Here is a 71,130-nt window from a genome sequence, read left to right as displayed (position 1 = left end):
GCTGTCTTTTCACAAAGGAACTTCTCTCAAAAGCTTAGGATTGAAACAAAACACTGCTTCCTGCATGGTGCTGTGGAGACTAACAGCTTGGATCTTCTGTAAGGGAAAATTTCCATGTTGCTAGAATAACTTGTGACACATAAAACTGACACTCAAAACTGAAGCAGTGCTGCCCAGTACATTCCCATAAAAGCAGTGGTCCTCCTCAGTGATGAGTTGGAGGTTGGGTCAGGTGCCAGAGTCATGAAAGCTGTATAGTCCTGGTACCACCCAAGCAGGGATTACATCTGCTGCCCAGTGTGGAAACACAAGTTTCTACCTCCTTGGACGTCACAGTAGCAATCACAGTCAGTTGCTACTGAAGTGCTTCATAGAGCTGGTGTTGTGATACGTGTAGTGGCATCCCATAGTAATGGATTAACCACAAGAGGGTGGTAGTTGTTACCCTGATGGTGGGCTTCATATCTCTCTTGAGTCAGAGTCCTTTCTGAACACATTATTGCAGTAGTCTCCAGGCTCTGCCCATATACCTTCACCTTCTTTGGAGGGTGGTGGGCGGTGTCAGGTGAACCTACAGTAGATCCTCATAACTCCTGCTTGACTGAAAGATGTGTCTGGATTTTTTTTTTTTTTTGAAGTGGCCTGCTCAGCTCACTGCTTGTTCTCTGAACTTGTGGGTGTACCAGCTGGGAACCATGCCGAGACACTACAACCCATGCAGTGTTGCACTGTTGGCTTGGATGTTAGCTAGCAGAGTGCTAGGGAGATGAGCAGTGCTCAGTGTGTTGGGGGAGCTTTCCAGCAGAGCGGGAAGCTTTTCCTAGAAAGATGTATGTTTCTACCACTGCAGGCGTCCTTCTGTGGGCACTCCAGCATAGTCCAACACTAACCTAAGTTAAATTTCAGGATGAAAGACTGCATTTGAATTTATGTCTCTAAAGTTTGATCCTCTTTCAAAGTCCATCTTCCAGCAGTGCCAGCAGATTCTTTTTTGATCCGGTTTTGTCTTTCATCTTCCAGTGTCAAGAATTTCCTGGAAAGCTGTCTGCACACTTTGTGTATGAGGCGGGTCCAAACTGATTTGTGCTTGGTCTCGTAGCTGCCTGTAGAGACTGCCGTTAGTCAGAATGCATTGATCCTTGGCTTAATTTTAAGACAGACTTCCTCATGATCATTGCATTAAAGAGACTAACCTGTTCCGAGTTCTCATGGCAAAACCTCCTTACATCCTTAGTGAAAGAGCGTCAGTGAGCCCCAAAACCTAAATTCAGCCCTAAGATGCCCTGTTAGTTGTTTTCTTGAGGCTGTTTGTGATGTCAAGACCAAAAGTTGGCACCACAAACATGATGTTTTTGAATAATGTTTCTCTACTAGAAATCTTTCTTGGATGTCTGCCCATCCCTTTGACCATATTCATCCTGCTGGAGTTCAGCAGTCTCACTGCAGACATGGCCCCTGTGTACATTTCTACATACTGAGATCCGTATGGCTGCAGTACAGGAAAAGCAAGTCTGTGCTTTTATCCGGCTCATTTGCCATGACAACTGTAGTAGGGTGCTGATAAATCCACTCGGTATTCTGCTCAGGATGAAGCCAACCCACTGCCAAGGTGTGATGTGCTGTTTGGCTTTGTATGCACAGCCTCTCAAAAGGACTAGAGGGTCTCGGTCACTGGTGGGTTTGGGTTGCAGCAGAGGCCCCTTTCTTGAGTCTTTGCATAATAAGACGTAAATTCACAGTGTACCTTTACCCATCGGTTTCCCTGAACTTTGAAAGAGATGAGTGAAATAAGGCAGCTGCCCACATTTTATGAGAAGGTTGTTTGAGATGAGTGTGGTCTTTTCCTGCTGTGCTCAGAGTGAGACATAGAATCATAGAATCGTTTAGGTTGGAAAAGACCTTTAAGATCATCCAGTCCAACCAGGTAGGTCACCAGGTCATAGAAGGAGATCAGGTTGGTCAAGCAGGACCTGCCTTTCATGAACCCATGCTGGCTGGGCCTAATCCCCTGGTTGGCCTGCATATGCCTGTTGAGCACACTCAAGATGAACCGCTCCATAGTCTTCCCCGGCACTGAGGTCAGGCTGACAGGCCTGTAGTTCCCCCAGTCCTCTCTCCGGCCCTTCTTGTAGATGCGCATCACGTTGGCAAACCTCCAGTCATCAGGGATCTCCCCTGTTAACCAGGACTGGTGATAGATGATGGAAAGTGGCTTGGCAAGCTCCTCTGCCAGCTCCCTCAGTACTCTTGGGTGGATCCCATTCGGCCCCATAGACTTGTGAGTGTCCAGGTGGCATTGTTTGGGATCACCAGCAACAGTGGGTCAAACTGCTGTTCTGTTTTTATTCCCCTCTTCCTAGGTGTCATGCAAGTGCTGTTTCCTTTGAATACTCTCCAGTGTTCCTCCTTGAGTTGCAAGTAGGCAGCTGCATTTGACTCTTGTAAGGCTGGTGCTGATGTGGCTGCAGAGACCTGACTGGTAGAAGAGCTGAAGGCAGTGAGGTTGCTTTGGGTTAACAGGAGCAGGTCCTACATATGGCAAGCCTTGCCTGTTCAGGCTTGCCTGTGCCTACTGCAGCCTTGTCATCAGCACAGGCTTGCCTTGCCTCGCCTCATATGAGGATTGTCGATCCATTGTATTTGTGGAAAAACTGTATGACAAAGCCATGGTTAGACATGGTTACTTTCCATTCTCATAAACTGTATCTGTTTCAGATTTTTGTTCTTTCATCTTTCTGTACTTCCAGCATCGCTGAATATTTTCAAGATAACTTTCCTTTCCTTTCTAGAAATAAAAGCTAATAAAAATGCTTATTCACCTCACACTCCAGTTTTTACAAACATGGCTGTATGTATGCAACTCTTTACTTCTAATAATTTTAAAATTGATTCATTAATTGGATTGTTTGACTTTGAGAAAGTGATTGTGGGTTTTTTGTTGTGCTTTGTTTGGTTTTTTTAGGGCAGAAGATACCTCTACGCTGGTTCAAATTCTGGTGTGGTTCAGTCTCCGGTGGCATTCTGTGACAAGTACACCACTTGTGTTGACTGTGTTTTAGCAAGGGACCCTTACTGTGCTTGGAAACCCCTTGAAGCTTCCTGCACTGATATTTTTAAAGAAAGTGAAATTGAAAGGTAATGGTAGCCTTTGATTACCTTACAGTTACAATCAGTCTTGCATCAGTCTTGCCCCTTACTGATAGCTGGCATTTTTTTAACTGAATGTTTCCAAATACAGACTTTTTCCTATCTATCTATGTCTGCTTGTGCTATTTTGATAAGATTAATCTTACTGGGTACCAGAGGATGGGCAGGCTGTAGGAAACAAGATTTGAAGTTCTAATACTTGGACTTCCTTTTACAGGAACTGGATTCAGAACATAGGTGGAGATGCATCTTCTTGTTCTGGTAAGTTAGACTTTGAAGAGCTGTTTCACATGTCTAGGTGGAGTAGTGAAAGAGTTGTGTTTAGTTTGGCTTGGTTTTTGTGATTACCTGAACATCCATTTACATTTTAATAGGTACAAGATTCTGCTTTTGAATATTTGAGCATCTGTACAGCCTGCATGTTGTCTTAAAATGTCTGTATTTGTATACATTTCAGTGTGCAGTGCACAAACATCTGAAATGAACGGGGGCACCTCAACAGTGACTTGTGAATGAAAGCAGGATTTACCATAAGTACTTCTAGTGCAGAGGCCTCTGTCTCTGTGATACAGCCTTTAACATTCTACTGTGAGCCTTGATAAGTTCTTGGTTATTGCTGCTGGATCAGATTAAATGATCCTGAAAAAAGCTGGTTTTTATGATGAGGGGGGAGGGGGGCTCAGAACATGATACAGAGCAGCTGAAATAGCCTCCATAGTGCTTTAAGGCAAGTAACCACAGGTCCTTTCTTTATAGTGTGTGCTGCTGCCACCAGATCAAGGGGATCGTAAAGAAGAGTAGTGTGACAGGAGATTTGTACTGCAGTAAACAATGCTCTTAAGAGTTTGATTTACTCCGTTTATATTTCTAATCCAAGCAAAGCACGGACCTCCATGAGAGTTTTGCTTGTTATTTTTTTTGTTAATTTATGGTGTTGCATTGTGGGTGTGCCGAAAGTGCTGATATTTTTTTAGAAGAGAGTTTAAGTTGAGTAACAGCACTTTGTCCAATTTCTTCTTGGATATTTTGTAGTTGCTGATTTACTTAAAATGCACTAATTGCATATAAAGTGATACCAAGTTCAGCATCCTGTCTCAAACAATGACTCATCTCAGATGCACGCTCAGTTGCGGATCAACAAGGTCTCATCTTTATCTAAAAGTGGAGGCTGTCTTAGAGTTTGAGGTGTCCTGTCTCTTAGTCTGTCTTGATGTCTCGCGCGCAGTTGTAGCTTGGTATTTCGCTGAGATTCTTGCATGCTGTCATCTTGGTCTTGTGAGGTAATCTGAATGCCGTAATCTTTAAGTTTCCGTTAAGACTATAGCACTGTCTCGTGAAACTGTACGGATTAGAGCAAATAGGAATCGTTGCTGATACTATACACATTTATTTTGATGTTCCAGATAAAGTAAGAGAGAATTCCCTACAGCATACATTCAAGCATGGGAGCACAGCAGAACTCAAGTGTTCTCAAAAGTCCAATCTGGCACAGGTAGTTTGGAAGTTCAAAGATGATGTGCTGAGAGTGGAGAGCCCCAAGTACCGTCTGCTGGAAAAAGCACTGCTCATCTTCAATTTATCAGAAGGAGACAGCGGTGTTTACCAGTGTTTGTCAGAAGAAAAAGTGAAGAATAAGAAATTTTCTCAAGTGCTGGCTAAGCATGTTTTGGAACTGAAAAAGATCCAGCATACCACGGTGGGCCCCACCGTGGCAGCTGCACCAACAGAAGGTAATAGCGATGTGCCAAAAGTGTCAGCTGTATCAACCGAGGGGTCTGCCACTCACACCTCGACCACTCAGATGGTACCGGTAACGACAGCAAGGGTAGTGACAAAGCCCATTGGCCCTGTCCTAACGAGTGCAGCCTCCAACACAGAGATCTTCAACTCGGTTCCTGACGCGGTCCCAGAAAAGACGATGTTCCTCAAGTCAAACGATAACTTTCTGTTGATGTTCCTCTTCCTCTTCTTTTTTATTCTCTTCTTGTGCCTGCTCTCCTACAACTGTTACAAAGGGTACTTGCCAGGGCAGTGCTTGAAATTTCGCTCTGTCATGCTGCTTGGTAAGAAGAAAACCAAGTCAGATTTTTCTGATTGCGAGCAGAGTGTGAAGGAGACGCTGGTGGAGCAAGGCAGCGTCAGCCACCAGAGCGGGGAGCAGCCGAAGCCGGCACACGACACCGGCTACGAGACTGAGCCCGATTGCGGGAATGGCCAGCTGCAGCCTGGGGATTTGCAGGCGTCCCGAGAGGCCAAGGACAAGCCCTTCGATGTCAAGTGTGAGCTCAAGTACGCCGACTCGGATGCGGAGGGGGACTGAAGGACCCTGTCGTCCATTTCAGTGGTGGAAATCAGCTGTGGTCCTGCGGCTAGCTATTTGAGCACAGAGAGTATGGGTGTGACAGCTGAGCCATAGCCGGGGTTTACATGCTTAAGCTGTACAGCAAGCCAATTTGCGTTCAGATCTTGCCAGATTAGAGAAGTGGTGTGTTCTTGTCTGCAGACCATAGCATCTTTTGTTGTACTGTCTTTTTTTGTTGTTGTTGTTTTTGGTTTTTAAATGGCCAGTTTCAGATCATTTGTTTGTTCCCAGTTTTTCCCCCACTGAGTGCTTCGCTCTGGTGAGCAGTTACTTGCTTGTTCTTCAGCCCTGTTCTTCTGTGGGATAAAAGTAACTTTCTAATTCAGTTGGCTTTAAAAGGTACTTCAGTCTACACATATTTTTAGCTGCCATTAAAAAAAGACCTAGTTTCATTTTAATTCCAAATTGGAAATCATTTAGTTTATCAGATTGGTAAATTATAGAGTTTTGTCCAGATTGGGACATTTTTTTTTCTTTGCTTCTAGTGATTATTTTTAGTTTTATGCTTTGTGTTTTGGCACATTAGGTCTCTTGGTTGGTTAAAGTTAATTTTTTTAACTGCTTTTTAAGTATCTTAGATATTAAGGTATAATGGGGATAGCATTGGCCTGATTTGTGCAAGACACTCAGGGATAATCTTGTTTAAAGGCTTTTTTCTTTGCTGCTTTCTAGAAATATAGGTACAACAATTTCAGTACAAAACATGGAGTAAGTGGGGAATGAGGGAGGGAGGAAATAATAGATTTAGGAATGCTTTTCCATTTTTTCTCCCCCCACCCCTTAACCAGTAAGCTGGACATAGTCACATTCTATTTTCTATACAGAACTGGATTTGGGGTGTTTGTTTTTTGGTTGTTTTTTTTTTTTTAAATGAAACAGTACAGGCAAGCAGCTGTCAGCAGTGACATGAGGGAGGTTTTTTGCACTGTGGAAGAAGAACAGGAACCAAGAAGAATTAACTACAATAATTCAGCTAGTGACTCGCTGGAATGGACTGTTAGGATACAGCCTGATGAGAAAACATTGCCGATTTTTTTTTCTTTTTTTCAGATTCAGAAATAACTCAGCTTCTTTTTGTGACAAATCTTTGCAGCGTCACCCTTTCTGGATGACACCTTCCAATCCCAAATCTTTGCAGCGTCACCCTTTCTGGATGACACCTTCCAATCCCAAATCTTTGCAGCATCACCCTTTCTGGATGACACCTTCCAATCTCCTATGCAACTGGAGACTGAAACTGGAGCTGCTCAAACAATCAGTCATTTGAACTGTTTATGTGAATCATGCCTGCAAACGTGGAAGTGTGCATTTGTTCTCAGCCTGGTTCACAGCAGCACTGTTTGTCTGTAAAAGCATTTTGTGTGGTACAGTCCTGAGGAATTGCTCCTCTCACTGCATCTTTCTGTAAATATTGCTAGAAGTAGAGTAGATTTTAACAGTAAATAGCAGTATGCCTGGGCTGCTTTTCTATGTTGAACTTTCATGCGAACATAATTTAGACCATCTTAGTGTAAACAGTTTATATTTTATAAGATTCAGTTTGGTTTTATTTTTCTATTTTTAATTATGTACATATAACAGAATAAATATTAAAATAAATTGTATTAAATCTTGACTTTTATGAAACTTGACACAATGACACTGCTTTCCACATTGCAAGTACTAGTGTTACGTGTGGTTTCCTTTAAAGGGGAAAAGTGAAAACTTCTGTAATTAATTTGAAGTAGATTCTCTTCTCAGCCTTATTTGAATGGGTTATAACCCAGGGCGGAGGTGGGGATTGGAAGGATGGAGAAAGAAACATGGGTGAAGGAGGAAAGCACTCTTCTCTAGGGGCCTAGGGACACTTCCTCTTATTACCTCTCTAAAATTCATTTGTCTTTTTGCATTATTTCTTCAGTGTGTGATGTATTTCTTACAACTTTTTTCCTTAGTACCCTCTTTGTTTTTTCTTTTCTGTCCTCTTCTGTCACACAGCCTCATCTCCTATACCTTTCCCTCCTACTGGTACCTCCTTTTTGTCCTGTGTGGGAAGTGATTCACCTCCTTCACCCACCAGTACCCAGCCTGATGTTTGGTCTAGCACAGACCCTGTAAAGGTCATGTTGTTGCCACCTTTCCTAAGTGACCAGGCACAGCATGTTAGTGTCCGGGGACCCTTTCGCCTCTTCTGCCAAGCCACAGGTAAGTTGGAGGACCCCTGTATAAACCAGCATTTTCTGCATTAAAGGTTTAGGTATGTCACCATGTACGGTACATGTTTTACTTTTTTGGTGTTTAAAAAAAAAAGAAAAAGAAAGACCAAAGAAAGGATGTATTGTGAACATGCTGTTACCAAGAATCTGGCACTGCAAATACTGTACTGTAAAATGCAGGCTCTGATTTAGCAGCCTACTTTAATATATTAATAGTCAATTGACTTTAGTAGGCTCACTTACATGCTGAAGCAGTTCACTGAATCATTACTGCATATGGATGCTTAGCAGGTAAATATTGTCACTGTCAGTATGTATGCCATTTTAAAAATACACTTCTGTTTGATTTGAATTTAGTGTATTTTTCTGGACCAGGTCACTTACTCCTTTTTAGTCTTAACTTATTTCAAATGATAAAGCACAGTAATGGCAACTTCCATTTTATGAAGAACATATTATCTGAGGTGTACAGGAGAAGGACAAAGCTATTTTTTCTGTAGAAATTCAACATTTTTCTTTCAGCTTTTGTTTGGATAGTAGTTGCCTGTTTAAGCTAAGTGAGATTTAATGGCTCTAAACAGGTCTTAAAATGTAACCTTACTCCTTGAAAGAAGAGAATATAGACTAACTTAAAGTAGCATTGTTTCATATTGGTCTGTCTGTGAGTCAGTGTGTGTTAGTGTTACATGGAATTGGATCAAAATACATAAATCTTTATTAGAGTAGGTCTTAACAAAGGCATGATTTGTATATCCGTGGCTAAAAAGAAAAAACAGTGGGATCTGGGTTCTTTCAGCAATAATTTGTTCACCGCTACTATAGACAATTCAGAAACTTTTTGTTGTCCACCATGGAAAAAAAAAGGTAAAAATAGCATAAATAGCACAAAGGATTTAAACAGTTTCATAATTGTGCTACAGATCTGGAATTTATTTTAAAATTGCTTTTTTCATCCAGCAGTGTCTGTTTTAGTATGATACTTACGTACTGCTTCTTAAAAATTGTCAGTAATTGTAATTGCCATGACAGTGAACCTAAGAAAGGAGCAGTGTCCTAAAGTCAGCCTGTGGAATTCGCTCCTGAGGAGGTAGGGACAAATAGTGGAAGAAACTATAACAAGAATCAGATGTCCAAGAGTTGCAGTGAGGGCACAGGCAGGGGCAAGATGAGCCAGCTGTGGAAGCATTCCCGGCTTCTCTCTGAAAGGAGTGAAGAATGGGACTTGGTGTTACGGATGGGGGTTTTACTTACTCCCTTTGGGAAACAAGACATTTGGCTGATACATCACACTCTTCTCTTGCCCAGAATTACAACTTTATTCCATTGATTTTTTTGTTTAAAAAAAAAAGTCAAATGCAAAGCAGCATACCGAACTGATGTAGATCTTTTGCATCTTTCTGGGACCTGCATGTGAGGATGTATAAATTTATCCTGGCTGGGGCGTGGCTAAGCAAATGCTTTTACTAGAAGCTCTCTACTTGGATTTATTCACATTCCTTCAGTGCCTGTTGATATTTCTTTATATAAACATAGCTGTAATGGAACTTTATTTCCCTCAGCTATGAATATAAGGTAAAATGTGTTCACAAGGAGCAGAAGGGTAAAAATGAGACTGGCAGAGAGTTAAATGTCATACCTGGCCTTCTGCGTAAAGGATACGGTGTCAGCAAATGTATGATGCAAATACACAGATTGCCACATCATCTGGTCAAAAACCTGAAGCTTTCTTTTAATTAAGTTTCCAATGTTATTTTTATGAGAATTACTGAATCTCTTCCTCTTCTTAATTGTAAATGTCTGCTTCAAGCTGTCTGGAAACTCAGCAGGAGTTGGTGAGTTCTCTTACTCATCTCTTACTCATCCCACATGTTTTAACCTGAAAGCTCGCCTAAGGATAATACTTTATAACCTTGTAACTGGCTCATTTCAACAACGTTAAGTTAAAGTGGATACAGCACAAACAGCCACTTGTCATGTATTGTTATTTTTTTCTGGAAAATTAGTTTTTCAAGAATGGAGTAGTACTGCTTTTCCTGAAAAGGAAGAAATACATCTCCCTTCACAAATCGCCTCCCAGTTTCTCTCTCTACTGCCGTAAAGAGTCTCACATCTTCACATTTCTCCAAAGACCAGTCTGCTAGATACATACTGGCAAATGTTAGGTTTCCTATACTTTTTCTAATAGAACTTTTGTCTCCCATTACAGGATTTTTAAACCACTTTAAAGACATTGGAGTCAGGCTTCAAATAAATTGAACAAAATACTACACCATTGGGTGCAGGGGAGAGGCAAAGAGTTGCTGATATATGCACCTACTTTATAATTCCTCTGGTGTGCTCTGTTGAATTTAGGTGTAGTAGAAACAGGCTTTTTCTAGCAGTTTTGGTTCTGCTTAAAGATGTTTTACTGACACCTCCCCCAGTTATCAAGTAGTATATCCTTGACCTTAACTTCGCAGACAAATGACATACTAGAATATCGTGAGTGTGCTGAGCAACAATTGAAATGCATTTATAATCAGAAACAGTGCAAAACATTACGCTTTATATTTGTATTTCTGGTCTGCAGGTTCAGACTGTCTCAGTGCCCATGGTGTCAAGAAGTCTTAATCTCCTCCCTTAGTTTGTCTGAAGCTGGAGTGTTTCCATAATGGTTTCTTAACTTTTCAGTCTCATTAAAATAACCCCGTGAGTGTGTGAACATAAAAGTTTGCAAACTCAGCAATATACTTTAAAGGAGTTGTTATTTCATGGAGATACTGAGATGGGTACCTGATAGCACCCACATACAATGCCTGTTGCCTGCGGTTATGCTCTTCTAAAGGGAGCGCAAGAAAGCTTCCCACATCCATGCAGGAAAAGATCCGTAACTCGCAAGAATCAGAATTGCAAGCGATTCACCGTTTTTCTCTCTCTGGTGAAGCCTGAAGTTGCACTGAAAGGCATGCAGAAGGGTGGGGAAAATATGATGCACTGCACTTCAAGCGCTGCTGCAGGCTGAGTAAAAAAACTCCAGACAAAGCGTCTGCGGAGTGACTCTTGAAACAGGCCTTGCCCAAGGCCGTGTCCAGGTGTCTGAGGGCTGTCTGTACTGCTGTCACCACGCGCTTGTGCAACATGGGTCTCGGCAGTAGGGCCCAAAAGTCCCTATGCCCCAAGGTGTGCCCGATGTGCCCCTGGGAGGGGGAGCTCATCTGTCAGAGATTGACTTGCCCACGGAAATGAGTAAGCTTTCTGGAAGTGGCTTCCTAAGTCATTCTTGGGTGAGGTTTTTTAGAGTAATTGCATCACCTGTGATGCCCTCTGGGCGCCTGGTTGGTTGATATGGTGCAATGTGTTCAGAGCTCAGTCAGGAGAGGCATGGAGGTGTGCAGCACCCAGAGCAGAATGAGCCGGTGTAGGAAAGCGCTCTGTGCTAGGCAACAAAATGTTTGTCTAGGACTAAAAATGACAGCAGTTAAATTACAGTGTGTCAGTATCTTAAAATGGAATCATAGAATCATTTAGGTTGGAAGGTTGGAAAAGACCTTTAAGATCATCCAGTCCAACCATTAACCTGACATTACCAAGTCCACACTAAACCAGTCAAGGGTAGACTAGACTAAACCATGTCCCCGAGTGCCACATCTACCCGTTTTTTGAATGCTTCCAGGGATGGGGACTCCACCACCTCTCTGGGCAGCCTGTTCCAATGCTTGACTACCCTTTCACTGAAGAAATTTTTCCTAATATCCAATCTAAACCTCCCCTGGTGCAGCTTAAGCCCATTTCCTCTCATCCTATCGCTAACTACTTTGGAGAAGAGACCAACACCCACCTCACTACAACCTCCTTTCAGGGAGTTGTAGAGAGCGATAAGGTCTCCCCTCAGCCTCCTCTTCTCCAGACTAAACAACCCCAGTTCCCTCAGCCGCTCCTCATAAGGCCTGTGCTCCAGGCCCTTCAGCAGCCTTGTTGCCCTTCTCTGAACACGCTCCAGCACCTCAATGTCTTTCTTTTAATAAGGGGCCCAAAACTGGACACAAATGGAATTTACTTTGGTTGTTACTTTGTTCTACTCTTACAGGAACACAGATATCAAATAGCAATTTTCCATGGACATGTGTTTTATAACCAGTTGCAATTTTCCAGCTTTTCTTTTTGTGAACTGTTGTATAAAATAATCCCTAGAGTATCTCCTCTTCCTACCTTCATTAGTGTTTCTTAATAATTATTATGCCTGTAGACAGACACATCATTGGTTTTTGAAACCTGAAAATGGTTTAACTGGTAGCCTAGCAAGGAAGAACGCCGCATCTCCCAGGACAATTCAATCCACTGCACAAATATTTTAAATCTTTCTAAAATAATTTTTCAATTTTTATGCAGTATATTTTGAGATTTACATGGTGATGCTTTGTTGAAGCAATACCCTTGACTTTAATCTGTATGGTTGTTCAGTAATCCGTAGTTCATTTATCTTCATCCTCATATGGGAATGCTAAGTTTGTACCTTGTTAAACAGTTCCATATCCCGCTTTATGAATTAGCTTCTCCACAGACCTTTGGTGCTTTTTCGCACCTTTGATGCTTTGTCTGCCTACAGCTCAGTTTCAGCATCTTTGGCTACAGTAATCTGATAGTAGCTATTCATCTGTAATTTTGTAGTTTTCTACCACTTACTTCAGTGATTTCTGCACTGACTTAAAGGCGTCTTGGTAGAATAAAACCATTCCTTCATGCAGATCTGTGACATGTTACCTGTTTTTTTATTATGCGAAATGCATCTAGAAGACAGCTTGAAAAATTAAGGTTGTTCCTTTAATGTATTAACAGAAAAGAACTTAGAAGTCTTAAGGTTATAAAATCAATTAAATCTTGTGGACCCATTTTGCATTAAAAAAATCATAGACATTAAAAGTATCCTTGTTACTTCAGATTGCAATATCTTAGGGCTGCAGTTATCTTACTAGAACATTGGCACTTATTTTTGCAGACATCAGGGCCTGCTGTGGACGCCTTACATCTAACTCTGCATGCAAACCCAGCAGCATTAAACACCTTTGTAGGTGTGGGTGTTATCCAGGCTCTGATGGCTTCCTCCATAGTGACTTCTGTAAGACAATTACAAATTAATTTTTGTAAGGACTATGGCATGGATGCCGCATTCTTAAATTCTGGCATCAACAGCAGATTTTGAGAAATGTCTGTAGAAGTTTATTTTGCTGTGCACTATAATATAAAAAGGCTATGGTCAAGCGAAGGATTTTGTGAAAACACATGCAGGAAGAACACCTTTTTCCTTTTTTTTTAAAATATTTTCTTGTAAGGACTAGGATAAGCTCAATGTAAACATAATTTAAGCATAAGGCATGTCAAGTTAAGGGGAGAGTAAGGAGGGGAAGTAGAACCCAGACTGTCTTATTAATTCTTCAAAAGATTTCCTTCGTTTTTTTCTGCTGAATAGAATCTTACCTTGCACAGTGTGCAGCTGACTGTGTTCATACAGGTTTTTCCTGTGCAATGAATAATAAGGTGCAGTTTAGAAGCCTCTTCTTAAGTGACTTTCTATTTGTAAATGCTTGAAACACAACAAGAGACACTAAAATGCCTTTGTCCCCATGGGGCAATCAGTCCCGTTAGGACTAGTAGTTGTAGCCTGTAAGTAATTATAGCTGTTGTAATGTGATTAAAACATTCCAAGCTGCATGCTGTTGTAGTGTATCCCGTATATACCAGTAAGCGTGTGTTTTTGTATGCTCGTTGGTAAATGTTATCAGCTGCATCACGTGTCAGCAGGGGGCTTAATTAAATTAAGCCTATTGCATGGGTTTAAAAGTTTTTGTTTGGTATCTGCACAGTTTAAATAAGCCATCCTTTTGAGGAAATAAATTTGCCAAGTCTCTTGAGACTGAGGAAGACAGGCGGTACCCGTATGAAAGAGCACCTTTCTGAAGCAGCAGCTTTGCTGCTTAGTTGTTCAGTTCAGCTCTTCAGCTTGCTTCTGGAGTCAGGTGCTACATGGGCCACTTGCAGAGACAAACTGATTTTGTCACAAAACAGGCAGCATTGACCATTTGAATTTAATATACACGTGATTATGGGGGGACTACAAGAGTGCAGGAAAAAGATGTATTGCAGAATCCATGGCAGCTTTTATAGTATGACTCAGTGTACATAAAAGCAGAAGTTTGCTTTACATCAGGGTCTGAGATGATCCAAATGTAATTTCTAAATTACTTTTGGCATGTGTCTTCTCTCAGGAGAGAGATTCACTTTGCTGTGTATTTGCTTCTGTGTACCATTTGCTAACAAGGTTTTACTTGACCTCCCAGCTTAGCCTTTCTTCTTTTGCAATTCAACATAAATATTTACACTGTGTTTCTCCTTGCTAATATGCAACTCTGATTCAGTAATGCCTCAGCTTGGAGCGGTACACTGGTACTAACTCCTAAACCCTGGCTGTGATTGAAAAGCTGGATTTCCCAGTCCTGCCTAGCGAGATGTGATGGATTTGGACCTGTGTCAGTCTCTGGAGCGTAACCCCAACTTTATGCTCTTCTCCTCAGAATTTCTTGTTACCCCTACCAGCCCTGTTTGCAAACTGACTACCTGTATGCTTATTTTTTTTTTTGTCCTCCCCCTGAGAGCTACAAACTGTACACTTGTAATAATTAAGCCCTTAGTGTGGTGCCTGATTAACTGGATACTGATTTGGAACATGCCTATCACCATTTTTTAACTATTTCAGCAGAAATTGCTTACCAGAGCTGCTTCAATGTGTTGTGTGCATTGTCCCCTCAGTGGAGATGAAAATCTCATTTCCGTCTCTTCTAGTCATCTTCCTGCTAGTTCTGCCTGGCAAACGAAGGAGCAGAAGCAGTAGCTTGCGCTCTCTGGAGAGCATGTTACTCCCTAAAATATGTTCTCCAATTTTCTTAATTTTATTTTAAAACTTAATGTAGTAACCTTGTTAGCTGATGGGAGGACCAAAAATAAGTAAGTAAACTCAAACTGGAAACTCTTTTTTTTTCTGCCAGTCCCTAGTTCTAGCTTGCTAGTGCTTCATTTAATTATTCTTCAGAGGCAATTATCTGGGTTCCAATTACAAAAACTTTTTTTGGACCCACTCAGAGAATATCTAAATAAATGCTGTTCATGCTGGGAAGTGTGGACAGTTATGAATTGCATTTTCATTTCACAGGCGAGTCAGCCATTTTCACGATCTGCTTTTAAATTCAGTTCTGAGAAGGCAGATGCTGTGTCCTAGTTTCATCTGCATGCGCTGTGCCTGGCCACTGCTGGTGACTGGCTGCTGCTCCCAGCTTTTCTGTGGTTCACCTTTCACAGGAAGCACATCCTGCTTTTAATCTGCCTCAATAAGGCTCTGTCAACTTGTGGTGTCGATGTTACACAAATGGACTCGTAATTTAACAAAGGCACCAGGTTTTTGAAGGAGTGTCACATGTTCTTTCATATGAGTTATTTGGTGTGTGAAGTAATTCTTTGTTGGCATTTCAGAGAGGTCTGTTTTCCTTGGTTAACTGTTTTGGTTTTTTGGGTTTTTTGTTTGTTTGTTTGTTTGTTTTCCCATTGCTGCCAAGCTATTTCCAGTTTGTTTTCTAGACTGTATTGCCCCTACTTAAAAAAAACCAAAAAATGAAACAAAACACAAAAAACCCAGACCAAAAAGCCCCACCAGCAAAAAACAAAACTACAAAAAAACCCCAGTTATCTGAGATAGCAGTTACCTACCCTGTACACTATTTTCAGAAAACCACAAAGATGCGTCTCAACTTAAACACTTTCTTTCCCCACTTTTCCAATCTGTTACCTTCCTGATTGCTTCATTTCCTATTTATTCATTATTTTGCTACCTTGTCAGCAACAGTGACTCAGACTCCTACAACTTGAGAAATTCTGACCAGCCTTAAATCTAACTTGGGTTCATGTACTGGGTAGTGCTGGTGGTTGTTTTCCGTATTAATGATTGACTAAGCTTTTCCTGTGCCAACTTTGATCTCCAATTTAAAATAATCTTTCTGCACCCAGATTATAGTGTCTTTTAAAAACTTAATCCCTGCTCTGGATGAGAGCTTCCTATATGATCTTGGTTTTCTGAAACCTGGGATGTTTAGTTCAGTAGCATTCGGTATGAGCCAAAGCTGCAAGCTAGATTGCAAGCATTAAAACCAGATGCCACTCTTCCCCCCTCCCCCCCCCCCCCCCCCCCCCTTATGATTAATGTTGTTTTAAAACCTGCTGCATGTTTTGAGTTTTGGAAGGGGGTTTGATACGTATTGGGGAATACAGGGGAGTGTTTTCCCAGCCCTAAACTGCCTGTAACTGAGGATAGCCCCTGGGTAACAGTTCTGTGTCTAGATTGTAGGAATTTGTGAAAATTACTTTTTGCTACCCTGCTAGAATTTCTCTGTGGGGTACCTCTCAGTTATCTTCACTGGATTTCAATTTGCTGTCAATTTTCAGAGATTTGGAAAGCACTAAGAGGTTTAGGCTCATGCTGTGTTTTACCCAACTCACCTCCCTCTATCTTGGAAGTGTTTCTCTGAATGATTTAGAGGGAAGCCTTGTTTTAATGTTACCCTTCAAGAACCATGTTAAAAATTAGGAAAACCAGTATGCTAAACCAACAGCAATGGGGTAACACTTCCGAGTGTTTCACTGTACAGCTGCGTTGGGGAGCTTTTGAAATGGCTGTGTAGCCCTGCAAGTTGCAGCATTTGGCAGAAGTTGCTGGCTTGGCCAGTACTCCCTCTTGCTCCCCTACCCCAGCCTCATGTCACTGAACTCTACTTACTCCACAACCCTTTGCTTTTAAATTATCTCCAAGCTTTCTTGAAAGCTGTATGTCTGTTAGGGTTTGACGCATATCTGGCAAATGTTTCATTTGATACAATTTAGTGGGGCACATCAGCATGCTGCTCTGAATCTGTAGCTGTATACTTCAATTCTTTACATCTGGATTTATTTATTGATTTATTTCAGCCTAAGATCAAATTTACACCAGTAATTCAGTGAATACAGTTCTGGGTAGAACTGTAGACTGTGGGTAGAAGTTTACAAGCAGCTGCAGAGGTTTGTTTTTAATGCTATCTATGGCTGCTGAAAATTTTCCTTGTGGAAAATCTTGAGGCAAAGTCCTCTGGCTATTAAATGCACGGTTTGTGCAAACCTGCCTGACTTGATGTAGGTCAGAGAGCCCATTTTGCCAGCGGAAACTACCTGGACAGTACCTGGGCTGTTACTACCTGCGCAGTACCTTTTTCACTCAAAGTGCTGAAAGCAGAGGTATAGAAAATGAAATCTATACAGAAAAGTAGCAAATGCTTCCACAGACACTGGAAATTATGAAGGGCTTATGCAGAGCAAATGGGCGGTTCAGACAGCGCAGCAAGGCTTTTTTGTTTGGTAACTCTTAACCTTTCCCCTTCTAAAAGCATTAAGGTGGTAAAGTTGATTATTAATATATTTACTGAGACTGAAACAGTATTTTCAGAGTTAACTGTTTGAAATCTTTCATTGTTGCTTAAACATAGCTACTTAATGACTTGCTGTTTAATTCTCTGCTTGAATATTATGTTTTAAATTCTCTGTTTGAATGTTTTAATAAGATGACTTTTTTACATCTTTCAAGCATTCCTAAAACGGATAGCAAAGTAAGTAGATCAAATGTGTTAGAAATCCGTACTTTAAAGTTTACACTGGACTTGTAATTAATTTGTATTGTAGCAACAGTAACAAGTGCAGAGTATGTGTTCATATTAATTTCCTTTACCTTAAAAAAAAAAAAATTCTCTAACCATTACATCTGAGTCTGAATTTATCTCAGAGTTGTAGAAATTTGCATTTAACATATGTGATTTAAAGTTTTTGCATATGAAACTGTTTCACAGTCTATTTTTTTCTACTGCTTAATCCTGAAAAGGAAATCAAAGTAGAGAAAGTAATAGCACAGTGCCTGAAAATCAGGAATAATCTGCAGTGAAACACAAAAGATCAGTAAAACCCCTGACTACGCTTGAACCTAGATTTTGCTGTCAACTAACTTGTATGAGTGTTCCTCTGTGGGGATTTCCAGTGCTTCTGACTGCACAGAAAACAAACGTAGGGTAAAATTGCCCAGTTGCAACTTGTTAAGGGGCTGACCTGAAACAACACAGCCTGCTAGATTTCCCATATAAAGGAATGGTTGGATTTTCTTCTTTGGGTGAAATGTGTGTCTAAACTGAGCTTCTGGCAGACTTCCAGAAAAACTGTGACCTTTAGCACCATAAAACAGAGCAGGTTCTCTGGCATGAACAGTAACCTAAGTTTAGGGTAAGTGTCCTGCACTGAACATGCCACTTCTTCACATGGCCCTAAAATGGCATTTTTCAAGCTCATGGTTTTAGGTAGTGGCCCTATTCCCATGTGTTAGGGCTTGAACTACTGCAAATAAAACTTGTCAGCTTGTGGCTTTACTCAAGCACCTGGCTTTTAGCTTTACAATGCTGGAGTAATAACTCTTCTACACTTGGAAAAGTTCATCCTGAGGTTTGTGCTGCAGCATTCCTCCTTTGCACTGATCTTCACTGTGGTCAAGTTGGTCTTCTCCAAGTCAGCTTGAACTCTGTGAACACTGTTGCTTAATTTCATTTCTGTATTAATGATGTGTCAGACTCACTGTGGCATGTTAGAAATTATAATCCAGAGCGTTTTTGAAGGTAGGTTTCTACTCTTCAAAGCCTATTTTTTTACTTAAAAATTTCTATCTTTCTGCTGTGCTTGTATTTACTTACTGTTCCTCCCATTTGTACAAATTCCAACTTCAGCATTAGCTTACTGAAATAATTTGTCCCTGGTTCCACACTTCCCATGATTTTATGACATGTAACCTACCTACTGTTAATTGTAGAATGAGTACAATCATCTATAAAACACCTTTTTTTTTTTTTTTTTTTTAAAGTAAGTATGTGCTAGGCTAGTTGTTTTCAGTTCAGTGTATGCTTGTCCTCTCCACTTGGTCAGAGCTGTTGTCAGTCCTTCTGGAGAGATTGTGCTGCTTCCCTCCCTCCCTCTTTCCCTCAGAGATGATCTAGTTAAAGCCTGGTAGCCTCTATCATCCACCCTTATTACTCATTTATATCTCCATGGTTGTAGTATATTAGTTTTATTTCCAAACAATTTAAGAATTTACCACAACATGCTGAGGAAGTGCACAGATATGAAGACTGCCTTTTTTTTTTTTTTTTTTTTTGTCTGCCTGTATGATTATCTAAAACTTAATTAGTTTTCAGGACACTGACCTGGAATCAAATATTTTTCTAGAGAAAAATACCACATCGATTTGCTATCTGAAATGCTTATAGTAAAAGCTGACTTCTGTAGTAGGTTACCTGTTCTCTCAAGACATACTTGCAAAAATAGTTTATTTTCTTTTTACCCCAAATTTCTCTTTACATCTTCTCTTGCTAAGGCTAGTCTGGATCCTAGGCCCTGAGGGAGAAATAGGCATGTTTTAAACATCAGAATTACTGCAAAGTTCTTAGCTTGGCCCAGATGTCTTTCTTTTAAATGAAAAGGATCTGATACTGCCAAGTACACTTCAGCCAACCTTGCTAATTTTCTGGGAACAGCTGTTCTGTCCTCTGGGCTACTGTCAATCTCTGATTTATTCAAATTCTGTCCTCGCAGCTTAAGACAAATAATAGCAACAAGGCTAAAAGATTACATTGCTCTTTGTTGTTGATCCAAGCTTCTTCCAAGTTCTGTCTTGCCTAATTGCCTGCTGTGACTAATGGTTCTGTGCTTTTTCCAATTCTGCTTCTTTATTAGTTCCAGCATCTTTGACACACTGATTTCTTGAACTTTTTCCCCTCCTGGCCTTTATTTCAGATTTTGCAGAGCATGTCTCGGGTGGTTTCAGCTTCATACCAGAAGCTAGCTTGATCAGCAGTAGGTAATGTGGCCTAGCTCTGCAGGAAATTGAGTAGGCAGATAGTGCTGATGTTCATCTGCTCTATCATGTTTGTGGGGTAAGTTCCCCCTTGTGAGAATCCAGACAGTATATTCCTTTACACATATGAGCTCATTCACAACTTTAGCTTAAACCTAAATTACCAGTGGTAGCTTGCTTTTTATCCCAGGTTTTTGGTACCCAGAATTTTAGCTGAAGAAACCTAAGAAACATTACAATCAACCATTTATGCTTTTGAGCCTTATCTTGAGGTCTTAGGCTTTTGTTTTCTTTTCAAGGACTCATCTTGTATTTTCTTATAAAATAAGCTGACTGATGTTTTTACAGGTCCGGATGACTCCTATTTTGTCTGGAAGAAGAATGGACAGAAGATGAAGGCATGCATCACTGAGCAATCTCATATGCTGTTTGATGGCAGAGTGCATGTTCTGAGCTGGGTGAAAGATTCAGTATCAGAAAATACAGAATATAAATGTTCATTCATCTCAAAAGTTGGGAACACAACATCAGAAGTGCGCATCACAGTGCAAGATAAAGGTAGGCTGGTTTTGAATGTATGCCATGTTTGGCCTGACCTTGATATGAGGAAAGCTCTGTAATTTTCACCCATAAAACACGTGCATATCTGAAGATGGTAACTCTTGCTTACTGTATTAGTATCCACTTCAGTTGTTTATGAAAAGGTTTTAGAGCCATAAAAATTCCTTCTTTCACCCCCTCCCACAAAGGACTAACCTGCAAATTAGCAGTTATAGTCTAGAAATGAAACCAAAAACTGCTAAACTAATGGACACAAACTGAAAGTCAGATGAGTACTAGACTCTTAAAAATAGGTATCCTGCCAGAACTCCACAGGGTAATGTAGAAAAAAAAAAAAAACAAACTTACCCAGGCCTGGAGAAGGTCTGAATAGTCTTTAAAAAGACAGCAGGAACAATGAAAATGATATAGTATGGATTTTCTTGGCAGGATGAAGGAAAAAGTGAATTATTTTTAATTAGCTGGTAAATAACAAACATGAATTTGTCAAGAACAGCTCAACCCTTCTTTTTTCAGTGACAGAGAAAAGCAGTAGGAGTTACACAAGTTGTCTTGCCATCACTCCAGTTACTTTGAAGTCTGTCTCAGAAGCAGAATGAAGAGCATTTCAGTGAAACTACTGTGAATGTAAGACAGAGGGAGGCTTTCACTGTGCTCCAAAAGCATTATATGCTGTTGCTAGTGTCCCAAAGGATAAACAGAAAATACTACAGCTGTGTATGTCACCACCAGTGTTACATTCTGCAAGAAAAACTGGCAGACAGAATTACAACTAGAATTTTATCAAGATACAGTAAAATAGCCCTTCTTAAGTTCTCAATGGAATGAAGAGTAACTACATAGCATTACTGAAAAATGGGGAATTACAAACTGGACATAGCTGTATCATACCATTCTTCTCCCCCAGGTTTGGCATGATCTAACCAGAGTATTCCTGTGCTTCTTAGATGGGTTTGAACTTCTAACTTGTAGGTCATGTTTTCTAGACCGCAAATCACAGATAAAAGGCACTGAATCTGTTTACTCTGGAGGCTATAAAGTTTGCTGCAGAGGGGAAGAGACATGACCATTTGAATAGAACTTATTTCCAAATAACGTGAGAGGAGGGGGGAGCAAAATGAAGGACAAGACGGTGGCTTTTGTTCCTTCTAGCCCAACCCTCCACAGGCAGTACTGCAACTGAACAGAGATCAATTTAATTTACTTCATCATTATGTAGTTATGTAATTGTCCCCTGTACAATTCTCCAGATAGTGCTGGTCAGGATGGATGGACCAAAGAATTTGATACCTGGAGAAGTGCCATCAGTGAACATGACAAGATGATGCAAAACTGGAGGAAAACATGGGTAAGAAGTTTTGGAAAAGATATCCCCTACAGTGCTTTCTACATGACACACTACAGTCCCGGTTTTATAAATGGCCTGTGATGCTTCTGCAACTGAATGTATTTATACAACAAAAAGTGTACACATCATCATTCTTGACCCTCTCAGCAGTAAAATCTGCTTGATCTATGACATATATTCTGGTTATGTCAGCTTGCTCCTTCAGTCCACTAACTAAGTGCTAATCGGTCAGTAGTTGTCATCCTGCCCAAAACAGTAAACCTGTGTATACTGAATATAGTAGAATAATTTAATCACATCTATAGTTATTTGAATTGCAGAGACTACTGGACTGCATAAATGGTATTGTCCATTAAAGCTGGCCTGCCTTTAAAAAAAACAGACCATACTTGGCTTTTAATGTTTTACTCAAACAGTTAGAACAAAGATTACTTTTGATAACTTTTGGATATAACACATGCTTGTTGCATGTGGAACAGTTAGTATAGGCAACTTTAAAACCCCATTTTAATTTTTAAAGCGGTATTAACACATCATTCTGAACTTTTTTTTTTTCAGGAGAGCTGCAACAAGAAAACCAGCCTCTAACGGACAAAGGAACGAACAGGCTAGAAGCGAAATGTATGCAAGTTAGAGTACCCAGTTCTCTTAATATCACAGCATTCAAAGAGGCAGTTGTGAGTGCTAGCGCTGGCATTAAAACTGATATTCAGGAGAATCACCTGAAGCTTGAGGTGGAAGAGGATATCCTTACTGCACCAAAGAATAACTAAGTTACATGCTACAAGAGAGGCCACCCATCCCATGCTGGAACTAGCTCTGGTTTTCTGATGTCAGTTATTTCAGCTTAATGAATGAAAGTGGTCTCAGTAAGACTTGTGCTGCTCAAACAATGTAATATGAGATATGGCTTCAGTTTTGACTTCATTAAGCAAACCAGTTAATTTTGGGCTTGAGGATCTTGGCATATGATTTAGAGATTAATAATAAGATGTGGATCACATTTATTTAAAGGCACTTAAATTGGCCCATTTATTTTCTTTTAATGTGTTCACCCTTTTACTCTGTTCCCAGTGTTTTGAAGAGCATTCCTTTCTGGTGTCAGCAAGTTCATTTGTTCAAACACATTTCCTTTGGTAATAAAGTTTCTGTACCAAATAAAGAACTGACTAATGCTCAAAATACAGATAGATTACAAAACACCCAAGTTAAAGCAGACTCTTTAGTTTTTGCAAATTATTTATTCTTCTATATTTAACTGTGGTAGCTTTAAAAAATTCTGAGAATTCTGGGAATTCTGAGACTAGAATTGCATTGAGTTCACATATTCCTAGTGAATAACTGCAGACTGAAAATGTGAAGACCTACTTAATCCACAGTGAAATTGTTTTACTGCATTGCTGTTCAGAGTTTTGTCCTTTTGCATCTAATAAACAAAAGTCGGAGGCATAATTCAGGTATTCTGTCTTATCTTCTCAATGGTTTTCAACAATCTGGAAGCAAGTAAGATGCCATCTAAGAATCACTATGGCTTGAGTTCATGGGGACAGCTGTTCCTAGCCATAGCAGGAAGCCTCGTATTTATCCCTAAGTTATCCCCTAACTAGTAAGATTTAAATTAGATTGTTTCCCACATCAAAGAAAGCATTCTCCTCACTCCTAAGACTTTCCTGAATGACCTTTTTTTTTTAATATAAGACTGCCTTGTGGTCACACACGCAGGCTGAAAATTCTTACATACAAACCATTTTCCCCATTTTTCACATTGGCAATCATAAATTAATGCTGAGGCAGACTTCTGACACCACTGTTCAGATGGAACTTTCTCCCCATTGTGTTTCTCTTATGACATCTTTCATGGCCAAGGGACAACTATAAAAACACTTTTCTTGAATTGCCCCTCCTCTTATTAGTTCAATAGATTTGGAGCACATTTAAGTTTAGTTCTGTGGTGCTAAGTGGAAAGGTAAGGCTTTGTAAGATTGAGGTCAGAGTTTTACATGAGCATAGCTGAGTTTTGCTAGATTTTTTGGTTTAGCTCAACTTTGTGAAAAAACATCTGTGTAACAGGATTAGTGAACACAGCTGTGACCCCTAATAGTGATTTTTTTTTGCTATATTCTAAGAACAGGAAAACTCCCTAAGATTTTAACCAGCCTACAATGTTTCCAAAATAACTTTTTATGCTCTCCTACAGTAAGACAAAATAGAAAATATGGCCAAAAAAAAAAAAAAGCTGTTAATGTGATCTTCACCAACTGGTGCCCATTCCATGCAGTGACTAGGTTTAGCAGTTTCAGAGTTTTAGATATGTATCAAAGTGGCACAAGTACAAATAAATCACAACTTACCTCTGGCTCAAGGATATTTGCTGGCCAAAAACATCTTTCATCACTGGGATCATTCACCCTCAATTTCCATTTAAGATTAGAAAAAACTAATACAAAAAGATCATCATCTTAACTAGTGACCAACTAGTTCCCTTACCAATGTTCTTCCTCAAAAGTGACATTTCAAGTGTCATTAAGTGCCCACCAGAAGGTTTTATTTAAGTCACAACCATACTTTATAGTATCAATATATTGTAACAGATTTTATACAATTTACATTCTACAAAATTGTTTGAATTTCAAAATTATTTAAAGTGTTTATATCACTTCTAACTTCACAAGGCAGCTACTTTCAACAGTATTGCACTAGAAACATTCAGTGTGGTGAAGCACTTACAGGCACACTTCAGAGATTCTGGCAGCAGCACATGGCATCTATATCATCATTCAGAACAGCTGACAGAAGTTACATGTGCATCCTCCAATTACTTTCTTTAGGCTTGTCCTCTTATGTCTGCAACTTGTAAACAACAGTATTTATGTAGGACATTCCCACTAAGGTGCTCCACCACCATTATGAGCACATTTTGTTTTTAAAATTTTATTTCCTACAAGATATAAATTTTATTTTGTATAAGATATAAATTCTCCCTACCTTAGATAAAAACCAAGATTGATCAAAAACTCTTATATACACAAACGCAACCCAAAACTGCAGGAATGAGGAGTCTGTCAGCATGGAGAAGGTACAGATAGGATAGCAGGCTCAAACATCTGCTGTCCTTCAAGATCCTCTAACTTCAAAGCAGGACCTATGATAAACTAGTCTCAGTAGCATCAGAAACATCATCATTGTACACTTAATCAACTTTCTAAAATTTCTAAATAGAGCACTTTCACTTCAGGAATTTCAGACCTTTGCAGTCCCTGCTCTCTCCTTTACACCTGCTGTATGATCCCAGAAGAACAAAATATCTCAAAGAAGAGCTAACTGGGAACTTTATCATTGTCATGGTTTAGCCCCAGCCAGCAACTAAGCACCACTTAGCTAAGGAAGGCCTTGATGACTGTCCTGGTTTCAGCTGGGATAGAGTTAATTAAGGCCTTCCATAATTAGTTTCAATCAAGCTGCCTGCCCAGAATTAATTTCTTGCTGACTGGAAGAAAGTGACATTGATGCCAGCCTGCCCACCTGAGCAGGTTTATTTAGAAGAAAAAAACAAAAGCAAACCCACAATCAAAAAACAAGAGTTAAAAATAAAAAGCACAGGCCCCAACCTTTTGGCTGACAGAATCTCTTCCCAAATAACATTATCTTGCTAGCAAGTTCTTTTGGTATATTGCATCACTAACAAGTCAATGCCAGTCCATAAAACCATTAAAGTATGCCAAGCCAGTTCAAGTGGTTCAGGACTAAGACAATTTGCTGTTCTCACCTGCTACAGTAATCAGCCAAATACATAGAACATAAAAGCATTAGCCAGTGCCTTATGTGCTCCAGTGTGTATTTTGCTTAAAGGGATTCAGAATAGTTTACTTAGCTGACTTCAGTTATTTATTTAATTATTTTGTTTTGCTACCCTCTTCCTAGGGGTCTTAAAAAAAAAAAAAAAGTGAAAGCCCAACAGAATTGGATCTGGATTTACTGATGCTCTTCTGAATTCACTATCACCATGTCAGCAGTTGCACTCTTGTCCAGTTCCAGTGCATATGGGTTATACTCTTCTTCAAGTTTTTTCTTCCAGATTTTAACTAGGGAATATTAAAATTAAAAAAAAACCAAACAGGTTAGTGTATAATACTTGAGAAAAAACTTAAAATGAAAAGTCACACTAATTCTCTACTTCCTCCTTGCCGTAAGTGCTGAGATAAATTGGCACAGGGGCATGTTGGTGTGTACACCACTCAACACCAGATGACGCATGAAAGAATACTTCAGGAGTGATGGGATCAATTGAGGTCCTTGTGCCCAGCCCCCTACTCAAGCAAGGCTAACTCTGAAGGTGGATCCAACTTTAAAAAAAACCTCAGAAGTTTTCAGAACTTTCAAAGAAGTTTTACTTTGTCTAGTATCTGTGATACTGTCGTTGTCTGCTGACTGTATGAGCCGGAGGAATGTGTTTCTAGAAGTAGAAGGCCTTTACGAAACATACACCTTTGGACTGGAAGATGCATCTCAAACAGGTTCAGTACAAAACTTAAGTCCACTATTAGTTATAAAGTATGCCCTTCTAGAAAAAAAAACTTATAGGGCACTCTGTTAAACCTCCTTGGACAACGCAACAAGTACCACCTGCCATCAGTGGATTTCAGAGAGGAATTCTCTCTAAGACTTTCTCAGCAAGGCCTGACCTTAGGTTTATAAAATTAGGGGAGGGCAGGGGTAAATAAAAGAAAACAGAATATCCCCCCCTTACTAACCACTAAAGTGTCAGGTGTCATTTGTTTCAGTGAAAATAGTAGAATTGAAGAGCACTTTGAGTGAAAACTGAACCAAAACCAAGTCAAATACTCACTATAATTTGGTACATCCTCATCAGAGTCCTTGGAAGATGTTTTACCAGTTTCTGATAAGCCATTTTTTTCATATTCAGTGGTTAAGATGCGGGGTTGGGTTTCTCTTAGTCCTCCTTCAGCTTGTTCCTCTAAAGCTGCTATCATGTCTTTGTAGGCCTTCCTGGCCTCTGTTGTCAGTTGTACCATTCTATGAAAATAGTCCTATGGAAATATAAAACATTAGTAGATCTTAAATCATACAGTAAGTTTTAACATATCTGTGAAAATCTGTAATGAATATTCCTTATTCAGAACCTATATGTTCACACATAAAAGTTAAGCAGCTAAGTATCTATAAAGACATGAAAGACAAACCATTTATAAGCATTTATGAAAACACCAATTCTGTTGGAAAAAAAATTGGAAAGAGATCTAGATGGAGAGCGTGTCAAGAAGAGATGGCCAAACTACTTTTTTGAACAGTTCTGAGTGGCTGTACTTCTAAAGTTAATTTTTCATATAAGCCACTGACCTGGGATAAAGAGTATATGTGTGCAAAGGCAAAACAAACAAACAAAACCTTGAAGTCAGCATATTTTTTTTAACCCTTACAGGTAAGAAGTAAAGGTAAACAAAAACATGAACCTACCTATTTCAACTTACCTGAGCCCCATCATAGCTAAAAATTCCCACCACACTCACAGGCACTGCTTTGTTCACACAGCGGCCTAGGGCCTTGCGATTAAGGGCAAAAACAAATGGGATATTCTGTTCACAGGCACAGTCGATAATGTTATGTAGAGTCTCATCCAACCCACCTGAAGCAGACAACAGAATTTGCAAAGAATGACACTATTCAAGCTGATTATAACTAAAGGACAGTACTGTTAAAACATAGCAAAAAACACCCCAGGATTGTGGGGGCATTTTGAAACTACAAAAGTTTATAGGAAAAAACACATGGCTCTCAATAACAGTGTTAGATCTCCATTTTTAAAGGAGAATTTTACTTTTTTTTCCTAATTCTTAACTAGCAGTATCACTAGACTGCTCCTACTTACATATTTTGTTATATGTGTAGTACAGTCTAATTTAGTATTAAAAAGACCCAGCTGCTAAGAAATTATTTAAAAGTTAACAGAAGGTAATGACAATAATTACTACAACATTTTAAACAATCACTGGCAACTTATTGTCAGTCTGTGGCTTAAGAGAGACTGGTAGAGCAGGACTTCTTGTGGTGGCACAGCCGGCATCAGTAACCTTTGTCTCTTCTCAGCTGCGCCAGTGCAACCTTCTGTGCAGCTGCACTGCAAATCAATAACTAAACAGATCCTAGTTTCAGATAACTTCCCCCACCCCAGATAGTCTTGACTCGGCTCACACTTCAGCTGCACAGCAGTAAACGATCTAAAGAAGGAAGGCATCTTTATATGACTGGATTTCAAAGGCTACTCCAGTAAGTTCCTCCAATAATACTGCTGCCAGTATAGAGTCTGCTTTTTTACATTTCTTTTATTAAACAAACCTTTTCTTTTAAAGTTATTTACCCTTTGACTGAATCTTTTCACAGTTAGGAGAGATGATGACACACTTCAGTTTTTTCAGCTTCAGATGTTTCAAAACTTCTCTAAGACCCATAACAAGCCTGCGTTTTATCTTGGCCTTTACTGGGTCTTTCTGATACAAGCGATCTTGGAAACGAACCAGTTCTTTTAAGAGATCTGTCACACAACTGTCAACTTCTTTGCTAAGTACCTGGCTGCAATAACTGGAAGAAAGAATCAATTCAATGTTAAAACCCCTAAAATTACAAATATGTAACACATAAATATGTAATATGTAAAAATACGTAAAATATAAACAGTTTACCTGCTATTCTATGTCTTTGTCTTTTTTTCTGTTTCCACTCCAAACACACTTGTTATATACATGAACACAAAAGTTTACTTAAGATTTTTTTCAGTGGCTGAGAACTTACAAAAAGCTTTGTTACTTGTGGTATCTGGCTCCCCTATCAAACTACACTAAAAATACATACACACATGTACACTAAACCTATAGATATATTATAGCAAAAAAACCCCAACCACATATGTTTTTCTATTGAAGCATTTTTCTGAGGGCATTTATTTTGACCTATCTAAATCAAAGTACACCAACAAAAGTATAAAATTCTAATTTATTTAAATGCAAGGCTACCTATAACAAAGACGGAAATCTGGACCAAATTCCTGCTCCCTAGGTTCATATTTTTTGTCTGTCATCCTATTTCACTTATTAGACTACAGCCTTGTGGTGTTCATAAGGAAAGGATAAAAATGAATGTACTTCATCCTTCTAGTACTCCCTGGGAAAGACACAAAATTTTTCCCCCCTCCCCCATCTTTTACAGAAAGAATCGTTCACTAACAAAGGGTCTCAATGAGAAAAACTAAAGATACCTCAACTGCACAGTCAACAGAAAGATGCCAAGTGGCAAATTCACATAAGACTGTGAGAAGAGATCGCAAGGTCTATCCTGGATCTTAGAGTTTTAATTAAGTTACAAGAGTTTTTATTTACTATTTCCAGTTGATTTCACTAAGTGTCAAAGACAAGTCTAGTAAAACACTGAAAATCTAATCTAAAGACACAAAATATACTAAACTTTGCTGAATGCTCTATATCCTGTAATAGGTAGGACTGAGTTGCCCTGTACATATTCAACACAAACTATGCTTTCAGTAAAACAGTGCTGCACAGACACAAATTAAGTAATTTTTAATGCAATTAAAAGTTATATTAGAGCTAACACATGGCATCAGGAAGATAGAGAATGGCTGTATCAGTATTAACCTTTACTATAACATGAACTGCAAAAAGGCCAGTGGTGCCTTTATGGAAGGAAAACTAAAAGTTAAAACACTGCTTACCTAAACTAACTGTTTTAAACTGTCATGACTGGATCTCTGACCTCTTCACATATAGTAATGACTATTTCTTCTTTTATAAAGTGAACATGCATACACGTCTGTTTAAACAAAACTGAAAGTGTTTGCACGTAATAACCCATAAATCTTCCCTTTATTTCTCTGCCTAGCTACAATATGAAAATGTCATCTGGCTAGTCATTTTTGTCATTTGGTCTGGCAGCAGAAAACCAAAGTACACATTAAAAATAAGTAAGGTGTACTAGTGTGCTTCTTTTGGCTGGGATAGAGTTAATTTTCTTCAGAGTAGCTAGCATGGGGCTATGTTTTGGATTTGTGCTGGAAACAGTGTTGACAACACAGGGATGTTTTTGTTGCTGCTAAGCAGTGCTTACACAGAGTCAAGGCCTTTTCTGCTTCTCACCCCACCCCACCAGTGAGTAGGCTAGGGGTGCACAAGCCACTGAGGCAGCTGACCCCAGCTGACCAAAGGGATATCCCATACCATATGACGTCATGCTCAGCATATAAAGCTGGGGGAAGAAGTGGGGGGGGGGGGGGCACATTCGGAGTGATGGCGTTTGTCTTCCCAAGTAACCGTTACGCATGATGGAGCCCTGCCTTCCTGGAGATGACTGAAGACCTGCCTGTCAATGGGAAGTAATGAATAAATTCCTTGCTTTGCTTTGCTTGTGCACGCGACTTTTGCTTTACCTATTAAACTCTCTTTCTCTCAACCCACAAGTTTTCTCACTTTTACTCTTCCGATTCTCTCCCACTTCCCACAGGGGGCAAGTGAGCAAGCGTTTGTGTGGCGCTTAGTTGCCAGCTGGGGTTAAACCACAACAGCTACACTTTTTCTTAAATATTAAGCTGGTACTCCATTTATTTAAAATAAGGTGCTTATACTTTAACAGCAGCTCCTTTTCCTTCCTTAGTCTCTAATGAATTTCTGATCTTTTTTTTTTTCTTCAAGGAACATGCATTTTGAAGTGAGAATTACAGCAATGTACAGACTATTTCTCTGGATAGCATTTCTTCGTTTGTGTGTCAGCTTACAGAAAAAACAAAAAAAATTTATAACCTTCAGTCTAAACTCCAATTAATGCCACACAGAATGCAACTGAAGTATCTTGTTTGAGAAATGCCATATTGGTGGTACTATGGAAAAACAGACATCAATACAATCAATACTTACTCTCTAAAATTCCTACTATGGATTTTTGGAAGACTGGAGGTTAACTGCTTTGAAGTCATAGAACCTTCTGTAGACACCTGCATCCCTGTGTTCTCTGTAAACCCTTCAGCAACTTGCATTACAGGAACAGCTATCATGTAAATAAAGATATTTCAATGAAAACACAGACCATAAAGCATTGTGAAGAAATTAACTTCTCAAGTATCTCTGGAAGACTCATTACTTCAGTATTACAAAAGTCTGTGGTAGTAGAGGAACAGGTCATACATGTTTTATCTCTTAGTTTTTATTATTGTACCTCTTTTTAAACAGACTGCCAGAGATATGCAGAGACTCTCACGACATATAATAAATCCAACAGGCATAGAAGTGTGGAACAGTAATCAGAATCCCAATTACTCAACTACATTGACTATCACCTTTGGCACACTTTAAACTCTAGATAAGCTCAAGCTGAATCTTAGAAAATTCTGATGTTACAGTTTTCACTTAGCAGTATTTGGTACACATTTTTGAAAGTACAAAACGTGCTCACTCTAAAATCTTTATCTACATACTGTATTATAGCTGCCTCTTGAAAGATACCTGCTTGACTATCCTGTACAAGTGTTCCATCTTCAGTAATATTTTCTGCAGACTGACAAGTATTATCTTCATCTTTTGGCACTGCTCTCTGTTCTAACAGGTGTTGCTGTTTTCGTTGTTCTCTTTCTTTCAGAATAATCTAAAAAACATAATTATAAGCCCCAAATCAATTCAATGTCATATAGATAACAAAGCAGTTTCTCTTACCAAGTGTTTACATACAGACCATTCATAAAAAAGTTTGGCACTATCATTCAAAGTTTACAACATTTGTTCTTTTTTTTAATTTGCACATAAAAAGAAGGAAAGATATTCCCTAAATCTACACAGAAAAGGACTTTTTCCTTGATTATCAGTGTCCGGGTGGAGAAAATAATTACTAGGAATCAACTGCAAGAGGAGAACCGAGGTTAAAGCAATGAATTGTTTCAATGCAGAGAAGCAGGTGAAAAAGTCTCCCTCTTTACCTTTCTTCTTCAGACTGTCAATTTGTATCAATTCAGCCAAACGCTCATGCACATATCTCTCTCTCTATATATATACACACACAGTTACTCTTCCCCATATTCCCCCATTAAAAATCTTGAGTCAGTCTAATAGATCGCCTTCTCTGAATTTGCTGGTTGAAGAAAAAGAGAAGAAATTAGCACGGATAGCTAAGCTGTATGCTACATGGAAGGAAGGAAGGAAAGTAGCACCTATGCTGGATCCAGAGATGCTACCGTAGGTAAAAGCAATTATCAGTTTCCTGAAACTCATCTTCATTCTCTGCTTTCATAGCTGCTAAGAAGCAGTTATTATATATATGACCACTACCTTAGCTATTCTACCCAAATACACCACAGAATCTAACTGCAAAAGTAAATTTCTCCATTTCCATTTGTCGAAGATGAACAAAGAACAAAAATAAGCTACCATACTCAGAACACAGATATTACACAGACAAAGCAATCTTTGTCTTCTCAAACCTACTTCAGAAAAATCGACTGCATGAAGATAGAACAGCCAGAAGACACAGTAATTATCAGCCCCCAGAGTCTGTTGTATATGTTGTTTATATTGTACAGTTCTCAAATTCATTTAAGCAGCACAGAATAACCACCAAACTACCTTCACCAGCTCTGTAAGAATTGTTCTAGACCAAGAAGTGACCTAGAGATGGAGTGGTATCTCAAAATCCTTTGTACAGAAGACATAACAGGAAGCAATGTGAATGGGCAAAGAGAGACAATACAAGAGAAATTGCCAGGTGGATTTAACACTAGTTGCTGCAGAATCAGCTGAGGTTCTGGCTTGGAAGAGCACAGAAACATTAAATACTACCTTTGTTTGATCCATTCTCCCCAGTCCTGCAAATAAGCATATCTTGTCCAAACGAAATAAGATTTCTTTAGATGTCCCCCTGTACCAATGATGTGTGGACACTTTTTAGTGGCACTTCTTCAGCTATCAAGTGATTTAAGTGAGAAAATGTATTTTGGAGGAATTTGTATATGCTATTTAGCAAGACTCCCCTCTTCTCTCCTGCCCCCCTCCCCTTTTTTAAACCAAGGAAAGCTAAAATTGAGTTTAGACAAGTGGATACTGTGATGCAGATCTCCATACCAGAAGGTTTAACAGACTCACAGAGTAATACTGAAGTTACAGTAGCCTACATTGTACTATTTAAGGTAAAAATATGAGCACCTTTTTAAGAGGTGTTGGTCTCTTTGCTTTAGGGACTTCTCTCTGTTTCCCTTTCTTTACCAAAGGAGCGCTGGAATCCAAAGGGTTATGAGGCATCTTTCCTTGGTTTAACCGGTGACTTTTTGTGGCTGTAGCAGGTTCTTTAGAAAGCAATGGTATGGCACCACCAACTGAGATAAAAAAAAAGTCTGCATCAGACAACTATAAGAAACACCTAAACTAGAATCCAATGCAAGTTTAATGACTGGATTAGGACTAGTATACACATATTTATGTTTGTGTTGTGTTGCTTATTAAGAATATTTGTAGGCAATCCTGTGTCATTAAACAATGTTATTTAATAAAGATACTCCTCCCAAAAGACTGACATGTCCTCTACTTTCATTACACAACTAGAATCACAAGCTCTGTCCCTGAACTCTCAAAAGCACAATTGGGCAAAACACTGCACTCCAAGCTACCTTCAACACCACGCCGTGCCAGCTTTGTAAACCTTCAGGAATCTCCACGTTTCATGGTAATGGCATTTCCTCCTCCACAGATTCTGTACTGCATTAAGATAAATACTGAGTTGCAGTATTACAGACTTTAGATTTACTGCCGTAAATAATTTGGAGCACTTACTCCTACCATTTGTTACGCCTTAGTGAAGTTGGATGAAGTTCATTTGCAGATGAGTAATGAGTAATGCAAAGCTACAGCTAAGCCTCCTTTGCTTAACCAGCACAACTCTCAGGAGATGTCTACTCTACTTGCATTTTTCAGAGGGTTTAGAGCACAGAAGCTTTAAATGACTGGCCAAACCACTGGACCTTCCAAACCGTGACCTCACACCTTAAAAACTACTCTCTCTTTTCAACTCACTATCAGTAGGAATTGCTGTATTATGTGAGAGCACTTTGTCAAACTTCAGTTACCTGCAATATAAACCAGGTTACATTAGCAAGTCAATGACAAGGATGACATAAGTGTCAGTGGAATGAGCTTGACACCTTTGTGCCTCAGGCAACCTCTCCCCTAAAAAACACCCAAAGCTTCCAGCAGCTTGTCTTAAGCCATCTTCATTTACTGCTTCCGAAGTATTTGTATGCTGATCCTCCAACACCACATACAGTACTATCAGCATAAAGACTTTATGTCATAAGACTGCTACACAACAGCTTTTCTTTTCTGTGTAACAAAGGCAAATTGAGAACGCTGCCAAAAACATTGTGCAGTATGTTAGCATAGGTGGCTACAGAAATTGAAGCTGGATTTGAAGCAATACAGAAGTATACATCCTGCAGACACATGGTATTTCCTTCACTGTGTATATCACCTCTTCATTTCAAATTCACAGAGTTCTCATGTTCCTGAACTTGATGGCTTTAACAGTTTGTGTCATTTTGCACGATTGAAGCATTTCCAAAATGTAATTTAAATTCAAATAATTACTGCTTTACTATGCTGTTCCATCTGTACATTATTTACCAAATTAAATACCAAGTGGAATGGAATAACTTTGTCTGCATACTCCTTGCCCTTCTTCTTCACTGTGCTTCTCTTCTGGTTACAGAGGTCAGCACAATACCACTTCACAAACTGAAGTTACATTTTGGTACACACCAATTTAATGGCTGCACTGAACGTTAAAAAGAAAGTATAAAGCTGAGGTAACACCTGCCTTATACTTCTAGGATACAAACATGACATACCAATTTCTCTTCTGCAGCAGATTCAGACACAGGCAATTTAGTATCAAAAAGCAAGTATTGTGACCCATACTTTTGTGCTCCACCATCTACTCACCAATCCATGCACTGTATAATTTTACATAAACAAAACTGGTTATTAGCACCTCTGCAGCATTGAGTTTGACTGACCCAAATGAAAAAAAAAAGATCAATTGCAGAAAAAAAATTTAAAAAGCATCTTACAAGTTGTCTCAGTAAAGCAAAAATCTCATCGATGCTTGGTACTTCGAGCTTTTTATTTAAAAGCTCAGCTATCATATTAAACATCATGAGATTTATTTTTTCATGGTTAGCTCTCTTTCAGAAAAAAATTTTGAAGAAATTCTTTACTGAAATAAGGAGAGAAATTTTGTCATCATCAAATTCTAGCAAACATCATGTTTCCTTTTGCAAAATACACTGCACTAACATAGCCAAGACTAAATTTTGACCTACAATGAAAAAGACACTGAGCTTTTTTTTCTGCTTCCTGGTTAGGCATCCACAAGGTCTGGAAGATTCTCTCCATCACCAACACCTAACATTTTGTTAACAGCAGTCATTTCACAATTATCAGGTATGGCAGAGCTCATCCTTTGGGTTGGGCTGACTGACTCTCATATAACCCCTGTGTTTGCAAAGGAGCTTTTTCACTCAAGTTACAGCTCTAGGATTTCTAGCAGCAGAAGAGTTTAAGAAAGCCTTTGTTACTGTGTAGCCCCTTCCTGCAGGTTCACATCACAACAGTAACACAGTTATTTAAGACAAAGCAAAAACCTCCACAAACATTAGTATTTTCGTCAAAGCTGAATTTCAATCACCTTTCATATTTAAATAAGGTATTCTTTTACAAATCATTGTCCTGAAGATTTTTCTTTCCCCAAGGCTTCCTCCAAACAATTCAGATTTTTTTTTTTTTAAAGAACCTTCATTTTCTCTTCTATCTTGTGAACTGTGCTCCTGCCTGCATATTCACAGATCATTACAGATCAGGAATCAGGCTATATTTAACATTTGAATACTTAAAACCAACTCAAGTTGAAAGAAATTTCATTGTAACCAATACCTGAAAACACCACAGGTTTAGAAGATTGTTTTGACTTCTCTGTTTGCTGCTTCTGCTCCAAGACTGCCAGCATGCCACCTAAATCCAACTGCACAGGAATCTGACTCTTCTTACCACTGCTCCTGGATGATTCCTGAACAAGTTCAGTACCAGTTAGTAATACTCTCCATTTCAGAATGTAAAGACTGTATTTTGTATGGTGTGTAATACACTCATCTTCATCCACGATACTTTTGATTTTTAACTTCATTCAGTGAAAGTATTTTGATCTTTAAATACACATCAACTTTAATACGAAAAATAAAAAAATCAGAAACAGTTTGAATAACTTTTGAATAGCTACTGGAGTAAAGCATAAAAGTATAAAGTCTTTAATAGCAGAGGTACTTTATGCCAGGCTCCCACTTCAGTCAGACTGCCACCTATCTTTGAAAAAGAAAAGAGGCTTACCAGAATTGAAAGTTTTGTTAAAAGTACAGAAAAACTACTCTCTGAATCTTCCAGGGTATGTGACTGCAATACACATATATCATTATCTTCAATGCCTTATTACAAAGGGAGGTCACCATCTTTAAGCACCATCTCCTCATAAGCAGCAATCTTTCTGTCTGCTTTGAAGAGAAGGCAAAAATGGTTTCCCAAACTTGGCACCACATTTAATGATTCAGAATATAAAAAGATTACAAATGGATAGTCTAGCAAAGACTACAAAAGGGCAAACTACAATGGCAGAACATGCTAAGAAAATGACTCACAGATTTTATACTTTTAAAAGACTTATCCTGGAGGATCAATTCATTATAGCTTCTGTTACAATAGCGTTAAGGAATGTGACCTGCTCCTTCTGAGCCTAGGATCTCATCTTGCATCAGAGCCTAATCACCAGCATGGAACTAGTGACTTCAGTGTTGCTCTGTATTTCTTCTCCTTGCCCCAAGCTAAGTAGATCTCCTTGCCTCCTTGTCCTAATCTAGCAGAGCCACTTTCAAGAGGTTCCCAACGCCTTCAGACAATCAGTTTGGACTGGATTTATGCCATGATCAAATAAGACTGGTGAAGGAAAAATTCCTGATATCTGAAACTCGCAGACATTAATGAAAAGCTAGTATTTTTCCCTATACACGGCATCACAAACTGTGGGCTAGCAATTAGTACCATTGAGTGCTTCTAATCAAGAGGATCTTGTCACTTATCTCAAAGTATGAATGACAAACTATGAAAACAACTGCAGATGCGCTTGGACTTAGTCTTATATTTAAATACACTAATTTCATTTGTAATTTTCAGTTGTAAACTTGTTTTCAAACACGAATTCATTTACCTGCATTTTCTTTCTTTCTAATATAGAAGATGAAGCTTGCTTCCCTGACAGTCCATCCACCTTGGAAGTTCCATCCAGTGTGGGAGACCGATTATCCCAAGGCTCTTCAGGGAGATGGATCTTTGAAATTTAGAGACAAAAGGTGACAAGGAGGAAGAGAAAATATTTAAAGACACATGGAAAAGGGTGGAGTGAAGATGATATTGAATTCAAATGGAATGTAGACAGTGGGATTGAGTGCACCCTCAGCAAGTTTGTGAATGACACCAAGCTGAGTAGTACAGTTGATATGCTTCAGAAAAGGGATGCTATCCAGAGCAACCTTGACAGGCTTGAGGAGTAGGCCTGGGTGAACCTCATGAAGTTCAACAAGGCCAAGTGCAAGGTTCTGGACCTGGGCTGAGGCAACCACCAGTATCAAAAAGACTGGGGGATGAAGGCATTGAAAGCAGCCTTGCAGAGAAGGACTTGATGATACTGGTGGATGAAGAACTGGACATGAGCCAGCAACGTGCGCTTGCAGCCTGGAAAGCCAATTCTGTCCTGGGGTGTGTAAAAAGAAGCGTGGCCAGCAGGTTGAGGGAGGCGATTCTGCCCCTCTGCTCTCATGAGACCCCACCTGCAGTTCTGTGTGCAGTTCTGGGGTCCCCAGCACAAGAAAGACATGGACCTGTTCGAGCAGGTCCAGAGGAGGCCCTCAAAAAGGGTCAGAGGGCTGGAACACCTCTCTTGTGATGAAAGGCGGAGAGAGTTGGGGTTGTTCAGCCTGGAGAAGAGAAGGCTTTAGGATGACCTTATTGTGGCCTTCTAAAAGTGCCATTATTTATTGGCTGCCATATTACTTCATCAGACTCATGATTTCCTTCTTTTTTTCAGATTTGGAAGAAAAAAACAGCAAGGCAGCTTCACCTTCAAATATTTGTTACAGAGGAGTATGAGTGACTTAATGATCACGTCTCTACAACTTAGGTAAGTTTTGAGAGGTTATATCCCACTTACGCCTACAAAGCTAAAAGGTTTCTCTCATTTGAGGTGCAAGTCTGTATAGCACTTTGTAACAAATCTGGTTTGAGCAATTACTGTGCCTTTTCCTGCTCATTCCTTCCTGTCAATGCAATTTACTGCCTCAAAGCAAACAAAGGGTTTGGTTTTTGTTTGGTTCTGGCTTTGTTTTGTTTTTTTTTTTAAACCACTAATATACACAGTGAAACAAAACAAAGGACAAAAATTCCTAGCAGCAAAACTAGTTTCAAAGAAACAGAAGCCTGGAATTGCACCTTTATTATTTATGTTATTTGCTTTGTGAGAGCAATCATATTTCCAATCCTTGTAATTTATGTTTGGGATTCATTCCCATATTGAATTAATTTCCAAATTAATCCTTGGGATTCATTTCACTCATTAAAAAAAAAAGCATGAATTTATAATTGATGTTAGACTCAAATTCTTACCCTTGCACAGCTTGAGAACAAAGTGTTACACTGCTCAGATACCCTTGAAATTTGATTATATGAACAAACAGCAAAGGCAGAAATTCAGAGTCTTAGTATTATTTTTATGAAATGCAAAATTAAACCAGAACACTACCTGTAGGAAAATAAAACTACATAAACAGAATTCATCTCAACTAACTTCAACTGTCCGCAACAGAGGTGCCTATACCGGAATTAGGAGCCCAGAGTTTAGGCAGCAGTTCAGAGACCAAAAAGGTATCTCCTTTGGAATGATATGAATCTACTGAATACAGTGATTAGCTCATCACTGTCCACAGAGTACCTAAGGGGTTTGCCATGGGCAGAGGCCCACACCATAAGCACCTACATTTAGTCAAAAGAATTTCACCTTTAGTCTCATTTAAAACTTGCAGTCTTTTCCTGCTTATTTTCTTAACATTCACACAATGCTGTTAAGATTACTTACTTCAGGCTGCTTTCTGACAGCAGGAGTAAATGATGACTTCTGAGATCCTAGTCTGTTTCTCCTATCAGAAGCAGCTGCCAGATCAGGGAACTCCTCAGCATCCTAAACAAATAAATCAGAAGGTGATTTTATAAGAACTATCAAGTCCATATTCTCAAAACTGAGTTTTCCTACATTCAAATTATTTTCTCCCTGCTTATCAAACATTCATCATAATTTGTTTCACTTTACAAAAATTCAGAAGCCAAGTGCAGTGCCACCAACTATAATCAGCACTACAATTGTTAAGTCATCTATACGGTAGCTAACATAGGGCTGAAAGAACTTACAGGAGAAATGCTTCCAACAGCACCTTGCTATTGCTGTCAGTTGATACAAATAATTAGAGGTAAACAGCTCCTAAAGGAGTGTTTTTCAGATCATTTAACAGTCTTGCAAACAGCTTCCCTCTTCTTCCAGTACAGTCTCCAGCTGTGCAATTCTGCCTTAAATGGATGAGTGGTGAAGAGCAAAAAGGGCAGGCAAAAGGGTAGTAACTCTTGACTACAGTATGAAAATAAACAGATAAATCACTCAAGTGATTATGTAGGCTTAGACACAAGAACAAATTTTATTAGCAGACGATACATTATCCAGACTCCACTCTACACTGGTCACCTTATATCCACTACCTCAATCACAATGATCCTCATCCACCAGCTTGGTTTTCATTCAATTGCTCCTCCTTCCACTTTGAGAGGCCTTTTTAGCTGTGATCCAATACTACTGAACACACCAACACTTCTTCTGCAGCCCAAAAGACTTCATTTAAACAGCCCAAGCTAGGAAGCTCTAGCATAAGGACAGACACACCTCACCCAATGAACTATTTTTAAAGAAGCTTGGAAGTATGCCAAAAGACATCTGCAAGAAAATGAAAAGTGTTTCACAAACACACTCTTCTAGCTTAGGGACTTTCTGAACCAGACGTGGTACCTTTACATTTAAATAGCCCTCACTAGAATAAATTTTTATTTCAGTCTGTCCAATCACTCCTTGAATTCAAAGAAATTTCTGGCATTTGCAACATGCTGTAGCAAAAGGAATAATTAAAATCTAGCACTCAGCGTGACGTCACACCTCCTTATATTTGCTCTTAATTCGTCACCTATAAGAATCAGAGGACATCAAACAAAATTAGGAGGAAGATCAAATAATTTCCTTTTTATTTCCTTGTCGCTTCTGATTCCCACTTAGCCACCTATTTTACAGACTGAGAAGTCCTAGTTTATTCAGTCTTGCCTCCCACAGACATTGCTTCATACCTTTGATTATTTTTGGAGCCTTTTGTCTATCTTTTTTTAGTTCAAGTATGTAAATTTTTTTAAGGAGTGGGGGAAACACAAGAAAACAAAATCCACACTATATTTAGATTGGACACGTCCTGGATTTATGTATTGTCATAATCCATTTTTTTCTCTATATCCCTAACAATTCCCAGCACTGTTTGCATGTTTGACCAGTACTACCAGCAGTGACCTGATTATCAATAGCAGCTTAAATTTTTTCTTCCCCTCAGGAAAAATACCTAGCTTAGGGCCTACCACTGTGTATGGAAAAACAGGATTACTTTTCCCCAAATGCATCCATTTATACTCATTAACAGTGTCTGTAAATGAGTGACTTTTATAAAACTAGCAAGCACTCCAATATATTGCTCTGGTGAGCTGTTGCACATAGCAGAACCTTCTTAAATCTCCTGGGTGCCCAGAAGTTCTGTAGGTATGATCCTTCCATGCTCTTCTACTTCAAGAGCATCACAGAAGCATCTCCCATTTTTCAAATGGATGCTCACACAATCATTCCCAGCAAACCAGGAGGGTCTGAAAGCTGTCCCCCACTGCCACAACAGATGCTACATCCACATCACAGATTTCAGTGCAATGCATATGTCCTGTTCCACGATTCTATGCCATTTTTTTTCCATTTTTGTCTTCAGTAGTCCCATTACCTTCCTACTATTTTCCATGACTCCTGCCATTCTCTTTCTGCTTAGATGGTAAGTTATTCACAGGTCAGACATTTAGCATATAGTAAAAATGGGGATGTTCTCATGAGGGAAAGAACCTGCAGATCTTTGATACTACACATAATTCTCTAACAAGGAGGCCTGTAAACAGTAATTTCTTGCGCTGTTCGAGGACAATGAACCACATAATGAAAAGAACGTGTAGCCACAGTTCTGCTCTATGTTCCATGTTAAAATGTACAGAACAGAAGACAGCCAGGAAGGCTTCTTTATGCTGTCATTTCACAGACTGAACATTATGTACACTAGATCAAACATGTAAATCAACACATGTACATAGTGCTTAGCAATATTGGGCTTTCAATGAAGCGCTATTAAAACCACAGACCATACAACAATTCTCTAATGTGGGAGTCTCTAAAGCCTTCATGATACTGATACACAAAAGTATCAAAATACTAATATGCACATTACAACTATATGAATTTGAAAAACCCCTGGAATTAGCAATCAGGAAATGTGAGCAGTGACAACTGTGTTCCACAGAAATTGCTTCCAGACGTGAGATGGGTGGAATTGTAATACCAGTACCACATTCTTTAAAATTGTTGCACACTACAGTACCCAGTATATTCCCCATCCCTTGGGCACTTTGCTTTCTGCAACAGTTACTACAGAATATTTTTAATTTAGGAAATTTGACTTTTATTATCTGTTAACATCCAGACTCTCAGATGCATCATTCCAAATTTGCTCCGAAGTCTCTTCTGCACTCCTCTGTGCTCACTGAATATGTGGTGTCAAAAGGCACAACTGTTCCCTACCAGTAACTTCTGACAAACTTCTCAACTGAAATGGACCTGAACCAATATCCTCTACAAGTGGGATTTGAACCTGACTTTGTACAAAGCTGTGTTAACATCTGGTCTTCCAATACACTCATAACACTTAAAAGAACAATAAAAAACCCTCTTCACTGTACCTCAATCCTTGGTGGTTCCTGTATTGTAGGTTCATTTTGAGGTTTCTCTGTGTCACTGGGTGATTTTAGTTTTTTCTTCTTCTTCTTCTTTTTTTTCTTCTTTTCTGACCCTTCCTCAGGCTCAGTTTCACTAGCATCATTTTTTGTTTCTGACTGCTGGAAAAAGTCAGGAGGTGTAACCATTAGAAATTGATTTATTTCAATACCACCTACCAGAATAAATGCAAGTGGCCACACTTACACAACTAAAGAGTATCTTAATCAATCCAGGCTAGGACATTAAGTGGACAAGGAAAATTCAAGATCTCTTAGAAATTCAGAGCTACTGCAAGAACTCTTCATTTGAAGCACACTGCACAGTTACCAGAACCTATCGGGAGTACTGAGATTTCAATAGGAAATATCCACCTAAATAAGACAAGAGTTCCACGTTTCACATCTCATTCTGAGGGTCAGGAATTTGAAAAAAATCCAACCTAAAAGTAATGTATTCAAATCAGCTATTTTGGAAATTCATGTTGCTGGAGTAGCACTGTCTTTTTGACATTTTGTTAATTCTTTTCCACTACAATAGAAGAAAAATTTAGTAGGGACAAGGTAACTTTATATTACTTCTTAAAAGCTACATTAGAAGTGGACACTGTACAGACCCTAGCAAAAAACCAGCAATGTCTCACATCAAGAGACGCAATCAAACAGTGACAGAAATTAGCTTAGAGCAGACAATTCTCTAGTACCTTTGCTTCACCATCCTGCTTCCCTTTGCTTCTGGAAAGATCTTCAGATGCTGGTGATGACAAAATTTTCTTTGGGGGCTGTGAAAGTATCATGGCCCAAGACACATGTGGCTGAGCAGAGCCATCTGCAGGTGTTTCAGGAAATGCTGCTGGAAAAAAAAGCGATATACAAAGATATCTCAAGAATATTTCTCAAATATTAAAAAAAAAAGGATCAATAATGAATTAATCAAGGACTAGCAAATACAGCAGAGACACATATTTTTTCTGAGAAAGGACTGAAATAAGACACACACATTTCATTTCTCCAGAAAGCTTTCTCGAATTGTAACTACTCCATATACAGTCCAGCACTATATACATATATTTAGCCCAATTAAATTATAATTGGAAATCTATACTGTGTCATTCTAACTATATACAAATAATTCCATGCCCATTTCTAAGCTATTTCTCTTTAAAATAAGGAACTTCTGCTATATTTATATACAAAATTCCTTTAATATTTATCCCAAAGTCATACAGCTTTCACATACAAGGCCACATCAGTACTTTCTAAAAACTTCCCAGTTTTACAGACATATATACCAGCTGAAAGACTTCGTAATGTGCCTCAGCATACAAGAATTTCACTGACTACCACCCAGAGGTATCAGTGTTTTGAAAGAATTCACACTTAATTAACTTTGTAGATATTCCTAACACACAGCAAACACAGAACAAAATCTAAATTTTTGTTTAAGAATGAGAAAAGGTTTCACTGAACAATTGAATAGCATAATGGGTTTACATGGCAAGGTTTTGGCAGCAGGGGGAGGCTGCAGGAGTGGCCTCTATGAGAAGATGGACACTGCCAGCCCCTGCCAGCTCCAAAACAGACCCACCACCACAGCTGAGCCCACCAGCAATGCTGGTGGCACCGATGTGATAACATACTTAAAGGGTAAAAAACACTGTGCAGGAGTTGTGAGAGGGAAGGGTAAGAAAAAAAGGGAGAGAAACAACCCTGCAGACACCAAGGTCGGTGAAGGAGGGTAGGATGTGCTCCAGGCACTGGAGCAGAGATTCCCCTGCAGCCCGTGGTGAAGACCATGGTGAGGCAGGCTGTGCCCCTGCAGCCCTACAGAGGAAGGAGCAGCAGATTGGAGCTCTTCCGAACTCACCACAACCCTCATCCCCCTGTGCCCCTCAAAGGAGTGAAGATGAGGCTGGGAAGAAGAAAGGGTGGGGGAAAGTGTTTTTAGTTTTGTCTTTGTTTGTCACCATCCTACCCTATTTTGAATGGGCAACAAATTCATCTTCGCCAAGTTGAGTCTGTTTTGTCCACGATGGGTGAGCAATCTCCCTGTCCTTACCTTGACCCATAAGCTTCTTTATTGTATTTTCTCTTCCAGCCCTGCTGAGGAGGGAGAGCGAGAGTGCACCTGGGTGGGACTCTGGCCACCAGCCAAGGTCAACCCACCACAAACTGCTACTTTATTCTCTGGGACAGGAACTGAGGATAGCGTTTGGGGAAGAAACATTATTAGATTACTTCAATGTTTCTGGAATAACTTTATCTTTGGAGGGCCCTTCAAGGCACTTCAGCAGATTAATCTGCCCATTCTGAATCCTTAGTGAAGTCAGTGGGAAGATAAGGACTGAACTTTCCAGACTGGTGCATACACAGAAATCCAGTGAGAGGCACTTAGACGATCCAATGCATAATGCATATGACACCTCCCAGACAGAGTCCTGCTGAACAGAACCTTTTTTCACACAATTTTGGATTTAATTATTTCAATTAAACTTAATTCAATTAAATTTAAATACCTATACTTGAAACTAGCCACTTGATAGTTTGTGGCAATTTAAAAGAAAAAAAAAAAAAAGTTCTGCATCCCCACAGCCAGACAACAGGTAAACAAAACGAAAAAAGGGGCTATTTCAGCATCACAGTTCTCCACAGCTATACTTCTTTGTTTAACAGATTTGACAGAAATAACATATGTCACAAAATTTTTAGGTACATACTAGACTTTAAAACAAATCTGTTTATCATGACTGATCAAATATTTACCTCTCATTTATTCTTGAAAAAAAAATCTGAAATTGAGTCAGACTTCCAATAATCAATATACATTACTTTCCTCCTTAAACAACATGGGAGGCAACTGCAGCAATATTTGCCCTTGACAGAGAAGGAAGACAATCCGAGTTTTGATCTGCCGATGAAATCTATAAGTAAGAATGAGCTATAAGTGCTCATCTCATTTGAAAGAAACTGATACAGCTTTATTCATTTTTTTCTTTTGTAATAAGCTTGCTGTTTAATTCCCTTTTTACTTTACACATCAACACCTCCTCAGAACACTTTAGTTTTCCAAAAGCAGTTAAAATACTGGGAAATAATTTGTCTGGAGCACTTACCTCTACCATCAAATGAAGAGGGAATTAAGCTTGCTACTGTTTCATCTAAAGTTTTTGATGAAGCTCTGCTTTCCACAGAATTGCCTTCCTGTAAGACAGACAATCAGGTATCATAAAAGTAGGAATAAAATCACTGACCTAAACAGAGCTAAACATAAAAAAACCCCATAAGTTAAAAAATCCTCAAACTGTGCACAGATAAAGGTGTAGGGGATTTTGTAGCCTGACTTTTTTTGTTGCTTTTCTTAGTGGAGCCATCATTTTGACCCTACAGAATTACAAAATATAAGCAGATACCTCTCCATTGCTGTACAAGCAAGATGATGCCTTCTTACATTTTACAAAAGCATTCAAACAATGACTCTAAGAATGAACAAGAAGTAGTTTTAATGTGCCAAGTCCATTAAAAACAAAGGCCATCAGAGTCAAACTAGCAATGAAAAAAGAAACTGAACTGACAGCAGAAAGGTCTTTTTTCCACCACAGGCAGTTTTCCACTGAGAGGCACTGGAAATACTATGCTGTTTGGATCCCTCAAAATTATTCATCTTTAATCACAGCTGAAAACTCCAATTCAATATATGTGACATACTGCTGAATGTGTCAGTATTGGATTTACTAACAATGAGGGAACCAAGGAAATCAAGAAGAATGACGTTAAATGCTTATGCCTTAACAATATTTTTTTTCCCCCTTCTGGAATTGTTTCTTACTTTTATCCTTTAGCACAGAGCAATTAAGTACAATATTCCAGACTACTTTTTTTTTTTTTAGTATGTTAAAGCTACTGGATAAGTGACTGCTTACCTATTATTTCCAGGTGAGAAAGAAAACAAGAAGCTGTTGAGAAACCTCAGGAACATATGTGCTCTGTACAGGCAAGCTAGAAGTCTAGACCATAGCCACACCAATCTAAAATTCTAACAGTACTTGGCTTTGCCCCGTCTACTGGCAGCATAGACAAGGAAAGAATAGTGAGGAAGGGTAAAAGAGGAGACAGCAAGCACTGACACCACCATCTACAAAAAGAACTGTAAAAGCTCGAGCTATGAAGCTCCTTGCTTGCAAGGTACTTAAACAGGTCTTAAACTACCATACTAAATGCAAAATACTTGCATTCAGAAATGCTTGAACTTTAGACAAATTGTTAATGAGTTCTGCAACATGAAAGCATCAGCTAACCTCGGTGTTCAACAAGAGAGACATCTGTGGTTGACTAAGGCACATAATGTTACTTTCCACTGAACATACTGGTCCACTTTTATGCTGTACATTCAATATCTCACTGCTTCCCAAACTCTGTGACTTGTGGAAATCCAGAACGGTAGCTTCAAATGCAGGTACAGGAAGAGACTCCGTTTTTGGAGTTTGAGCTGACTTCTTGTTTGTAGTTTTATTGAACCTGTCTGAATAAAGCATGTAAAGTGCAAATAATTAAACTTGCTTGTGATCATTTCTAGGTATGTTTTATAGTACACTGGTTGACCTAAGTACATACTGTCACAAGAACTATTACTACACATAGCTCATATTACAAAAAAAAAAAACCACCTAGCAATTATAACCAATGTGTTTACGTAACACTGCCTCAACAAGCAACTGTAAATTCAGATGCTGGCTTAGGAAATTCTTCATGTCAGTTTACATGAATTTGTTCAACCAGCAAAAAGATGTAAGTCACCATCCCTTGTCAAAAAGTCACACAGGGAAGAAATCACTTCTTCGCTGGGTGAAAAACTGGTTGGGTGGCCGAGCCCAGAGAGTAGTGGTAAATGGAGTTAAGTCCAGTTGGCAGCCGGTCATGAACGGTGCTCCCCAGGGCTCTGTTTTGGGGCCAGCCTTGTTTAATATCTTTATCAATGATCTGGATGAGGGGATTGAGTGCGCCCTCAGTGAGTTTGCAGATGACACCAAGTTGGACGGGAGTGTTGATCTGCTGGAGGGTAGGATGGCCCTGAAGAGGGACCTGGACAGGCTGGATCGATGGGCCGAGGCCAACTGTATGAGGTTCAACAAGGCCAAGTGTCAGGTCCTGCACTTGGGTCACAACAACCCCATGCAGCGCTACAGGCTTGGGGAAGAGTGGCTGGAAAGCTGCCTGGCTGAAAAGGACCTGGGGGTGTTGGTCGACAGCCAGCTGAACATGAGCCAGCAGTGTGCCCAGGTGGCCAAGAAGGCCAACAGCATCCTGGCTTGTATCAGGAAGAGTGTGGCCAGCAGGAGCAGGGAGGTGATTGTCCCCCTGTACTCGGCACTGGTGAGGCCGCACATGGAATACTGTGTCCAGTTTTGGGCCCCTCAATACAAGAAAGACATTGAGGTGCTGGAGCGTGTTCAGAGAAGGGCAACAAAGCTGGTGAAGGGTCTGGAGCACAGGCCTTATGAGGAGCGGCTGAGGGAACTGGGGTTGTTTAGTCTGGAGAAGAGGAGGCTGAGGGGAGACCTTATCGCTCTCTACAACTCCCTGAAAGGAGGTTGTAGTGAGGTGGGTGTTGGGCTCTTCTCCCAAGTAGCAAGCGATAGGATAAGAGGAAACGGCCTCGAGTTGCACCAGGGGAGGTTTAGGTTGGATATTAGGAAAAATTTCTTCAGTGAAAGGGTAGTCAAGCATTGGAACAGGCTGCCCAGAGAGGTGGTGGAGTCCCCATCCCTGGAAGTGTTCAAAAGACAGGTAGACGTGGCACTTGGGGACATGGTTTAGTCTAGTCTACCCTTGATTGGTTTAGTGTGGACTTGGTAGTGTAGGTTAATGGTTGGACTGGATGATTTTAAGGGTCTTTTCCAACCTAAATGGTTCTATGATTCCATGATCTTAAAGGTCTGTTCCAACCTAAACGCTTCTATGATTCTATGATCACATTCTTAATTATTCTAGATTTAGAAACATGGTGACAAACTGGAGGCTATAGCACAGTCAACCATTTTACATCTATTAGATGTTTTTCTAACCAAACACCACATTTGTACCTGGCTTCACAGAATCTCTGCTGCATGTGGAGGTCTGGAACGAAGTCCTGTTTGCAATTCTGACAGAAGAGTCATCTCCGTCATGCCTTTTCTTGTCTAATTTTTTCTCACCCTCTTTTGATTTCCTCTGCTGCAAGTATTTGTGACATATTTAGTTAATTTTACTTGAGCTTTGTAAAGCCGTCAAGTTTGCCTTGAGTTACAGTTAACCACCTCTGCATCTGGAGCCTGACCATCAAGTTAATACAACATAAATAGTTAGTATACCATAACCACAAATAACCAATAAAAACAGGAACAGTCAGTTAGAGATTTGTTATTTAATTTTATCTACCTTGTCAACTGTGCCATTCTTAGCACATATTATAGCCCAAGCGAGAAGGATTATTCCATATGTTTCTAGACAACTGCACTTTTAAGATCTCATTAATCAGAGCATTTCCAATAGTTTAAAATCGTTTGGTCTTAAATGGTCCAGTATGATTTTCTCAAACTGATTTTCTTCCAGAACATAGATAAGATCTTAGAAAGCATTCCAATCTTTTGACAAAACTACATATTCTAGGGAAAACTAGGCAAGACTGATGTCACAACATCCAAAACACTTGGAGCAGACAGAAAGTAATTAGAAAAGATACACCTATATGATCCCAAAAAAGGAAATGCATTCACCTATACTGTAAAGTCCTGAAAGCCTTGTGATTCTTGCAAGAAACACAGTTTGGCAGAGCTGGGCTCAGGAATCAGCACAGCAGGCAAGGAACAAGCACTAAGTTTGTGTCTATGCAAAGTATACTGTATCACCCTAGACGAGTGGCTTAACTCTTTCTGATTACAGGATGCTGGACTAAATTCAAGTACATCTGGCAGCAACATTATTTTCTTGAGTGGGAGGACAAGGCAATTCCTGACCTCCAAAGCTAAATTGTTAAAACTTTAGGAGATGCGATCAAATTAATGCAAAGCTGCAAAGATCAATCATTTCTCTTCAAGCTCACACAAAAATAAATGACAGGGAACAATGACAAAAAGACTGTCAAACATTACACAGCACAGCTCAACAAAGATCACAGAACTCCTCCTGGAAGCTAAACTAAGTTTCTTCATATTACATCACCTGTGCTACGGCTGAGCTCATCATCTCCCCGGACAGCTTCAGGGTTTAATTTTCCTCTCAGCAAGAAAACTACTTATTTTAGGTCTCCAGCCTTTGTATCTTACGTGTAGTAATGCATGCTTAGGACCTAATCTTACAACTTCCTCTACACAGGCTTGACCACAGTGAAGTTACCAGGTCTCTGCCTAGGGAGTAAGGTCCACCAGAAGGATGTGACTGGAGAACAGATTACTTGAACCTGTTGGAAACAACAACAGCCTTACAAATCCAAGAGACACAGCGTCTAACCACAGAGGAAAATGGGTTAATAATAAATTTGATTTTTTCCCCTGATTTATATTTTGAGGAGTTTGTCTAGTTTTTGTTTGAAAACTATCCAAGTTTCAGGAAATTCATCCCGAAACAGGCACACAGAAAAGACAGAAGATGTTTACCAAACATCTGGTTTACTTTTGATTGAAAGCGAACATTTCTAATATGAACCTTTCTTCCCTCTCCACAGCAGCTCTACTCTCTTGTGGATTCTTTTCTACCTGTAGCAGGTCTTGGAAATCCTTCAACGACAGATGTGGTCTCATCACTTAGCAGCCATACAGCTGATTACAGCCACCTCTCTTAATTCAGGTTCATGGAAGCTGCCACTGGGCTCAGAAAAAGCCTTTCCCCCTGCAACCCCAAGCCCAGTGAACAAAGGAAAGCACAGTTCATAAACAAATGCTTTTCCCCCTCCCTCCTCAGATGCTGCTTTCTGAGGAAAAAGAATTAAATTCCCCTCATGTACCAAAAATACCGCCTGAAAAACTGTATTGATTTGAACTGTAGAATTCCACGAACGTTTTTGAAATCTGAAGTTGGGCACATTACTACCATTCTCTTTAAATGCCATTCATTATCACTACAAGAACAGAGAGTAATTATTCACTTTAAAAAATAAACCAAACATTTAGAAAGATTGATTTAAAATAAGAATTTAATTTTAATTAAAAAAAAAAAAAAAGTGTATTTGCTCACCTTTGAAAGATTCTTACTTTCTTGTCTGATTGGATACGTTTGCTCAGCAGATTCACTGACTATTCCTGAACCATTATACTGTGTTGAGTTGTTAGAATGATATTGTGAGCCAGCTACTGGATATACATTTGAAACATCGGGTGAGTAAGAGCAGCTGGAGTATTCACGGAAGGCAGGATCTCCCAGAACACTACGTGATGGACATTGAGAAAGATATGAGAAGTCACCCCAGGGCAAATCTTCAGCATGTACTTGTTGCCTATATAAACATATCATTCCTTGGCTGAAGAAATTGTTTAACAAGAAAGCTATTATTTCAAAAGAAAACTATTCAATGCTACTTCAATTAAGCATTTACTCACTGCTATGGACTGCTTTAGAAATAATTAATTCTGTTTTGGGAAACCATGCAGTTTAGCAAGTATTTTAAAACACAGATGTTATCTGTTTCCAAGTTGCAAAGCTAGTCTGCTTTGCAGTTACAGTCCTCATTTCTGTTTAAGGTTATCAAGATTCTTTGTACCTATTTTCAGTAGGCTTTTTCTTGCGAAACAAACCAAAAGCACAGTATAACTACATGACATGCATTACATACTTGACTGCAAAAAATACAAACATGAAAGAGCAAAACCTGTCTTAAAATGGCATAATAACAAAGTAGGAGTATAGCATCTTATGGTGGATAAGACACACAGGAAACACAATACAGAATTATAAGCTAATCATTAACTGACCTGCATTTAACCATCACAGTTTATGAAAACACATGTCTGGGACATGCCTTTTTCCTTCAAATGTGTACTCAAAGTTCCCTTCTGTCCTGGTTTCAGCTGGGATAGAGTTATTTTCTTCCTAGTAGCGGGCATAGTGCTGTGTTTTGGATTTAGTATGAGAATAATGTTGATAACACACTGGTGTTTTAGTTGTTGCTAAGTACTGCTTATGCTAGTCAAGGACTTTTCAGCTTCCCATGCTCTGCCAGGTGCACAAGAAACTGGGAGAGGGCACAGCCAGGACAGCTGACCCAAACAGCTCAAAGGGCTATTCCATACCATATGACATCATGCTCAGTATATAAACTGGGGGGAGTGGGCTGGCGGGCAGTGATTGCTGCTCAGGGATGGGGTGGGCATTGGTCAGCAGCTGGTGAGCAATTGCATTGTGCATCACTTGCTTTGTATATTATTATTATTATCATCATTATTATATTGTTATTATTATCATTACTATCTTACTTTATTTCAGTTGGTAAACTGTTCTTATCTCAACCCAGGAGTGTTTCTCACTCTTACTCCTCCAATTCTCTGCCGCATCCCATCAGGGTAGGGGGAGTGAGTGAGCAGCTCCGTGGTGCTTAGCTGCTGGCTGGGGCTAAACCACGACACCTTCCAACTTTGTCCTACGCTTTGTACAGAAACTATATGCTGAGATCCAAATTTGTTAGGGAGAAAGGAAATGTCTCAGCTTAAGAAAGTTGCATATAGTTTTTAAAGCTGGTCACCATGAAGCAGCCAACCTCTGAATCTTGCGTAGGTAATGAAAAACAGCGAAACTTTCCCATCAGAACAAGAGAATTCAGATAATGTATTTCTCACTGCCTGTTGCAATTCTGATAGACTGTAGTCACAACAAACCTTACAATCATAGTTTACACACAGAGAAGAAAAGTAACAAATGACAGTCAAAAAAATAACTGTGGCTTAGTCCCAACAAGGCAAAACATTCATCAGAATATTGCTGCTGTCTCCTGGGTTTTTTTTAAATGCTAACTGATTTAATGCTAATGCTATGTCTTTTTGTAATGCATAGATCAGGCCATACTGACCTCAATATTAAATTCTTATTACAAATCAAAATGGGTTGAAAATACTGAGATTTTCTGTAGGATAAAACGAAGGCCTACAATGAATGTGTTTGCTAAGGCTCTAACTAAACTTGTTAGGATGCACCACAGCAATTGCAAAATTAATCCAATGTTTAGAGTTCTGAGAAGCAACTAGAGAACTACGTAACATCACAAGATTCTTACAAGGCTCAATTATTTCCTATTCTACTATGCACGCTTTTTTCTAGTTTGCTCTGGGGTTAACAATACTTTTGTAAGTCTACCATGAATGCCCTTTTTTTCAGGCCTTAACAGAAAAAAACCTTTTAGAAACTTGTAGCATTCTTACTAAAACTGCCTTTCTGGGGATGCACGTGTTGTGGAGAGGAGATCCGGGAGGCGCCCCATACATTATTTAAATGTTTTACAGCATAAGGAACCTTCTTGGAGGGTCTACCCCTTCCTTTTATATGACTATATTTACCCCAGCATTGTTTTAACACAACCATTCTTTCAGCAAGGACTGGATTCAACTCCTTCCAAAGCACAGATGAGTCAGATCAATCATTACAGACCAGCAAATCCTCCTTAATCCTCTGTAAGAATACAGGCCCTCAGGAGCAAGAGACAAGGTACCAGATATATGCCCAAAGAACATAAATGAAAACACCTAAGTCATGAAGACAACACACAAGCGTTTCTACAGTTAAAATATTAATGTATCAGAGCTTTGACTTTTAAGAGCATTCAATGTCCAACACCAGAAGGTTAAAATCCCCAAAGAAATAAGATTTAGAAAATATACATACTTATCCAAAGATGGTTCCTGAACAAATGGGTAGCATGTAGTTAAATACCTAGGAAAGACACATGCTTCTGAGGGTTCTGACCATGCCACAGTTACCGCCGCATGTTTTGGAACAAATGGTTTGACCTCTGCTGACAACTTGATGCCCTGAGAAACAAAACGTTTTTTGGCTACATGGATTTGGAGATTAATGCTATAAGTGAAAAATACTCATCCTTGTGAAAAATACTCATCCTTGTGAGCTTAACTGTCATAGGAAAGTGTTAGTTTGCTCTCTTCTAATAAAACATGCAAAACAACAAAGCTCACCAAAAGGAAACGAAGGAAGAGGGAGAATCAAAAACCAAGGAATTGTAAGAGAAATGTGACTGCTCTGGGAACTTACTTCCTTTAATACCCACAAAGGTCAGTTACAGAAAGGACAGAGGCTTGCTTAACACAAGACACAGTAAACGCTGTTATATGAATTCTTACTTTAGATGTGAACAACATAGGCTAAAGCTCATAACATATACTAGCACTACTGTAAAATCAAACTCTAGAAGTATGTAGCAATAATGGCTTTGTGTACATCTGTATTTTAAGGTAGTCTGTCTGAAATCAATACTTAATTATATGACCTTCTCATTTCTGGCACAACACAAATCTACCAAGGCGAACAAATTTTCCATTTGTTCTGAATTACCGTCGATTTAAACTGGATATGTATATACGGAAGGACATCGAAATGAGACTCAAAGTATTTACTGCCATTACAGTGTTAGACTGCTTTACTCACCCTAATGCATGCCGCAAGTCATTCCTATAGCTGACTGTGTATTTTAGGGTAACTGACATACTACATGCAAATTGGGATTTCTTCACTTGTCAAAGCCAATTCCAATAACTAAATAACACACAAGGCTTTTAAAAATATTTGAACAGTAGTTTCAATGTTGAGCATATAAATTGGACTCCCTGCATCCTACAGTGGCTCAGCAGTCACTTGTATCATAAACATTTAAAGGGCTCTGACAGCCTTAAGTTACAAATAACCGCAAACTTTGAGTTTACCAGGCGGATCCAAATATACAACGAACATCCACTGTAACAGTGACAAACCAAACGTGAGATTTGTGCAGTTAGGTACAGCAATATGTATGAAAAAACATACGCTCAGCAGGTGTTTAAAGCAAAGCAGTACCGAACAGTTATTGAGAATACCTCACTCACGATACAGGCAGCGTATCACAGCAAGCAGCTGCGTTTGCAGGCTCATCACTAACTTTAAAGACCCCCGAGCCTGCCCAGGCAGTCAGCCCAAGTGCAACCCCACGCCGCTGTCACCGCTCCGAATCTGTACGCCCATCTTTAAGGCGACTGGAACGCCTCCCCGCCCGTGCGGCAGGCGTCCGAACAAGAAGCGGTGTTCACACTCGAGCTCACTGCAAGGAACGTGGGGGGCTCCCCCCCCAAGCGGCAGCAAGCGACCCGCCCTGCCTCAACCCCAGCCCCCCCTCCCCTCGGTGCTGCCCTCCCAGGACTCCTCTCCCCCGTCCTAAACCAAAGGCCGCCTGGAGGCGCGCTGCGAGGCCCCGCCGGAGGCCCGCGGGCAGGCGGAGCGCTCGGCCCGGCGGGGCCGCAGGCAGCCGCCCCTGCGCCGGCAGACGCCGGCCTCCGCCAGCCCGGCCGCCGGAGAGGGACAGGCAGCGCGCCGCGGGCCCCGGGGTCGCGGCGGGCCGAGGCAGGCCGCCCGCGGCGCGCAGGCGGCGGCTCCGCACCCCCGTTAGGCAGGCGGGCCGGGAGGAGGTGGGCAGGGAGCGGGGGACTGCGGGAGCTGCCGCCGCCCTTACCTCGCCGCCCCGGCCAGAGCCCGGCCGCCTCTCCGCGGACATGGCGTGGCGAGCCGCGGCCCCCGCCCCGCCGCCCGCTGCCCCTCGCCTGCCGCTCGGCGCAGCGGCGCGCAGCGATGACGGCGGCGCCGGGGGCGGGGCGGGGCGGCGGGGCAGCCGCGCGCCTGCAGCGCGGTGCCGCGGCCGTCGGCGGGGGACAGCGGGGCTGTGCCGCCGCCCGCGCGGGGAGCGGCCCCGGCCGCGGCCGAGTCGTAGAATCATAGAATCGTTTAGGTTGGAAAAGACCTTTGAGATCATCCCGTCCAACCATTAACCTGCACTACCAAGTCCACACTAAGCCAATCAAGGGTAGACTAGACTAAACCATGTCCCAAGTGCCACGTCTGCCTGTTTTTTGAACACTTCCAGGGATGGTGACTCCACCACCTCTCTCGGTAGCCTGTTCCAGTGCTTGACTACCCTTTCACTGAAGAAATTTTTCCTAATTTCCAACCTAAACCTCCCCTGGTGCAGCTTGAGCCCATTCCCTCTCGTCCTATCGCTAACCACATGGGAGAAGAGCCCAACACCCACCTCACTACAACCTCCTTTCAGGTAGCTGTAGAGAGCAATAAGGTCTCTCCTCAGCCTCCTCTTCTCCAGACTAAACAACCCCAGTTCCCTCAGCCGCTCCTCATAAGGCCTGTGCTCCAGACCCTTCACCAGCCTTGTTGCCCTTCTCTGAACACGCTCCAGCACCTCAATGTCTTTCTTGTATTGAGGGGCCCAAAACTGGACACAGTATTCCAGGTGCGGCCTCACCAGTGCCGAGTACAGGGGGAGAATCACTTCCCTGTTCCTGCTGGCCACACTATTCCTGATACAGGCCAGGAGTCCTTGAGAGGATGGGTACAGGCGGCACCCGGGGCTCGATGCTGCCTGAGCCACCTGACCGTGGTGCGCTGCTGAGCTCCGTCCCCCAAGGGGTGGGGCGGAAGGGCACAAAGGTCGGCGCTTGCAGGCAGCAGGCGAGCAGAAAGCCTTGCAAGGGCCGCCGACCGCCGTGGGACATCAAAGTACAGCGCCCAGGACTCTGGTGCTGAAGCCCTGGGGAAAAAAGCAGGGCCCGAGCACAGCCCAGTGGGCTTCTCGCTGGTGGTTCTAACTAAGGCACTTGAGAGCCCCGCTCCGAGGGGTGAGGCCGTAAAGGCTTCAGCACTGAGAGCGCACTGCAGACCATTTGACCACCACCGAGAGAGATGCCTCTCCCACTGTCAGAGAAAAGACCACAAGGGTTACCTTCCTCTGTCGTCATCCTAACAACCTTAATCACAAGCACACATTAGAGAGGGAGAGCATGTACTTCATCAGTACTTTTATGTGTGAACCAGACACAGCCACTGGTACTATACAGTTATTCAAACACCGAATATACTGAAGCACCTCTTCAAAAAAATCTTATTGTATGGCTACCAGTACAGGGTCCCAAGATGCCACAGCAACTGTTTTGATGCAGTTTATTACCTTGGAAATTGTCAGACAAAGTCCATCCAGCATCTTACCTTTGCTGGCACTGATAAAGGACTGATCACTTCCATTGTATTAGCCCTGACTTTTTATATGGCAAGGAGACCAAGCTCAGACTGTCCTACAACCAGCAGCTGCTTTTATCAGATGAAAAGCTCTGTTTGCTTTGACAATGTTTCTAAAGCACTACTGTCCTGGTTCTGGCTGGGATAGAGCTAATGTTCCTCCTAGTAGTATGATTTAGTATGAGGATAATGCTAGCAAGACACTGACATTTTAGTTGTTGCTAAGGAGCACTTACACTAATTCAAGGACTTTTCAGCTTCCCATGCTCTGCCAGGTGCATAAGAAGCTGTGAGGGGGCACAGCCAAGGCAGCAGACCCAAACTGCTCAAAGGGCTATTCCATACCATATGACATCATGCTCAGTATATAAACTGGGGGGTGTGGGCTGGCAGGCAGTGATTGCTGCTCAGGGACGGGGTGGGCATTGGTCAGCAGCTGGTGAGCAGTTGCATTACTTCTCTTCCTTAGGTTTTGTTTCTCTCTTTTTGTTGTTTTCATTACAATTAATTATTATTATATTGCAATCATTAAACCATTCTTATCTCAACCCACAAGTTTTATCTTTTGCTCTTCTGATTCTCTCCCCCTTCCCACGGGGAGGGGTGGGGGGGGGGCGAGCAAGCAGCTGTGTAGTGCTCAGTTGCCAGCTGGGGTTAAAGCACAACACCTACACAGAGTACAGACCAGCTTCCCAGAAAAAAAACAGGATGCAAGACAGGAAGTGCAGGCTAAATCCCCAGACTAAAAAGTCTGCGGCAGAAAGGTAAACTGGTACCACCAAAGTAAATCAAGCAAGCAAAAATATCTCTATGAAATATTAAGTACTACTTAACACCTTAAAACAAGTTTATACCAAGTCATCATTGAATAGCCCAAGTTGGAAGGGACCCACAAGGATCAATTCAACTCCTGGCTCCACACAGGGCAACCTTAAAGTTAAACCATATCTCCAAGAGCATTGTCCAAACACTCCTTGAACATTGACAGGCTTGGGGTCATGACCACTTTCCCCAGGGAGCTTGTTCCAGTGCTTGACCACACACTCAGTGAATAACTTTTTCCTAATATCCAATCTGAACTTCCCCTGACACAGCATTAAGCCATTCCCTTGCATCCTATCACCAGGCACCTCATGACAAGTACAATGGCAAATAGTCATCGCAGAATAATTAATCCCATTATGACCTACATCAACTATAGAGTCCCATAATTAGAGCATGTTGGACACTAGCCTGAGTATTACCTATCACTGCCAGTTTCTTTTCAGGTTGCCTGCAGTTTCCAATTCAAATCCAGGTTAGGAACTTTGGCCCATAGCACAAAGGAATTCTTGCAGAGAAACAAAACAGGTTCACCAAGTTAGTTTTTTTCTGAAGTAGGTACTCTTAACATGTTAGACAGTGAATATTTGTTGTCTGGTGAATAAGAACTGTAGACAGGTTTTATAGATCATTTAAAAACAGTTTATTTCTTTCTTATTACTACTAAGCAGATGAGCCATTGGATTTGAACATGCTACACTTCAGCAGAAAAGCCAAGTGTAAAAGTTATTGAACATGGGTGACAAGTGATCATCTAGTCAGAACATGGAATAAAGATTCGCTGAACAGTCAGATAGGCACTTACATTAAAAGAAGGTAACTTCATCACTCTTTGAACACCATAGCAGCCTACTTAGAATTGCATTTGACTGAGCTTTGTTGCTGTGAATAATACAGCTCATGCACAGGTATGGATGTATGTTTTGTACATTTTAAAGTATTCACTGAATACTACCAACATATATACACTGATATACATAGTTCCAGTAGATTTAGGATGTTTATAGACAATGGTTCATTTCTGCTCATCCTTTGGAAGAGGTCTTCTGAAGAGAAGAATATGTGGTTCTGTGGAAATAAAATTGAACAAAGGGTCAGTCTGTCACCTAAGTCTTGGTTACAGGGACTTCTTCCATTTAAGAGGTCTTGAGCAACAGTTGAAGCTTGCTGTCAAATAATAAACAGATAAGTAAAGTCCACAAATACAGACCCACATTGAGTAACTTTGCAATAACCTTAAAACCATGAAACAGGGTGCTTTTGAAGGTTTTATACCAAATGTTGGCAGTATCATAAACATAAGATACATACAGGAAGGAAGTACTGGGAAAAAATACAGAGTATTTTTAGTTAGCGTTGGTACTAACTCTGTCTCTCTACATTGGGCTATTTGATGACCTTTGGTACTGTAACTTTGACTAACAAACTGCTGATGCTGTCCTTGTCAGGTACATAGCATAAAGCATCAACAAAAGCCACTTTAGTTAATACAGCCAGCTTACATTATTATTGATCTGACTTAATTGTTAAACTCCTCCAAAAAAGCCCAAGTATCACAGGTGCCCAGGTAAGGGAAACACTGGAAGGTTATATTAACTTCTTCACCTGGTTCTTTAGAAACTTACACCTCCATGCTGCTGCAATTCATCTATCACCAGTTACTTTTTAGTCAGGCTTCTCAGTGGTAAGTTATCTTGAATAGCTGTTTTCAGTACATCCTAGTTGGTAAGAGTTTTACAGTTTCATACCCCATTAAGGGAAAGACTGGTTTTAAGTGATGCTTTTAGTAGGCTGTATAACTAGAGTTCGAACTATACTGTAGACTATTCAGAGCATTAATACAGAACCTTCTCTATACAAGCATCTATTAAGTTTTTGAACAAAGAGTAGGTGTCAGCTTTATGATTTACAGATACGCTGCTACATAAAGTTTGGTTCAGTCACAGAGATACTAACATTATTCAAAAGCTCCCAAGAAGCCTATTTCTATAGACACAGGTAGGAACAGTTTCCAGTCTGGCATGTTTTATCTACTGATAGACCGCACATACCTAGGACAAGGCTAGCATTTTGCAGTTCTGGGAGCAAGACGCGAAGGTTTAAGATAGAGGCTGTTATGTTGCCAAATGGCTAAAATAGCAAGGAGATGAAGACAAGTCTAAACATTCAGTAGTGAATTCCATCTATATTCCACAGCAGGAGCAATTATGCACTACACACTTCAACTGAGCACCAGGCAGTTGATATTTTAGACTCTTTGTTCATCTAATTCTGTTCAGATGTGCTTACCTGGCTCATGGATCATATAGTGAACCCAACCAAGACTTTGCTGAACACCAAGTCGTCTCCACTCCTCTTCAGACATTAGATGGGATTTGGGCACTTGTTTTGAAAGTTCTCTTGGCAGCATCACATGTCTGTAGAGATTTAATTATTAAACACACACTACATAAACAAATGCCTGTGTACACTAGAAAACTTGCACAGATCTACACTGAAGGACAGTAAGCAAGTTCAGTTATGAATACCAGCATTCCCTATAAAGAAGCCCAGGGTGCTGACTGATACCACTAGTTTGATTATGAAGCAACCTGTCCCAGAATCTAGTTTTAAATTCACTTTGTCTACTAAACGTTACATGTAAGGCAACTGTATATTGAAACAGTCAACCTATTTCCTGGAAGAGATTAATTCCCCTGCATACTCCAATCACACTACATGTATAGAAGTATGTGTTCTCAGCAATTGGCCTTCATACCAGCTATTTGAAAAATAAGGACTTTGTACTTTTAGAATGATCAATAAGGTTGCTCGTTTGTATTTTGCGTTTTGTAACTGATAATGTATTTTCCACAGAGACTACAGCACTGGTTTAGAAAGACAGAACACTAACACCAATTAAGAGCCTGGTATGTCAGCTGCAGGGAAACATACAGCCTGCTCTCCTCATTGGCAAGTTTCTTAATCACTTAATAGAAAGCAAAGCATTCAATCTTGCTTTTGAGATCTTAAGACACCGAGGCAAAGGGCTCCAGAGCAGAGGATTGTGCTGGGGGGACCCTTCATAAGGCAGCAAAAGCACAGGGAGAGAGAAAAGGCACCCCAGCCCTGCCCCCGCAGCAGGACAGAGTGAGCTGCTGACAAGCAGCAGCTCTGACTCGGCGTGGGCAGGGACAGGAGTGACAGTGGCCAAACCCCCTCATGTACAAAAGCAGCCCTCAGGGAGCGCAGCGAACAGGACAAACAGGGCATGACACTGTCAGAAGGGCATGGCACGTCAGTTTCCACAGGGAAGGCGAAGTCTCTCTCCTAGCTCAAAAGGTAGGTTCAGAAAGTTCAGCTGGTGACAAGTAGCCTAACCATGGCCATGGTATCCACCCGGCGGAAGGCTATATCCTCTGCACTAGCCAGAACAATGCAGCAACCCAGACTGAACTCCCAGGACTACACACAGCCATCCAGGTCTCCGGCTGCAGGGAGTGCCACCACCTTGCACTGGGAACAGATGGCAGTAGAGGGAGCAGCTGCTTATGGTGTTGATGAGGTGGACTATCTACGAGGCATTGTGGAAGAGCTAAGAGAAGTAAGATAGGCTATGGAGCATCAGGGAGTCTGAGCAAGAGATAGACAGGTAAACGGGCCGTATTTGGGACAACAGTTTTGGTGACCCAGATGGGACCGCACTGAAAAACCTTGCCTGGACCAACTTGCTGCAGCCAGCAGGGAGTACTGGACCGACTGGACTCCAGCATGCACCAATAGTTTTTCAGGAACTCTGTCGGTTCATCTCCTTGTTGTTGGTAAGCGACACAAAGGTGAAATGCTAAATCGAGATATTGTGAAAAAAGGGAAAAATCTGATAGAGGAGCAAGCTGAATTCTGGTATTCTGAATCCGAGTCTGAATACCTCTGCGTAAGTCGCTCCATGAAAGGACTGCTGCAGTAGGATACTTCTTAGACACAGACGCTAATTGCGGCTGAGTGTTTGAAGTGCTGGATAAAGTAATTTCCTAGGAAATAATATTTATCTGGCTCCTCTACAGAAGTGTCCGTTGTTCTCCTTTAGGATGCATCTCCTGAAAAGTTGGGGAAGATTTGGTGGGGATCCACTGACCAAAGAAAAATTTAGAAAGTATTGTAGTCAGTGGCAGCAAATGTATAAATTAGAGGATAGAGAGAAATGGCCTGAAAATGGAACATTAAATTATAATACTATTTCATAGTTAATGTTGTTTTCCAGAAGGATGGATAAGTGAGATGAAATTCCATATGTTGATTTATTTTTTGCATTGCGAAATGATCATGATACTAGGAGGAAACGTAAATTAATAGATTATGCAAATAGTATTCTTATGTTAGCTGAGAGCATACAGAAAAAACGTAGGCAAAGGTAGTGTTCTGCCTGTGATATCAGGAGGGGGTGCCAGAGGAAAATAATGAGGAAAATGAAAGGCAAAATGCGAGGGATGACCTAGCACGATTTATGCTAAAAGGGGAGCCAGATGGGGACTGCAATACTGGTGTGGGAAGAGCAATGATTAAACAATATCACAGCAACTGATTTTGTATAGGATACAACATGGGGTTCCTAAACAAAAGAATCTTTCAAAGTTATATGGAATAAAGTAAGAAAGTGATGAGAATCCCTCAGCCTTTTATGAAAGGCTATGTGAGGCTGCTAAGAAATAGATTTAAATCCTGGTGAAGATAGTAATAGGATGATATGTAGTATGTTGTTTATTGGCCAATCAGCACCAGATATTTGGAAAAAGTTACAGAAAGTGGATGGTGAGATGACTATTGCTCAGTTAATAAGTATTGCCTATAAGGTGTATAAAAAAAAGGTGTATCAAAGAGGAGGAGGCAAGAGTTACATATGGACAGTAAACAGAGGGAAAGGTCATGGATATATGCCTCTGCCTTGACCTATGACTAATAACCCTGTTGGGATCAATCAATGTGCATATTGCAGAGAGGAAGGACACTGGAATAGATTGTCCAAAAAGAAAGGGAGTACAAATACCAGCAAAGGGGGGTCAGGTGCCAGAAGCAGTTTTATTGATGATGGGAACTTATGATTCTGAATGAAGGGGACCAGAGGTAAACTTGACTATTTCCCCAGCAGATCCCCTGGTTCCAGTACAGCTGGGGAATGAAATGATGGAATTTTTAGTTGATACCGGAGCCACTTATTCTGTAGTAAATAGTTGTAAGGGGCCTTTAAGCAAGTTCTCTATGCCTGTTGTTGGGAGTCACAGGAAAGAGAGAAATGAGACCCTTTTTACAACCAATGGAATATAAAATTGGAGATCAAATTTTAACACATGAATTTCTGTATATGCCTGAATACCTGATGCCTCTCTTAGGTCGAGACTTATTGAATGAATTGGGGGCACAAATAACTTTTTCTAAAAATACAATTTAAATAAACATCCCAAAGAATAATGCTTGGAAAGCTCAGTTATGTCTATTACAGAATGAAAATGAGAAAGAGATTGAAGGACCAGAAGAAATTTTGGATGCTGTTATTCTTACAGTATGGGCCACAAAAACACCTTGGAAGGGCCAAGTCAGCTATACCGATAAAAGTGGAACTGAAACCCAACCCTAAACTGGTAAGAAGGAAACAATACCCCATGAAATTAGAAGCAAGATTGGGCTTAGAATCATTAATATACAATTTCTTGCAACATGGATTTTTGCAAGAATATAATACAATCAGAATATAATACTCCAATATTACCAGTAAAAAACCCTTGATCGCAAGAATATCGGCTAGTACAGGATCTAAGGGCAATTAATGCAGTTGTACCTGATGTGCATCTGGTGGTACCCAATCCATACACTTATCCTCCATCTCAGAAACTAACATATTTTACTGTGTTAGATTTAAAGGATGCTTTCTTTTGTATTCCATCAGAGACTGAAAGCCAGAAGTTATTTGCTTTTGAATGGGAGAGTCCAACGACAGGATGGAAGACAACTTTGCTGGACTGTACTGCCGCAAGGAGTCAAAAACAACCTGACTTTGTTTGGTAATGTACTTGCCAAGGAATTAGAACAATGGCAAGGTAAGGATCCTTACGTTACTCTTTGCAATATGCAGATGACATACTTCTGGGAACAGATACTGAACTACAATCTAAAACGGCAACCATCAGTTTATTAAATTTTTGGGGATTGACTGGATACCAGGTGTCACAAAAGAAAGCACAGATAGTGCAAAAGACTGTCACTTATTTGGGATTCAAAATCTCTCAAGGGGAAAGGAAATGCGGAACTGAAAGAAAGAAGCCTGTATGTCAAACTGCCCCTCCCCAGCCAAAAAGAGAACTAAGAGGATTTTGGGTATGGCAGGCTGGTGCAGACTTTGCATACCCAATTTTGGACTGATGACAAAACAGTTGTATGAGGCTTTGAAAGGGTCAGGAGAAGCTTTGCAATGGACCCCCAAATATTGAAAGGGTTTTGATGATATTAAGATGGCTTTGATGAAAGCGCCAGCCCTGGGATTGCCAAATTTGACTGAACCATTTACTTTGTATGTGTATGAAAGAATGCATGTGGCCCTGGGAATCTTAACTCAAACACCAGCAGACTGGAAGAGGCCAGTTGCTTACTTCTCTAAACAGCTAGATGAGGTTAGCAAAGGATGGCCTGCATGTCTTTGAGCAGCAGCGGCTGCAGTCTTGTTGATTCAAGAGGCCCATAGACTAACCCTGGGACAAAGAATCACTGTGTTTGTCCCGCACGCAGTGTTAACTGCCTGGGAGCAGAAAGGACATAATTGGTTATCTCCCAGCAGAATGGTACACTATCAGGCTGTGTTGATTGAACAGGACAATGTGACGCTAGACTTCTACAGCTTTGAATCCTGCAACATTGATGCCCATTTCTAATGATGACAATTTAACCCATGATTGTTTACAGACTATTGAACAGGTATATTCCAGTAGGTCAGATCCAAAGGATACTCCCTTTGAAAAGTCCAGACTGGATTTTGTTTGCAGATGGCAGAAGTTTTGTCCTGAAAGGAGAATAAAAAGCCAGATATACAGTAGTGACTTTAGAAGAGGAGGTGGAGGCTAACCCACTTCCAGCAAATATGTCTGCACAGAAAGCAGACTTGATTGCTCTCATTAGAGCATTGGAACTGTCCCAAGGAAAGCGAGTGAATGTTTATACTGTTTCTAAATATGCTTTTGGGGTAGTTCACGCTCATGGAGTGATACGGAAGAACGTGGGTTGTCATCCTCTCAAGGAACTCCGGTAAAGTACAGAACTGAGATTTTAAGGTTGATAACAGCAGTCAATTTGCCTAAGGAAGTGGCAGTCATCTACTATAAAGCACATGAATCAGGACAAACTGATGTGATTACAGGAAACTGCAAGGCTGATGAAGTAGTGAGAAGAGTATCCTTTACTAAAGTACTGGGTGCTTTAATCCCCACCATGAATTTGAAAATGCATGTTCCTAGGTATACAGAAAAAGAAGGTAAGTTAGCTAAGTTTTGGAATTGTAGTAAAACACAGGGTGGATGGTGGGTAATACCAAATGGACAATGTATAGGTACAGCCCCAATTATGAGAGAATTATTGCAATGAACTCGGAGACACCCAGATGGGAGCAGATACATTAGTCTCAAGCATTAAAAGGTATGCAGTTGGACCCAGAACTCAACAATATGCAAAAGGACTTGTTAAACAGTGACAAATTTGTTGCAGAAACAATCCTAAAATAGAAAAGAAGCTTCCACCTGGAGAGGTAAACCAGGGATATCTCCCTGGGGAACACTGGCAAATTGATTTTTCTGAATTACCTAAAAGTAATGGATATAAGTATCTTTCAGTATTGGTAGATACTTTTTCAGGGTGGCCTGAAGCCTTCCCAAGCTAACAACAAAGCTAGGTAAGTGAATAAAAACTTGTTGAAGGAAATAATACCAAGATTTGGGATTCCTGAAAGCACCTCTTCGGATAGAGGTCCTCATTTTATAGCAGCAATAGTAAGAGAAGTTGTAAAGTATCTTCAAATACAGTGGGATTTACTTACCCCCCTGGGGACCTCAATCTAGCGGGAAAGTGGAAAGGAGGAATCAACCATTAAAAAGACAGATAGCAAAATTATGTCAGGAGACACATTTAAAATGGGCAGAGGTTTTGCCCATAGCCTTGATGCGTATAGGTATTACTCATCGAGTTAAAGAATGAGTAAGCCCTTTTGAAATACTGTATGGCAGACCCTATTCAGTAAATTTGACTGGGAAAGCAGATCAAATGCACACAAGGGGTAATAAAATACTTACTATCTTTTATCTATGGCTAGAACTGTGTCTTCACTGCATAGATATATAAGGACAAGGACACCAATTCTATTGGATACTCCAGTGCATTTTTTGAACCAGGAGATCAAGCATACCTTCGGGTTTGGAAAGATGAGCCACTGAAAGAGAAGTGGGAAGGACCATATACAGTGTTACTCAAGACTAACACTGCAGTGAAAGTAGATGGAGCAGACTCCTGGATTCATTATACAAGAGTTAAGAAAGCACTGACTCTGGAACCAAAACAATGCACTCCTAGATAAACGGGACATTTAAAGTTAACTCTTTCTTGCCCCAGATGATGTTAGAAGGCAGTAACTAGCTCATATATTAGTTAAAAGAAATGGAAGCGAGACTTGTCGAAGAATTAAACTTCGATAAGTCTCAAAGGCGGGAAATTGTTATCCAAAGCTGATGCCCTACCCTAACTATGCTTTTGCTTGGTTAATAGATTGCTAATGACAAATTGTCCAGGAACAGGACACAAGATGATGTATTGTTGTCTTGACTACTAAACCATGAAGAGTTAGTTAGGATCTGCCAAGAAGGCAAGTAGGGGAAAGGTAATTTCGGCAGGGGGACATTGTGACCACCGACTCAATTAAAAACTAAAAAGACTACCCCCACACACTCCTTGAGCATGCATAGTAAATCAAAGTAATATTGTACCTTTACATTTAAGCGAAGAAGTTATGAACCAGTGAGAGACAAGTACGCTTAGCTAATTTAATGATTATGTAGCAGATAGGTGTGGTGTGTTAATTGTAATGTATAAAAGTTAGAGAAAACTTTGGTAGGGGTGCTAACTTTGTAGAATTACCACCTAGCACCCAAACTAGTGCAACTTTCAGAATAAAACAGTATCTCGCCTCAGTGTGCGAGGATTGACTTATTGCACACCAGATAAACGAGCCCTATTTGGGACAACAGAATAAGCCACCGCCCTCCCCTCCCCTCCCCTCCCCTCCCCTCCTTCCCTCCACCACCCCCCCCCGCCTCCCCGCAGCTGGTCGAAAGCTCCGCAAAAACCCACCATGAAGAGGCAAGGCAAGGCACGGCCCCTCCCCACAGGCTTTAGGCCCTTCGGACCCCACGGAAGCCAGAGCCACGCTCATTGCCGCCACCAGCCGCACTTACTCCATAAGGGCATCGCACAAGGCCTGCAAGCCGCCCCCCCCCTCCGAAAAGGCCACCAGGAGCCCCTTCCTAATCCCTTCAGCCGGCCCTCCCGCGCTCTCCCACAGCCGCATACCGGTACTCGTACTGCTCGTCGAAGTACTTGTCAGAATAGTAGATTTGCTTGTGGGCCATGGCGAGAGGCGGCGAGAGGCAGCGAAGCGCAGGAGCAGCAGTAACGGCCGGGACGGTTCTCTTCAGGGACAACCCCGCGGACTAACCGCCCGCTTCCGCGCCCCGCTCGGTTTGAATCGAACAGCTCCGCTCTCATTGGCCTAGCCGGGCCGGGCCGGGCCAATAGCCTGCCGCGCCGCCGCGTGACTCCAACGCTCGCCCTCCCACCAATCCCCTGCGGGCTGCGGGGGAGCCCTACGTAAGGGGGTGACGGCGGGGCGGGGCTGGGGCGCCTTAGCCGAGGGGGCGGGGGTGCGCTGATTGGCCAGCCGCGGCCGGGGCCGCCCGCTTCCAGCAGTTTCTGGAGGGTTCGGGGCGGCGGGTGGCGGTTGGGGCCGTTAGGCAGGGCTACCCGACCCCTACTGCCGTCGGCTTGGCGCGGCCTTTGCGGCGCAAGCGGCTGCAGGCCCGGGGATTGCTGGTGGCAGGCAGCGGGAGGCAGCCTTCTCCGGCTTCCTAATAAAGCTTCAGGTTTAAATTAAACGAGTGCTGTGCCCTGGCGCCACTGCTTTACTGCGTACCGCGGGGCCGGGTAGGTTTTGTGAGCTCATGCCATGCCGGACTACGGCTCTTTGACGAACAACAGCTGCTCCCTTGGCTTGAAAGGCCGTAGCGCCTGTAGCGCTTTGCATGCTACGTGCTCAGAGCGCAAACAGAAAACAAGCGTGGGGTGCAGGTGTGTTTGGAGCTGTGTGGTGTCTCTGGACAGGATTTCCATCTTACGAACAGTCTTCGCCAGCAAAGGAGCACAGTAAATAGTTCTCATGGTGAAAGATAAGTAGCAACTTGCCAGGATTTGATAAGAGGCGCTGCAGTTCGTATGAATGTTATTTTTGGCATCAGGCTTTTTCAGTAGGTAAATAGTGCATTCTGCGCTTCCCTAAACTCCAGTGGTATTTCTTGGGTGTAGGTGCCCTGTGAGATGAGATAAGCTTAGTTGGAATGTTGCCAGAAAAGGCGATTTCACCGTTGCTTTCTTAATGTTCTGTGTCCCCTGCCTACGGCATGCTGCTGTTTCCTCTCCTTGTTGGGCCTCTGTAGCAAAAGAAGAGTAGTTTAATCTTCTGCTTTCGTGGTGCTACCAGAAATGTGGGTATTGCCTATGATCATGTCATACATCTCTCTGAAAACTCTTCTGGTGGTGGAAAAAAAAAAAAATTGGAACTCCTGAGGCACAAGTGCAGACACAAATGCGTGGGTGGGGATCATTGTTTTTAGCAGCATAGTTTTTACGGCTACTGCAGCCTAATGTCTTAAATGCCTTAAATGTCTTTAAACCAGTCTCACGCCTTAGAATTGTTAAAAGGTGTACTTCTCATAATCCAGCAGTAATATTTTTCTCTTAACTGGACTGCATCTCGGGGCATGTTGACATAGGTCATTTACAGGCAAAATGAAGTCAGTATTTTTGTATTGTGTAGTTAAGTGTATAAAATTCATTAACAAAGATCCTCAGCAGGAATATAAATTCCAATATAATCGTAGAAGTACAAACCAGCTGCAAGTTTTCTAAGGTGTTGGTTGGATTATTCAAAACAGAATATGGGGGGTTTTTTTAGCTTAGTTTTGGCCAGCACAACTGTTGGTTTTAGATACTTAAGGCAGAGAGTACATAATTTCTGTTAGGAATGGTGGTGTGTAATAACGGAAAAAAAGATCAAACCACCATGACAAAGGGGTTCTGCTGGGCGAAAGATATTTCATCTATGTGCTTTCTTTATAACCTTTCAGCTTATCTCATGCATATTGAACATGTGACCTTTATGGAAGCCTGTACATAAGCCTCCTTTGAGTTCACTTAGAAGTGAAAGGCTGTAGTCCCCTAAAGCAACTTTTCCTTCTGTTGCAAATACTCATACCACATTATAATTTTAAAGAGGATTAAAAGGACTCTTAGGCAGGTACACATCCAATTCTCTTTGACATCCCTCAAATTATTTTGAAAATCCTTGTTCCTCAGGATTGAACAACTGTATTTATCAGGCAGCTGGCAGAACTAACAAAACCAACATACTGGTTTTAGTAATCCAGGGTTAGGAGATCTTGTTTAGTACCAGCGTGCCATTTCAGCTTCTTTCATTATTTCTTTTCCCTGACAAGGCTTAAAAACATTGGTGAATGATAAGTAATGCAACAGTACCAGGAATTTGGTAAGTTCCACTAGTAATTTGCTATCTTTTTCCTAAAATGAAAACCTTAATGTTAGGGGTATCATTTGTAAAATTACTGAAATAAAGTAATAAGCTTCTTAAATGGTTAAGCTTGATAATCATTTCCAGGCACATGAATGACAAGAAAAGCATCAGGAGTAGTCGTTGTGGATTCACCAAGGGGAAGTCATGCTTGGCCAACTTATTAAACTTCTATGATGAAATGGCCTGGCAGAGCCAGAGAGAGAGCAGTGGTTATTTTCTACCTAGACTTCAGTAAGGCTGTTGACACCATCTCCCGTAACTTCTTCACAGAGAAGCTGTTGATGTACAGGCTGGATGTGCAGGCAGTGAGGTGAATGGCCAGGCCCAGAGGGTGGTGGTCAGTGGCACAAAGTCTAGTGGGAGGCCAGTAACTAGTGGTGTATTGCAGGGGTCAGTACTGGGTCTGATCCTGTTCAACATCTTCATTAATGATCTGCACAATGGGGCAGAGCGTACCTTCAGGAAGTCTGCAGATGACACAAAGCTGGGGGGAGCGGCTGATATACCAGGGGGGTGTGCTGCCAGGTCGATGGGCTGCAGAAACGGGCTGAGGGGAACCTCGTGAAGTTGAACAAGAGGAAGTGCAAAGTCCTGCAGCTGGGGAGGAGCAACCACAGGCACCAGTACATGGTGGGAGCCACCCAGCTGGAGGTCAGTTTTGCAGAAAAGGACCTAGGAGTCCTGATGGACACCAAGTTGAACGTGAGCCAGCAATGCACCCTTGTGGCAAAGGCAGCTAATGGTATCCTGGGCTGCATTAGGAGGAGTGTTGCCAGCAGGCTGAGGGGGGTGATCCTTCCCCTCCATTCAGCACAGGTGAGGCCACTGCTGGAGTATGGTGCCTGGTTCTGGGCTCCCCAGTACAAGAGAGGTGGAACTACTGGAGAGAGTCCACTGAAGGGCTGCAAAGGTGATGAAGGGACTGGAGCATCTCTCCTATGAGGAAAGACTGAGAGATCTGGGAGTCTTCAGCCTAGAGAAGAGGAGGCTTAAGGGGGGACCTTACCAGTGTACATAAAAACCTGAAGGCAGGGTGCCTTCAGGCAGGGAGGCAGATCCAGGCTCTTTCCAGTGGTATCCAATGGCAGGGCAGAGGCAATGGGCACAAACTGAAACATGGGATGTTCCTCCTGAACATGAGGAAACGCTTTTTTGCTGTGAGGGTGATGGGACACTGGCAGAGGTTGCCCAGAGAGCTGCTGGAGTCTCCATCCTTGGAGATCTTCCAAAGCCATCTAGACATGGTCCTGGGCAACGGGCCCTAGGTGGCCCCGCTGGAGCAGGGATGTCAGACAAGATGACCTCCAGAGGTCCCTGCCAACCTCAGCCATGCTGTGTGTTTCTATGTCAAACAGGGCTCTTGAGCGTTTTCCTCAGAATATTGCTACACAGAAACGCTGTGAGAGTCACACTGCAAAGGAGGGAATAAACTGTTCTATATCCAGCGTGGAGAAAAAATGCTTAAACTTTGTCAAGGCAGCCTTGAGCTAGACCTTAGGAAACATTTCCTACCAGTAGCTAATTTAATTCTCTAGAACACTTTAGGAAAAAAATGCATCCTGCCAGGCATGTTTCAGGTCCAACTGATGCTGTCTCTGATGAGTGATTTCTTTGAGGCCTGCTTTCTGTGGTTGTGTCAGTTATGCCTTCCCATTGTAACTTTTGCCAGTATAGAGCTGTAGAACAAAAGTAATTTTTTTTCTCCAGTGCTCTAGAATGACCTTTTAATTTGAATTGTAATACATTTTCATACTCAAGTTAATTTCTGGAATTAGGATTGTTAGGTGGTGGATCCAGATCCTGACTCTGAAGCTTCTGAACCAGCTCAAAAGTGAATGAAACCACAAATACCTACATATATTAAAGAGAAAAGCTGCTGACTATCTCTTACCATACAGTTGTGCCTCAGCATGTTGAAGGCATATATCGAAGCATGTATCAAAGAAGCTTGCTGTAGTCTGTAGACTGAAAAGGGTTCCTGCATAGCATCAGGGGCATAGGTCTGTTAGCAGAAACACATGAGCTGCTCAGCTGGAAAGCGTGCTCCTGCTCAAAGCCCTGTCCAATTAGCTCTTGCTGCTGAAACACAAGATAAAATGGCAAAAGCATGAGGAGAATATTCTTGAGCTTCTCTTTCTGTCTTCTGTAGCTGCTATGCAGGTGCATATAGTTTTGAACAGCAGTCATCTGCATTCTGTATGAGAACAGCATGACTGTAGTCAGCATAGAGCCTCTTCAGGACTAAAGATGGACTATAAACATGGGTTTTTTGGATGATTTTATCTATCTAGACGGGAGCAGATTTAAATCGTCTGTGTAACCTGTTGCTTGTGACTAAGGCCATCCACAGAGTTGTGTGGGCTGTGATAAATAAAAATCTGTCATAATGAAGGGCACA

At 40.9% G+C, this 71,130-nt stretch overlaps 3 protein-coding genes across 7 annotated transcripts in view; 1 reads left to right on the top strand and 2 right to left on the bottom strand.

Annotated features, from left to right (window-relative positions):
* Positions 1 to 22,361, top strand: part of SEMA4D (semaphorin 4D) — a 39,094-nt gene extending 16,733 nt beyond the window's left edge. Inside the window, exons 12-17 of one of the 2 annotated variants that reach the window (XM_075725990.1) lie at positions 2,963 to 3,135; positions 3,365 to 3,408; positions 4,551 to 4,877; positions 19,988 to 20,197; positions 21,451 to 21,548; positions 22,107 to 22,361. In XM_075725990.1, the coding sequence (XP_075582105.1) occupies positions 2,963 to 3,135; positions 3,365 to 3,408; positions 4,551 to 4,877; positions 19,988 to 20,197; positions 21,451 to 21,548; positions 22,107 to 22,136 (882 nt within the window). In that variant the 3' untranslated portion in view covers positions 22,137 to 22,361. Of the gene's footprint in view, positions 1 to 2,962; positions 3,136 to 3,364; positions 3,409 to 4,550; positions 5,468 to 19,987; positions 20,198 to 21,450; positions 21,549 to 22,106 lie in introns of those variants that run through there. The other variant, XM_075725989.1, reaches the window with a different exon arrangement.
* A 2,765-nt stretch (positions 22,362 to 25,126) lies between these two features.
* Positions 25,127 to 54,512, bottom strand: SECISBP2 (SECIS binding protein 2). 4 transcript variants are annotated; one of them, XM_075726195.1, is made up of 18 exons: positions 54,471 to 54,512; positions 52,640 to 52,785; positions 50,006 to 50,195; positions 47,878 to 48,007; positions 46,093 to 46,316; positions 44,911 to 44,998; positions 42,502 to 42,650; positions 41,765 to 41,920; positions 38,775 to 38,876; positions 36,855 to 36,974; positions 35,534 to 35,666; positions 32,756 to 32,925; positions 31,070 to 31,208; positions 30,485 to 30,614; positions 27,925 to 28,145; positions 27,038 to 27,192; positions 26,395 to 26,596; positions 25,127 to 25,630 (listed from the first exon to the last, which is right to left on the bottom strand). In XM_075726195.1, the coding sequence occupies exons 1-18, from the start codon at positions 54,510 to 54,512 to the stop codon at positions 25,521 to 25,523; spliced, it is 2,607 nt and encodes an 868-aa protein (XP_075582310.1). In that variant the 3' UTR covers positions 25,127 to 25,520. The 4 variants fall into 4 exon arrangements, with proteins under 4 accessions (XP_075582310.1, XP_075582312.1, XP_075582311.1 ...); XM_075726197.1 differs by lacking the exons at positions 52,640 to 52,785; positions 54,471 to 54,512 and adding an exon at positions 50,740 to 50,843; XM_075726196.1 differs by lacking the exons at positions 52,640 to 52,785; positions 54,471 to 54,512 and having other exon boundaries at positions 42,502 to 42,647; positions 50,006 to 50,429.
* Positions 54,513 to 57,518: 3,006 nt separating this feature from the next.
* On the bottom strand, positions 57,519 to 66,517 carry CKS2 (CDC28 protein kinase regulatory subunit 2). The gene is made up of 3 exons (XM_075726880.1): positions 66,440 to 66,517; positions 59,153 to 59,280; positions 57,519 to 57,931 (listed from the first exon to the last, which is right to left on the bottom strand). The coding sequence occupies exons 1-3, from the start codon at positions 66,496 to 66,498 to the stop codon at positions 57,879 to 57,881; spliced, it is 240 nt and encodes a 79-aa protein (XP_075582995.1). The 5' UTR covers positions 66,499 to 66,517; the 3' UTR covers positions 57,519 to 57,878.
* Positions 66,518 to 71,130: the final 4,613 nt, after the last annotated feature.

Source organism: Pelecanus crispus, chromosome Z (genome assembly GCF_030463565.1).
Source record: "Pelecanus crispus isolate bPelCri1 chromosome Z, bPelCri1.pri, whole genome shotgun sequence".
Lineage (NCBI taxonomy): Eukaryota > Metazoa > Chordata > Aves > Pelecaniformes > Pelecanidae > Pelecanus > Pelecanus crispus.
The sequence above is the reverse complement of the archived record's forward strand: the minus strand, read 5'-3'. Positions and strand labels throughout refer to the sequence as shown.

What these genes read in the sequence shown, in the direction of transcription:
- SECISBP2 (XM_075726195.1), bottom strand. Translation starts at nt 54,512, where the DNA reads ATGTCCGCGGAGAGGCGGCCGGGCTCTGGCCGGGGCGGCGAG. An exon ending in CTCTTCATTTGATGGTAGAG is followed by an intron (nt 42,651 to 44,910) that starts GTAAGTGCTCCA and finishes TTTTTTTTCCAG; the next exon opens with CAGCATTTCCTGAAACACCT. An exon ending in TAAACCTGTGGTGTTTTCAG is followed by an intron (nt 32,926 to 35,533) that starts GTATTGGTTACA and finishes TTTTTATCTCAG; the next exon opens with TTGGTGGTGCCATACCATTG.
- CKS2 (XM_075726880.1), bottom strand. Translation starts at nt 66,498, where the DNA reads ATGGCCCACAAGCAAATCTACTATTCTGACAAGTACTTCGACGAGCAG. An exon ending in GACGAGCAGTACGAGTACCG is followed by an intron (nt 59,281 to 66,439) that starts GTATGCGGCTGT and finishes AAATCTCTACAG; the next exon opens with ACATGTGATGCTGCCAAGAG. An exon ending in CTATATGATCCATGAGCCAG is followed by an intron (nt 57,932 to 59,152) that starts GTAAGCACATCT and finishes TTATTTCCACAG; the next exon opens with AACCACATATTCTTCTCTTC.